This window comes from Gossypium arboreum, chromosome 13 (assembly GCF_025698485.1).
Source record: "Gossypium arboreum isolate Shixiya-1 chromosome 13, ASM2569848v2, whole genome shotgun sequence".
Classification (NCBI taxonomy): Eukaryota; Viridiplantae; Streptophyta; class Magnoliopsida; order Malvales; family Malvaceae; genus Gossypium; species Gossypium arboreum.
Genome location: NC_069082.1, coordinates 119,343,546 through 119,404,493, shown reverse-complemented (window position 1 = coordinate 119,404,493; position 60,948 = coordinate 119,343,546). Strand labels below are relative to the sequence as shown.

Genomic DNA, 60,948 nt, shown 5'->3' with positions numbered 1-60,948 from the left:
TTGGCATATTAGATCTATAAACCAAAACGCTTTCTTTTTTCAATGGATCAAGATCTAGTGTATATAGGTTTGATAAAAAATTAATTATCACCTCTGCTTTTGGACTATCTGTGAGCAAATCAATCTTGTTATTAGCTTCTTCTTCTTCTTCTTCTTCTTTTTTTTTTTTTTTTTGCTTTGTGGGGTAAAACTACAGAATAAGGCTTTATTGTAGTGTCTTTTAATCTTCTTTGTCACTTTGCAAATGGCCATAGAATTGGTATGTTGCAATTCTATAAGTAAGCAACTGTTGATAAAATAATATAGTATATATTTATGGGGTTTTCTTTTTTGGTTAGAGTATGAGTATAGATTTTAGGTTCATCCATGGGGTTTTAGCATTCATTTCTTAATATTTTCAACTTTTTCTAGGGGTGGGGGGTTACATTTGCTTTTATAATTGAAAAAGAAACATTGAAAAACATATATTAATTGAAGAACACGTAAAGAAACATTGAAAAATAAATAGTTCGAATTAAAACTTACCAGATCTTGGATCCTGCGAGACGACCCTAAAAACACTTCACTTATTTTTTTCAATGGATTAAGCTATCATGAATTTTCAATTTTCTAAATATATTGAAGAGAAAAAGAGTTTTGGTGTGTGGCACAGATAGGGTTAGGAGGAAGTGAGGTTAAAAATAATATTTTAAATTAAGTGAAGAAGAGATTAAGTTTACAGTGGTGGAGGGAAGAAGAATGAAAAAAAGAAAAGAAAAGCTATTAGTTGGGGATTTTAGATGTGAGAAAGAGAAGATATCAATAGGGGATTTCATAATAAGAAAAAGAGGAGAATGGTCATTATGACCATTGGAGCATGTTAATGGAAAATTTTCTACGGTCCAAGGAATACTAGAATTTTGTTTCTTCTGAAATTATTGAACCTAAATAATGAACAACTTTGGTAGCAGCATAACAAACAACTCATAAAGTGACAAAGTTGAAAGATCTCAAAGCGAAGAACTACATGTTTCAAGCAATAAACAAGTCCATCATGGAGACGATTCTTAACAAGGATACTTACAAATAGATATAGGATTTTATGAAAAAAGAAGTATCAAGGTCCGAATAAAGTAAAGAGGCAGCAACTCCAAGCTTTTCATACGGAGTTTGAAACACTACTAATGAAACCAAGGAAGTTGGTTCCTGATTATTTTTCAAGAACTATGGCAATTGCGAATAAGATGCAAATTCATGGTGACAAGACAAAAATGGTGCTATTGTTGAAAAAAATTCTTTGACCTTTGACACCAAAATTCAATTTTGTTGTTGCATTATAGAAGAAGCTAACAATGTTGAAGAACTATCAACTGATGAGTTGTAAGGTTCTTTATCGGTTCATGAACTAAAAATTCAACACCAAGATAAAGAAGAACAAGTATTGAAGGCAACCACCAATTCAAAAGGTCATGATCATAGTAGAGGGAAAGGAAGAAGATTTCACCATCACAGCATTTTCAACAATAAAAAAATTGAAGGTTCTTCCTCAGATTCTACACGAAGTAAGGGTCGAGGTCAATATTCGACTGGGTACAAGCCAAGGCAAGCAAACAAATCAAAAGTTGAATGTTTTAGATGCCATAAGCACGGGCACTACAAGTCTGTGTGCTACACCAATCTCGATTAACATTTGGAGGCAACGAATTTTGTAGCAACAAATGAAGAAGAGAAGTAAGAAGAAGAGGCACTTTTAATGACATGTCATGAAAAAAAGATGTCATCATCAAATTTATGGATTTGGTATTTTAGATATGGTTATTTCAATTTTGGTGGCTTGTGAACACTACACCAAAAGAAGATGGTGGAGGGATTTCCTCCAATCATAATTCTATAAGAAATATGTGAAGATTGTGTTGTTAGCAAACAACATCGAGCTCAGTTTCCATAAGGTAAGGCATGAAGAGTTAAGAAACAACTTGATTTAGTCCATTCGGATCTCTATGGTCCAATCTAATTACATTTATGGATGATTTCAGTCAGAAAGTGTGGGTGTACCTCTTATAGGAAAAATCTGAAGCCTTTGAAACATTCAAGAAGTTCAAAAGTCTTGCTGAAAAATAAAGTGGTAGTGTGATCAAAATTCTTTGTACTAATCATGGAGGTGAATATAAGTATATTGTGTTAGGCAATTTACTGCAGCCTATACAAACAATATAGTTATATTTAGTACTTATGTAACACCCCAAACCCGGCCTAGACGTTATGGCCAAATTTGGGAGTGTTATGAAGAAGAGTTTTGAAATCAATCTTGTTGTGTTAAATTGTTACTAAAAGAATCTACATTTTATCAAACCCATTATTATTTTCATTAAAGAAAACATTGTTAATTTGCTCTTTCATAAAATTTATTTTGCAGCGGAAGTTAGATATTGTTAAACTTGAAAACCAAGTTTGTGATTTCAGAAAAAAATATTTGTTTATGCAAATTCGTGGTTTTTGTCAAGCTTTGCAGTATGAAAATAAAAAAACACATCCCAAAACCAAAATTAAAATCAATAGTCCGGAGAGTCCAAGAATTACAAAACTTTCAGAAATAATCCATATTTTAAATAAAAACCATTATTTAAGACAGTTCACGAACTAGTGGTCATCGCAGAGCCTCCGTCACACCGACTCGCCTATGTCAAATTCGTGGTTTTTGTCAAACATTGCAGTATGAAAATAAAAAAACACATCCCAAAACCAAAATTAAAATCAATAGTCCGGAGAGTCCAAGAATTACAAAACTTTCAGAAATAATCCATATTTTAAATAAAAACCATTATTTAAGACAGTTCATGAACTAGTGGTCACCGCAGAGCCTCCGTCACACCGACTCACCTATGTCTGAGGATTACCTGAACAGAACAGGCAAACAGATGTGGGTTTTCATAAACTCAGTGTGTAACTCAATAGTAACATACCTGCATAAATTTCTGAATTTTAGTATATTAGAACAAAAGCGAACATAAGTCCTTACCAGAATAAGATTATCAGATACATACAGATATACAAAGTCTTACCCCCATCCTTTACACACCAACTCTGACCATCCAATCACACCACGTGGAGTATAAAACACCCACCCAGCCCTACACACCACATAGTTTCTATATGACACTTAACAGAATAGTTTGCGATCAAGCTGTCAGTATATCAGTGAAATGTTGCCTTACAGAACACTTCCTCCATAGATACAAATCTCACCCCATACACAGATACAAATAACAGATAACAGATATAACATAATTAACATTTCTTGCATGCTTATATACAGATAACATATATGTTATTATGAACCAGACAAATCATACATATGAATTTCTAAATGCTCAAATCAGTCTATCAGAAGAGCATATATTATGCATTAAGGTTTGCTTTGCCCTTACTGACCCTACAGAAGACCCACAGTCGGCTGGAACTACTTGTGTAACCCTAGGGAAAATTGGCCTTGCCTATGTGGCCCACATGGCTTGGCCCACAGTTCACACGCCTGTGTGACCCACCAGCCACACACTCACACGTCACACGACCATGTGTCGCACACAGCTGGGCACACACCCCTGTAGCATCGACAGGCTACTTTTTTAGCTTTCACCGAACCTCAATTTTCCATATTTTCGTTACCACCTAGCTCGTTTTTTATGCGAAAATAATCTCGAGACCACTAGAACCTAAAAATTTACAATACATGCCTCAAAATCAGTCTTTAATCCTCAATTGAACCAAAACAAAGAGATTGACTATTGTGAAACTCCAGTGTTCGTTACTTACCCAATGTCCCGAACGATACCATTTCTACGTTTCCACAAGAGAAGAGCTTTGTTCCTCACGATTCACTGCTGCCAACAACCCAAAAATCAATACTAATAAAAAAGACAACAATAAAAAGAAAAAGCGCTTTAAAAGAATTCTCCCCCAACCCGAGCAAAACCTTTCAACTACTACTTACCATGCCGTACGAAAAACAGGAAAACTAAAACACCGCATTTGAAAAGGAGATTATGCCAGAATCAAGAAGGAATAAAAAAGAATTTTTTTTACAAAGGAGAATAGAAGAATGTCAAAAGGGGAGAAGTCTTTTTGGGGAAGAGAAAAAAAAATAAATTAAAATCAGAATTGGGCACAATCCGAACCTCCCCCACTACTCCACTAACTCAGAATTTCACTAACATCAAACTTCTATCCCACAACAGAAGCAAAAATTATCATTCCCAATCACATAGGGACTCAGACACGAGACCTCAGAACAAGCTAACACTTTACCACTCGAACCAGTAGGCTCATTTTAATATGAGTTTACAAAATTATAACATAATCCCACCTAAAAGGGATAAAACTAAGACCAAAAAAAGAAAAAAACAGAATTTTCCAAAGAGTGGGACTTAGACCCAAGACCCCAAACACACATACAAAACACTTAACCACTAAAGCAAATACTTAGTTATAACAAATTTTAGAAAAATAAAGGTTAATAATTCAGAGAGTTACAACTTATATTTACTAATTAGAATCATATAAAATATTATATTAAACAGATTAATATTAAAATTGAATAATATTTTAAAAATCAATACTTATTTTTATAAAAATATAGTTATATTTAGTACTTATATTTACTAAATTACCAAATAATTTTCTAATATAAATTAAACACTTATAAAATTTAGCAAGAAAAATTCAGTACTTAATTTTTTAGTATTTAAGCTTTCAATTTATCAAACATGCTCGAGTTAGTGTTACCCTTAATCGATCATAAATTTAGTAATGAATTTACTTACTTGTTTTTAATAAGCAATAGACATTATATTTAGGGTAGTTTTATCTTTTCATATAAAATTTAGAAAAAAATTGTACAAGGAGATTTGAACCCAAAACATTATAATTTTTTTAAATTCTACCATTGAATCAAAGCCATTTATTATTATGTATTTTTTTAATTTGTTATACACATTTTTCATGGGTGTGATAAAACTGAATTGTATTATTAGAATCTTCAATTACAATGCTTGTTCTTTGTGGGTTCCATTGTACATGTGGAGAGATGTTTTGAAATCTTTTGTTATGGAATGCTGGGATATGATTTCTTGGAATGCAATGTGATTGTTTGGAAAGTTATTTTATAATATTTTATATTTATCTGAATATATTAATTAAAACCTTAAATTAGAATTAATGATTAAAATTTTGAAAAAGTTAAAACAACATTTTAGCACACTTATCCTTATTAAATAAAAATAATATTAATATATTTTAATATTATTTAATAATTTTATTATTGAAAAATTGAATTAAATATTTAATAATATTTCCAATAATATTTTTAATAATAAATATTTGATCTAATATATTTTCTCACATTTTGATTGAATTTATTATGAATACATTTGAAAAAAAATACTCGCATATTTTTCAAGATTTTGATGATGTACAAGTTGCAATTTTTTCCATTACATTGTACATATCCATATATTGTGCATGTAGTTAGAAATTATTTTTGAAATAAATACATTTTAAAAGAATATTTATAACAAAAGAAAATATAATTATTTACTTACTTTGAAACAATAAATTAAAGGGCAAAAAGCTGCAAAGACAAGAGACGAAGCAACAATTTTTATTTATTTATTTATGATGAATAATAAGTTAATACCCTAACATAAATTAAAGAAAAGCTAATTTTGTTTTAGCAACCATTATTACTTTTTCATCTATGCAGGAAAGTTACATTCTTGTTAATTATGAAGACTGAATTTTCATTATTTGTGGAAATGTAAATAATAAGGAAAGTAAACCCATTTTTGCATAACAAAAATTGGAATTACATTCCAATAAATTAAATTCTATAAAAAAATATTATTCTCTACAATACCAAACACATTCTATAATAAACTCTCAACGTCTTCAATGGATCGAGTATCACTACATATATATTTTTCTAGGGTTCTTTTTTTGGGATACTCTCTCATCAGGTATCCCTATAACTTCTTCCTATAAATAAAGATTAATCATATATATAGATTAGGTTTGCAGATAGGGTTGGAGTATGCTCTTGAATGCTTAAGTACTGAGTCCAAAGTCTTTATAGTGAAGAAAGAAAAAGATATGAAGTTAAAGATGAGAAGGAAGAGAAAGAGGGAGCCCCTGCTTGGCTTACTAGTATAACCTATTTCTCAGTGGATTAAAGATGGAGTTGAATGCGTTGGAGTTAGGAAAAGCATGGCGTGAGGAATGAAGCCTGGTCCGAGATCCATCCATGAACCATCAAGTTATAAAATGATGAAAAGACCATTACGGAGGGATTGATCTTGGATCAAACTTCATTCCTTACACCCTCTTTTCTTCTTCTTCTTCTTCTTCTTCTTCTTCTTCTTCTTCTATATTAACCCTATTTTGAGTCCTATCACCTTCCCGTATCGATACACCCTTCCCTTCCTCATTATATATACTTACATGAATGATCTTTACCTCTCTCCTTTTCTTTCTTTCTTTATTTAACAATCAACCTAGAGAATCTAGGGCTTCCTTTTGTTTAATATATATATGTAAATCAAGGAGACAAACAAGCATGCACACACAAATCAAGCAAATATATATATAAACTTCAATTCAAATACCCCGTTAATTTTCTATTTCTCAATGACCCTCTCTCTCTCTCTCATGATTCAGCAATCAAATAAGGCTGCAAAATATCAAGCTTCTCAGCTTATATATACATGTATCCAAGAAAGGGTGAGACAAGGAATGACGAGAGAAATTGTTATTAATAAAAAAGAAGACATATAAATGGTCACATGATAGACAGATCACCACTGGTTTAAAATGTATACTACTTATAAATATTAAATGTACCATACAAATACATAAAATATTAATTAAAAAAATTAGACTACTTTTACAGGCTATCTCAGTGGACATAGATCATGAGCTTAGCACTGAAAATAACGAGGAGAAAAGGCACCATGCCAGATTCTGATGATTTCAGAGGTGACGATATGGGCCTCCACTACAGTACGAGAATTTTCTAATATTTTAATCCTTAATATTACATAGATTATTATATATTTACTTTTTTGCAAAAAAAGGGGATTTGCATTAGTATTTATATTTTTGGATTAATATATTTTTTCGTTTTACTTTAATATATATATCTCTGTGTGTGTTTTTCAATAGAAAATATGGAACAATTACTTAGCCAAATTTTGGGTGTTTATTATCGTATTTTCTTTATTTGTTCTTAATTGGAAATTGAAACTCTCTTATCCACATATATTCGAATGAGATCTTGAGCACAAAATTTCTTTTTATGTTTTAATATTGTGATTATAATATTATATATTAATTACATTATCTAAATTGTGATATATTCATAATTTTTTATCTTCTTTTTTTATGTTGCATTATATGATGTTGCATTTTAATTATTTATATTGAGGTAAAATGAATTGAGAATGGTTGAGTGGCACTCGACAATGTCAACTGCAGCTGGTCATTGAGATGTTTAAAAACTTGCTTTATTTGGTTTGACAATTTAATAAAGAAAATTTTTGAATCTGGTTATTATTTTGGTCCATTTATGGAAATCAATCCTTGAAGTTTGAAAATTGAATTAGATTCAAGTGAATTAATTAAGTCCTTATAGGTGAATATTTGATCGAGATAGTGTTGCTGCTTTGGAGAGCATATCTTCAAGTGATTTTGTTTTTATTATTATTGATGTATTAGCTATTTTCAATGAGTTACTTTGTATTCATTTAAATTTTATGTTAGCAAGACGAAATTGATATATGCTTCAAGGCTTGTGTAGGTTATGAAATGAAAGCTTACAAGTGCATTCTAATTTTTGTTTACAAACCGTTATTGTAAACATTGGTGAAGTTGGAGGTGAGGGGTTTTAGTCTTCAATTACAAGGATGAGATCTCTTTACTTTGGAATTAATAGAGTGTGATTTGCTTGTTGTATTTGTGATAAAAGATAATGAAATTTTTTAAATCGAACTACGTAAACAAATCTCTGTGTTTTTTCTATTTTGCTTACACAGTTTTTCGCAGTGACAAGCTATAATGGTCACTGTAAACTAACATTTCCATTGAAATTTTCATTTTAAGCAAATAAACAACTTAGAAGTAACCATTTTAATGTTATATTTATATCTTATAATCGTATCATATTTTCATAACAAAATATACATATACAACGCCCAAATAAGAAAGCATGATCCCTGTTAATTATTGTACAATCATATATTCTCATGGTGATTGCATCTGATTAAATTTAAAATTTTAAGATTTAATCTTGAATTTCTCTTTGTTTCTTATATTAGTTTTGCTATTAAAGAGTTTACAAAAACATGTAGATTTAATCCTACTCTATTCTTGAAAGTTAATTTGAGCTAAATTAATAATTGGAACTTGAGGTTGATATACTAAAAAAATTCTATCAACATTTGATGTTATTCAACACAAAAAAGATTGAAGTGAAGTAATTTTATTGAATGCTGAAGCACATTTTAGCATCTTCCTACTATAATAGAAACTCTATATATCAAATTACTCTGACCTAAAATGAGAAAAAAAAGGTTTGTAGACTGAGATACCATGTGTACAATCAAATTTACATTTAACCTAAGGGGAAAAAATTTGAAAAGCCTTGGTGCTACCTGGAAAAGGCTAAATATCTTTGTCATTTAGCCCTCTTAGCTTACGACTTGTTTTTGACAACTTTAACACTGCTGTAGAACCGTTTGAGATCCTTCATAACTCTCTCTTCAATCTGAATCGATCTAATAGAAGAAGTTGCTTCAACCTCAGGTTTGAACCAGCGACTCATTGCAGGGGAATCCAATGGCGAATCTTGACCAGTAGCTGTTGGACACCCACTCACTTTGGGTTTTGGACTGTGAGAAAGACTGTGCAATTGTTTTCCCTGCTTTTAGTTGAACAGACCGAAAGAAAGAAAAAGAAGTGAGTCCTGCAAATGGCGGAAATGAGCCGCATAATGCAGTTCAAGATGCATTGCATGGAATGGAATGGGATGAAAATGTAATACAAGGAGGAAATGCGGATAAAATACTACAAATGATGAAACCAGTTACGGATGCATGTATGCTGCAAAGACAGGGAGATATAGGAGTGCAGTAACTTCGCGTACCTGCTGCATCTGAATGTCCCTAAGAGATGGCCGAAAAAGATGAGTACCACCAGAAGCAGCCCAAGGAGGTGTGGTTCATTCTATATCAGATACTTGTGAAGCTTGAACTGAGCCGACAGAAATTGGTTTGGATGGCAAGAATGAACTCAGCAGGATTTTTCCTTCTTCATTTCTAACCTCAGGAAGATCTTCCACCTGATTTTTGCTTCCAGTTAGCCAGTTCACTTGTAGTTTGCTCTGTTCATCCTGAATTTCACGGAGTGATGCTTTTCCCTTCAAAACTTTTGCACCGCCCCACGCAGGGCCCTCACTTCTGGGTGTTGGTGGAGGGAGTAGAATGTGTTTCGGTGCATCATCAAGAGCACCACTCAGAAACATAGAAAGTCCACCTTTCCTATTCTTCTTTTTGGTTGTTGTTTGTGAAGTACTCTTATCTTCTGCATGGACCGAGCTTTCCTTTCTTTGAACAAAGAAAGTAGTATTTTCCGAGGCTTGGTCCGTTATAGTTCCTTCGACCATAGCATTTTCTTCCTGTCAAAAATAACAAAGACTTCAACAAATAAGATAACTTGTTCAAGTAGCTTTAACCTCTTTTTTCATTTCAGTAATTTATTTAAATAAACGGAAGATTACTCTTCGAGATGCAAAATATGAGACCCTAAACAGACTTATCAGGATAAGAAATACCAAAAAGCAAACTCACAAAAGACCAAAATAGTAAGTCTCTGCATATTGCCGAACTACAACAATGTCAAAGACTGATTCAAAGGACAAACTGGCTCATGATCTGGAATTTAGAATATCATAGAGTCTTTTAAAACATCAAACCTAATAATGTAGAAAATTGATATTGATTTTCATATGGATGCTAGTTATGATGAATGTCAAGATCATTTGATAAAACATAGGACCTACTAGTTGAAAAATCTGAGAAACTCGCAATGAAAAAGAGAGTTGGTAGGAGTAATGATAGAGTGCGAAGGAAATGAAATAAACTAGACAAGATTTTATTCAATATGGGATAGAAGAAAGAACATGCAACAAATGCGTAGAAATTCTTTTTTCTTCAAGAACTTAGGCATATTCCTAGACCATGCAACAAAACTGTAGCAATTCTTTTTCCCTTGAGAACTTAAATAGACTCCTAGAATGTGCAACATAACTGTAGCACTTCCTTTTTCTTTTCCCTCTAGGGCTTAAATGGGTTCCTATTTCTGTTAAAATCTCATGTGCGGCACTCTCACAGCATTTAGAAAGCAAAAGAAAGAAATGCACTTGAATCCAACCAAAAGAGTCTGCAAACAATTAAGCACTAGAACAACAACCTAGCAAATCTTCAGTTAAGTGTCCACTAAAAAGTGAGGCATTAGAAAGACATCTTTAATAAGAAATCCAACCTTATTCATTAAAACCTGGGGGATTTTGATATTAGAAATGTCCTTCACAGAGTTTGGTTCTATGTTACTGGTACTAAAATTCAAGACTCTCTCAACTTGAGCTACCCTTTGTTTGCTCTTCCTCCTCTGTTTTCTTGAAACCTCAGCCTTTTTATTTCCTTTAGCATCTGGTGAAGCCGAACAAGATCCTTTCGACTGAGATTATTCAAATGGTTGACCAAGCTCAGCAAGAGAATTTTCAAGATCAGGTTTTCTTTACAGCTTTGCAATTTGCTGGTCATCAAGGATGGATCCACCCAACTGCTTCATTTCAAGCACCTCGATCTGCTGCAACTTCTTCTGTAAAGCTTGAACTTGTTCGGAGATCCCTTGATTAAGATAATCTTTAGGTTGCAGAAAAGAATCCAATCTGTCTCCTTCATTCACAACACAGGTTTTATTCTTGTTGTCACGGGTCCTTAGAACCTCACTTTCACTATCCTCCTCATCACTATTGATGATAACCGGAAAGGTAGCAGTAGGAGTGGGAAGCTGTCGGTAACTCCATGATTCTGTTGATCTCGAGTCTAATGACTTCTTAAGACTAGCAAGAACATCTGGTGATGCGCTTGCAAAAGCTTGTGATGAGACTGTTAAGATATAATCCAAGTTACGAATGACAATATCCTGCATTCATGAAGCCAAAACAACTTTGTAGTCAAAGTATATTTCCATGCCAAACACCGTGTCAAGAAACCTTACCAGAAAGGCTAAAAGAAGGAATCCAAGCCAACATTACAAATTAGGCACAAACTAAAGCCATCTGAAGAAAATAAGAAAAAATTTCTCTCAAAAATTGTTAAGACCTCAGAGGAGATTACCTCACAATACTTCCTTAGATCATCAGCTCCAAGTGAATCAGCAATTTCAAGTAGTTGAATTGCATTTTGTGGCTCCATTAGACACTCAGCTTCTACTTTCTCACAAAGACTCTTTAAGCTAGGTATGGTCTTCATCTCAGAACCAATTTTATGCATGGATGATGTCATGCCACTTGAATCAGGATCATTAAACAAAACATCCTCATCCAATTCTTGTACTTCATCATTGACTTTCAAATTTGGCACCTGATCACTTGGGGGCATATTGGGAGGATAGATGGGGTGGTAGAGAGAAACAATACTCAAAAGATGAGTTTCACCAACTGAAACTGAAGTAGCCCTCTTAACTCCGTGTAACCGAGTTGCAACAGGTGGTTTATCCATACTTTTCTTGCCATCCCACATGTAAACATCACCTGTAGCAGTAGCAGTTGCAGCCCAGTACTTACCAGCAGAAATGCTTACGATTGTTTTCTCACAAAGGGAATATAGCTGTACAAATTCATCCAAATGAAGTAAATAATAAGCTTCACTCCAGGGGAAGTTAAAATCAACGAAGACAATGGAACAGAACCTGTTGGCATCTAAGATCAGGATCTGAGGAAACCCAATAAAATAATGCTCCATCTTCAGTCTTAGCCATGCTATGTACCATCCCGACAGCCATTGCAAACACATGAAGTCTCTCCTTTCGATGAAATTTCATAGGGGTGCTTCCACTCTTCTTTAGATTTCTGGTAATGACAACTCGTCTAGGTGAAACAAGTCGATGACACCAAGTATATACCGGCCATACAAGTTCATAGCGGTTAGGCCCATATTGCAAAAAATATACTCATTCCACAAACAAGTGAAAACGCAACTGTCATTCGTGAATTTTGAATTCAAGTACATGGGATTTAGAAATAGTGCAAGTAGAGATCAATGTAATTATCAATTATAGAAGGTGCCGGTATAATCACCTCTCCGTCAGCTCCCAATACAATTGTATGATATTTTGCAGTTGCAACACCCTTGAAGACCTTGCCTTTGAGGCACTCAACTATTCTTGGTGTGTAATTTGATGCTGAATTAGAGGTGCCATAACCAAGTTGACCCTCCCGGTTGTAGCCCCAAGTGAAAACTTCACCAGACTTGGAGACAACGGTAGTATGCTCATTCGCAGCAACAACAACTGAAAGTTTTCAAGAGAGCTTTTAATAAAACTGTTCTATATTATTAATTGAAGAAATGAACTTAAATAGAGAAAAGAGTCCTAATCCTAATTGGGAAAATAGTTCCCTTATTCTAATAAACTACTAAAATATAAAAGAAAATAGTTCCCTTGTCCTAATAAACTACTAAAAGATAAAATAAAAATATTCCTAGAATATGAATAAAACTTATCTACCTAAATAAATTTAAAATATATACATATTTCAACACCCTCCCTCAAGTTGGTGCAAATATATCAATCATGCCTAACTTGCTTACAAGAAAATCAAAATTTGTCTTAGAGAGTCCTTTCGTGAGTATGTCAGCAATCTGTTATTTTGAAGGAACAAACGGCATGCACACTTGGCCTTCTTCAATCTTCTCCTTGATAAAGTGTCTATCAATCTCAACATGTTTAGTTCTGTCATGTTGGACTGGGTTGTGAGCAATATTAATGGCAGCTTTGCTATCACAGTACAACTTTATTGGTGAAGTTATTGGTTTCCTCAGCTCTTCCATAATTCTTTTTAACCACATCATTTCACAAATTCCTTGAGCCATTGATCTAAACTCAGCCTCTGCATTACTTCTTGCTGCAACACTTTGTTTTTTGCTTCGCCAAGTCACAAGGTTTCCCCAAATAAATGTACAGTATCCTGATGTAGATCTTCTATCTGTTATTGAGCCTGCGCAATCTGCATCTGTATAAGCTTCAATTCCTCTTTGTTCGGATTTCTTGAAGAATAAGCCCTTTCCCGGTGAACTCTTCAAGTATCTTAGAATTCGAAACACTGCTTCTTCATGTTCCTCCATTGGGGAGTGCATAAATTGACTTACTAAGCTCACTGTAAAAGCTATGTCTGGCCTTGTATGTGATAAGTAAATTAACTTACCAACTAATCTTTGGTACTGCCCTTTATCAACTAATCGACCTTCTTTATTTTCGAATTTTACATTTGGATCAATTGATGTGTCAGCTGGGCGGCAACCACTCATCCCAGCCTCTTTTAAAAGATCAATCACATATTTTCTCTGAGAGACCACAAGACCCTTCTTTGATCGAGCAACTTCCATTCCAAGAAAGTATTTCAAAGGACCCAAGTCTTTAATCTCAAACTGCAATGCTAGATGCTCCTTGAGACGCCTTATTTCATCCACATCATCTCCTGTAAGAATGATATCATCGACATAAACTATAATAACTGTTATTCTACCTTTTTGTGAATGTCGATAAAACGTTGTGTGATCAGCTTGCCCTTGTGAGTAACCTTATTTTTTAACAACTTGAGTGAATCGTTCAAACCAAGCTCGAGGAGACTGCTTCAGACCATACAAAGATTTCTTGAGTTTACATACTCGAGTTCCAAATTTTTCTTCAAAACCTGGAGGAGGATCCATGTAAACTTCTTCTTCAAGTTTTCCATTTAGGAAAGCATTCTTCACATCTAACTGCTGTAAAGACCAATCAAGATTAATAGCAATTGATAAAAGAACTCTAACAGAATTTAATTTGGTCACTGGAGCAAACGTTTCAAGATAATCTATCCTATATGTTTGAGTGTACCCTTTAGCCACCAACCAGGCTTTGTATCTATCTAAAGATCCATCTGGTTTGAATTTGGTTGTGAACACCAATTTACAGCCCACTGTTTTTTTCCCTACAGGTAATTCCATTGTTTCCCATGTACCTGTTTTTTCAAGAACGCGCATCTCCTCTAAAATAGCCTCCTTCCACTTAGGAACCTGTAAAGCATCTTTCACATTTTTGGGTATTTGTATAGTATCGAGACACGAAACAAAGATTGAGAATGTTGAAGACAAGGCTTTATAGGATACAAAGTTAGACATGGGATATTTGACAATATTTCTAACACCTTTTCTTTTAGCAATTGGAATATCTAAATCAGAAAATTCATTGACTGGATTATGAGTTTTACCTGGACTTTTGACAGGATCTTGCGGGTCGGATTCTTGGTGATGAATCTGGTGGATTCCACTTTCTTGATTTCGATTTCTTCTTGAATAAACAATTAACTCCTTTTTTTGTTTTTTATTCTCATGATTAGACTCTACACCTTCATCCTCCTTTTCATTAACATTAACATCATTAATTTCTGTGTTAATTATAAATTCGCCTTCCCCATTATTAGAATCCCTATGTTGTATATTCCTAACCTTTTCTTGATCAATTATAGAATCTTCCTTAGTATAATTCCCTCTCTAAAGATTAGAATCAAAATAAGATTGTGTTTCAACAAATGTGACATCCATGGTAATAATAATCTTCCTATCAATTGGATCATAACATTTGTAACCCTTTTTAGTAGAAGCATAACCAACAAAGACACATTTTTTTGCTCTAGGATCTAGTTTACCTTGGTTGTGAAGATGAACAAAAACACTATACCCAAAAACTCGGAGGGATAAATCTGTGATCAATTTAGAGTTAGGAAAATTATCTTTAAAGAGACTAAAAGGAGTTCTATAGTTTAGAGTTTTAGTGGGCATTCTATTAATAAGATATGTAGCTGTTAACAAGGCTTCGCCCCAAAGATAACGTGATACCTGACTAGTGAACATCAAGGCTCTAGTTACTTCCAAAAGATGTCGATTTTTTCTTTCTGCAATCCCATTTTGTTGTGGTGTATTTGTACAAGAACTTTGGTGGACTATTCCATATTTGCTTAAGAAAACACCTAATTGGTAGCTAAAAAATTCCCCACCATTGTCAGTCCGAAATACTTCTATTTTCACACCAAATTGTGTTTTCACCATAGCATAAAAAGACTGAAACACATTTTTAACTTCAGACTTATCTTTTAATAAAAACACCCAACAAAGTCGAGTATGATCATCAATAAAAGTTATAAACCAACGTTTTCCTGAAAAGGTCGAGACTCTTGAAGGTCCCCAAACATCACTATGAATTAACGAAAAAGGTTTGGAGGTTTTATATTTTTAAGGTGGAAAGAATGACCGATAATGTTTAGCCAATTCACAAAATTCACAATGATATGAAGGACTTTTATTTTTAAAAAGATTAGGTAACAAATATCTTAAATAGTAAAAATTAGGATGTCCAAACCTATAATGCCAAATCATAACCTTATCAGAAACAGAATTTAAACATAAAGTAGTTGTTGGTTGACTTAGATGGTTGTCTTCAAGAAAGTAAATTCCACCAAATTCTTTAGCATTGCCAATCATCCTCCCCGAGACCATGTCCTGAAACTTACACATAGAGGAGTCAAATATAACATGACAATTTGAGGACTGGGATAATTTACTGATTGATATGAGATTACAAGCTAGATTTGGCATATGTAAAACATCATGTAAAACCAAGGAAGATGAAATTTTAACAGTGCCTTTCCCGGCTATTGCCGAGAAAGACCCATCTGCTACTTTGATCTTTTTGTTTCCTGCGCAAGGTGTGTAAGTTGAAAAAAGAAAATGACTACTAGTCATGTGATCACTAGCTCCAGAATTAACGATCCATGTGTTTGTTTTACAAGACTTGACACTGAAAAAAACAGAAAAATCAGTACCTGATTGGGTAAAAGAGGAAGAAGGATTATTGGATGAGTTAGGATTTGAAGAATTCATCCGAAATTGTAGTGATTGAAAATACTTGTGTAGATGCTCTAATTGTTCCTTAGTGAATGGAGACCCTTCCAGAGAACTTTGGTCCTTGCCACTCTTTTTCCTTCCATTTGTAGGTTTCCCATAGAGCTTCCAACACGTTTCTCGAGTGTGCCAATATTTTTTGCAGTGATCGCACCAAGGTTTTTTCTTATCCCTAGTGAAGGTTGTTTTAACCATGATGGTACTAGAGATTTTAACTTAGCTCAGATGCCATGAAAGTTTTCAAGAGAGCTTTTAATAAAACTGTTCTATATTATTAATTGAAGAATTGAACTTAAATAGAGAAAAGAGTCCTAATCCTAATTGGGAAAATAGTTCCCTTATTCTAATAAACTACTAAAATATAAAAGAAAATAGTTCCCTTGTCCTAATAAACTACTAAAAGATAAAATAAAAATATTCCTAGAATATGAATAAAACTTATCTACCTAAATAAGATTTATCTACCTAAATAAATTTAAAATATATACATATTTCAACAACAGCAACTATTCTCGATTTAAGTGAGCTTACTCTACGTGGTGTTGGTTGGATATCCACAGACGTATAGCCCAACTGACCCTCTGCACAACACAAGATAATGTCTACTTCAGCATTTCTAGCCAATATGTCCTTGATTTGTTTGAACAATGCAGAAGATTATTTTGCCGGTCAACATGTAGAAGGCATGCAATATTGAATCAATTAATACAATCACACGAATTTTCACTTCAGGAAATAACTATCGCCTATGGTCCCCAAATCTTGCTAGTATAACCAATGAGTAGATCCCCAAGTGACCACTTCCCCGACCTCTGTAGCAACTACAGTGTGATGTTTCGCTGCAGCAATTGCTTTCACCCGACGAGCCCCCAAACCAAAAGTCACTTGGTGGGTAGTGATAACTGCAGCTTGACCACTGAAAAGTATAAAGGATAAAATAATACGTTCATGGTTGTTGACTCACATCATCCTCTATACCCAAAATAAAAATAATAAACAAAACTGTTTCAAACTTTTAAAATTTTCAATATGGTATTCCAGAAAAAATGTAAATTAAAAAAAAAATAACATGATGTAAATTTTAAACTAACAGAATTCAACATCTAAAGATCCCATGGCTTAATTTAACTTCAGATTTCCTGCTTGAAGAATCATTAAAGTGGGTAAGATTCTGTCAAACACAAAGGGATAACAAATCTGATACCTATGAATGTCAAAGTCAGGGTGCCCTAGTCTGCTCCCCCTTCCAAAACCCCAGGTGTAGACCTTTCCATGAGCAGTAACAGCTACACTATGAAATTTAGCTGCAGAAATTAACTTGATTATGGAGCCATGAAACGAATCAAGTTTGCATGGTAACTTCTGAATATGGGCATTTCCTGTTCCAAGTTGGTAGTTAACACCACTTCCCCAGCTAAACACCTCAGTAGCAACTAAAAACACATGGAAAACTGTGTTATACTTTAAAAAAGGCAGATTTGATTATATATAACAATCAAATGTTCTCCCACAAAGTAAAGCAGGTACCCGAATCAAGCCCACTTTCGAAAACCTTCAACACAGGCCCAGAAAGGAGATCTATAGGTGTTCTACATTTTGAATCTTCCAATGTAATAGAAGCACCAGACTGAAGGAGAATACTAGCTACAGCAAGATGACCAAAATGCAGAGCTCTATGAAGGCTACTCCATCCAGATTCTCCATCCTGAAACATACATTCTGAAGTGTAATTTGAAAGAGGATTGAACATAATTGGACCATCATAGATCTCTATAACTTCATAATGTTTAACACAAAGATAATAGACATTCTAAAGCAAGGTACTCGACAGGCATCTATTACGAACCAGGAGACATTCAGATCAACTAAACAATAAGAAGAATAACACACCTTAGCATCAGGATCAGCACCAGCAGCTACAAGCCTCTGAATAATGGGAAGGTGGTTTCTCCAAGTTGCAATGTGAAGAGGAGTCAGGCCAAACCTGTTCCTACAGTTTACGGTACCACCAGTCTTCTTCAATAGCGTCAATGCTGAATCTACATCAGCCAAGGACCCTTCTCACACAGCAAGCCACAAATCTTTATGTGATACACTAGGTGAGACTTTTCGCACGGATTTTGGGGTGTTCTGTTTCTGTCCTTGAGGTGAAGTTAACATCTCCACTACTTTATATGTCAAGAGAACAGTCTATAAATAGTATTTTCTATCGAAAAAAAATAAAATTCAGAAGTCACTGATAGCTCCTACGCATGTCTATAGCCAGAGATCCAAACACATAAAAAGAAATTAGGACAGACTAAAAATACAGGCACAGCTTCCTCTGTTGCAACTAGTCCATTAGAAAATCAAGACATCAACAAGGTTTAGAATCTATTTCCATTTAAATGTAGAGCTGTGTTGATAACATATCCTCTTGCTATCGTCTTCACCATCTTTACTATGAAGAGATACCAATTTCAACAACCATTTATAAACCCCCATGAACATTCACAATGAAGAAGGATATCTTGTATAAATAAAGAAGTGATGCAACATGCTGCATTTAAAATTTCATGGATCAGCATAAAGTATCATGTAGAAGTGATATATAATAGCTAAGGGAAAATGAATGAACAACATAAAAACAACCAAAACTAGCAAATTTTATGATGTAAATATCAAAAGAAATTAGAAACTTGCACATGTGCAAATGCATTTGATCTCACAAGCTATCTCAAAATTTACAGCAACAGAAATTAAATAGAGTGACATTAGATATAAACTGATTCATTTCTAAGGAAGCAAATGACTGCAGTAAACAATTAAAAGCAAAGCTGTAGAGCTAAAGCATAAAATTTAAATTGGGAACAAAAGAGAATAATAAATTAATCATGGGAAAATCAGTTTACAGATAAAAAATTACAAGAATTTAACCAGCACAGATAATTATAAATTACACCAACAATAAAAAAAAATCAAAACTTTCATTCGAATACAATAGCTCCTCAAAGTTCCCAGCTTCAGCAATGACAACTCGAAAGAAAATACTCATTGTCAAATTCTCAATAATATCACCAAAAACAACAATGAGGAGAAGAAACTGCTGCAAAGAAATGCTACAATTGAAAGCAAAGGAAACCAAATCTTTTCACATCACCTTAAAGAGAAATCCCAAGAGATATAGTCGGAAAGTCGAAGAATATAGCTTTGAATAAATTTTCTCTTCTTTTTTCTTTTCTATTACATAGAACCAAAGCTTAAGATTATACTGTACCCCAAAAGAACCAAAGGCATAAAAACGCAAGTGGAGAAAAAATTAGAGACGAACTGAAGACGAGTAAGGGTATTCCTGGAACTTAAATTTTATATTGAATTCGGCCCATACATGTCTATGGGCCGGGCCGGGTCGGGCCGGGGGCGGATGGTTTACATTAAGTATATGGTGATGAACCTTGGGTTCAGCACTTGGAGTTTTGTGTTCTGCAATAACTTGTCCTTGATGATGGCACATATATTTTGGGTTTTGATCGGAGAATACAATGAAGTTGTTTCCCCTGAAAGTTTCAAAGCAAGAACAGGGACCAAACATGGAACGAAGCCACCACCAACACAACCTCAAGGAGATAATCCAGACAGTGGTAACATGTATATGACCGCAGTGGATAGTTCTGGATAGGCCTGATCATGGTTCAGGCCACTGGGCCCGACTCGAAGACCCGCTTAAAAGATGGGAGGGTTTGGATAAAAATATAAACTCGAAAAATAGGCTTGAATAAAAAAATGATGCCCGTTTAAAAAATAGACTAAGCCTTGGTTAAGGTATTTTTGTCCCGGACTCGGCCTAGCCTGAATTCACTTAAGGACAAAAAAACTGCTCTTTTTTTTAATGTTATTTTCTTGTTGTTTTTCCCTATTTTTCTACTATTTTACTATTATGTTGCTACTATTTTATTGTTATTATTTGAATATTGTATAAAACTTATTTTATTGTTAATTTTGTTATTATTTTAGAGGCATTTGCTTGTTAAGTTATATTTATCTTAGTGTTATTTAAAGTCTACATATTTTTTAAAATTTATTTTCAATTTGTTGGGAAATATTTATTTTGATGTTTTTAGTATTTTTGATATATTATATATATTTAAAAATAATATAAAAATTAATAAGGGCGGGTCTGGCCTGAACCAGGTTTTAGCATTTTTATCCAAGTTGGGCTTTGGCAAAATTTTAGGCCTATTTTTTGGGTCAGGTCGGGCCAGGCTCAGGCCTAGTAAATGGGCCTGGATTTTTTGTTAAACTCAGCCCGGCCCATGCACACCTCTAGTTCTGGAGTAGAGGAAGGCATCTGTAGTTATCTAGATTTGGTGTGGGGTGATATGGCCGAGTCGGTGTTGGAAGCGAGGGCATGGGAGGACCTAAAATTAAAATAATGTTAAAGATAATTATATAAAATTTTCAATAAATAAAAATTTATAAAATTATTAAATATTAAAATAATTTAATTTAATTTTTTAAAAATAAAAAATAATATGGAGACCTAAAACGGGTTTGGATTAGTCTTTTGCAAATATGAACAGATTTAAGCATAAATTTAAAATCATATTTGTCGAAACCATTTTTTTGAAAAAAAAACGAGTATCGACTTGGAGAAAAAGCAGCACGGAGTCGCCACCAATCTTTTTAGGTGTGATTGGATCACCTTTAAAACATTTTGTTTTAAAATCATTAGTTTTAGTCCACGAAATAAAAGAACGGGGTTAAGTGAGTCGATTACGTCTGAGGAAGGATTAGCACCTAATAGCGCCCAAAAATTGGTACCTAATTGATTATCAAATGTCTTTAATGTCGGAAAAAAATTTAAGATGTAGTCCTCTTTAAAATATTTTAACTTTGAAAATTGGGATTCACTCGCGTCAAAGTATTGACATTAAGTTAACCTTTTTGAAATTCCTATCTCAAACAAAGAAACGCTATATTCAATAAGTTAGGACATATTGCTTTGAAATTCCAAGATAGTGGCTTGCATTTAGAAAACCTAAAAAAACTTAGAAGGGTACTTAATTATTCGAATTCAACGAGAAAAGTGGCAACCCAATAAGTTAGGGCACTACTTTCTCGAAATTTCCAAACACCAAGCATTGCCTTATTTGCAAAAAAAATCTTATCTCGAGGTAATAAGATGTCATATCCAGTGAGTTAGGACACAGCACCTCAAATATCAGAAAGTAAGTATTTTATTTAACACTCGTATTATGATTTAAAAGAATATGCCGTTATTTAGGTTAAACGAGAAAAAAATCAAAATCCAATAAGTTAGGGCACGATTGTCTCGAATCACCAAATACGGAATATTTACTTTTGTGAAAGAATTACTACCGGGTTGGATAAAACCTAAATTAAGTAATGAAACGAGATAATAAAGAATGCATAACAAATAAAAATTGATAACCATAACCATCACCTTAAAGAGAAATCCCAAGAGATATAGTCGGAAAGTCGAAGAATATAGCTTTGAATAAATTTTCTTCTTTTTCTTTTCTATTACATAGAACCAAAGCTTAAGATTATACTGTACCCCAAAAGAACCAAAGGCATAAAAACGCAAGTGGAGAAAAAATTAGAGACGAACTGAAGACGAGTAAGGGTATTCCTGGAACTTAAATTTTATATTGAATTCGGCCCATACATGTCTATGGGCCGGGCCGGGTCGGGCCGGGGGCGGATGGTTTACATTAAGTATATGGTGATGAACCTTGGGTTCAGCACTTGGAGTTTTGTGTTCTGCAATAACTTGTCCTTGATGATGGCACATATATTTTGGGTTTTGATCGGAGAATACAATGAAGTTGTTTCCTGAAAGTTTCAAAGCAAGAACAGGGACCAAACATGGAACGAAGCCACCACCAACACAACCTCAAGGAGATAATCCAGACAGTGGTAACATGTATATGACCGCAGTGGATAGTTCTGGATAGGCCTGATCATGGTTCAGGCCACGGGCCGACTCAAGACCCGCTAAAAAGCATTTATGGTTTGGATAAAAATATAAACTCAAAAATAAAAATAAAAAAAATGATGCCTGCTTAAAAATAGACTAAGTTTTGTTAAGGTATTTTGTCCGGACTTACTTAGCTCGAATTCACTTAAGGACAAAAAACCGCTTTTTTTAATGTTATTTTCTTGTTGTTTTTCCCTATTTTTCTACTATTTTACTATTATGTTGCTACTATTTTATTGTTATTATTTGAATATTGTATAAAACTTATTTTATTGTTAATTTTGTTATTATTTTAGAGGCATTTGCTTGTTAAGTTATATTTATCTTAGTGTTATTTAAAGTCTACATATTTTTAAAATTTATTTTCAATTTGTTGGGAAATATTTATTTTGATGTTTTTAGTATTTTGATATATTATATATATTTAAAATAATATAAAATTAATAATGGTCTGGCTCTGAACCAGTTTTAGCATTTTATCCAAGTTGGGCTTTGGCAAAATTTTAGCCTATTTTTGGGTCGGTCTGCCAGCTCAGCCTAGTAAATGGGCTGGATTTTTGTTAAACTCACTTTACCCATGCACACCTCTAGTTCGAGTAGAGAAGGCATCTCGTAGTTATCTAGATTTGGTGTGGGGTGATATTCAGTCAGTGTTGGAAGCAGGCATGGGAGGACCTAAAATTAAAATAATGTTAAAGATAATTATATAAAATTTTCAATAAATAAAAATTTATAAAATTATTAAATATTAAAATAATTTAATTTAATTTTTTAAAAATAAAATAATATGGAGACCTAAAACGGTTTGGATTAGTCTTTTGCAAATATGAATGATTTAAGCATAAATTTAAAATCATATTTGTCGAAACCATTTTTTTATAAAAAAACTAGTATCGACTTGGAGAAAAACAAAACGAGTCGCCACCAATCTTTTTAGGTGTGATTGGATCACCTTTAAAACATTTTGTTTTAAAATCATTAGTTTTGGTCCACGAAATAAAAGAACGGGTTCGTGAGTCATTACGCAGGAAGGATTAGCACCGTAACGCCCAAAAATTGGTACCTAATTGATTATCAAATGTCTTTAATGTCGGAAAAAAATTTAAGATGTAGTCCTCTTTAAAATATTTTAACTTTGAAAATTGATTCACTCAGCCAAAGTATTGACATTAAGTTAACCTTTTTGAAATTCTATCTCAAACAAAGAAACGCTATATTCAATAAGTTAGGACATATTGCTTTGAAATTCCAAGATAGTGGCTTGCATTTAGAAAACCTAAAAACTTAGAAGGGTACTTAATTATTCGAATTCAACGAGAAAAGTGGCAACCCAATAAGTTAGGGCACTACTTTCTAAATTTCCAAACACCAAGCATTGCCTTATTTGCAAAAAAATCTTATCTCGAGGTAATAAGATGTCATATCCAAATGAGTTAGACACAAGACCTCAAATATCGAAAGTAAGTATTTTATTTAACACTCAGATATGATTTAAAAGAATATGCCGTTATTTAGGTTAAACGAGAAAAAATCAAAATCCAATAAGTTAGGCACGATTGTCTCAATCACCAAATACGAATATTTACTTTTGTGAAAGAATTACTACCGGGTTGGATAAAACCTAAATTGTAATGAAACGAGATAATAAAGAATGCATAACAAATAAAAATTGATAACCATAACAGATAAACATAAACACAAATGGGAATGATAATGATAAAACGAAGATAAAATAAATGGCCAAACGAATGATAAGAAAGGGAAATAATAAATAAGCTAAATGTTTGAAATTATTTTTTTAAAAAGCTATAAATAAAATAGATGATAAAATAATAATAATAAGAGTAAATGATATATAAATAGAATAATTGTACATATATATTAAATTAGTTAATGTAAAAATAATAACATAAAGTAAATAAAAGGAAAATATAATAATAATAATAATAGTAATAATACAATAGTAATAATAATAAAGAGATATTATAATATAATAATAATAGTGATATTAATAGTGATATTAATAATAATAATAGAAAATAATACATTAAATTACAATAATAAAGTAATGATAACGATAATATAAAATATAGCAATAATAAATGATGATATTAATACATAAATGTAAATAGAGGCATAATAATTGAAATATAAATATAATTATATGAAATATATATATATATATAAATAGATAAATAAAAAGATAAATAATAATAAGAGGATAAATAGAGATGAAAATGTAATAATGGTAATAATAATAATAAAGTAATAATAAGGTTAAATTGATAATAAATACATAACATGTTAAAACCTTTTTAATTTTAAATATTTTTAAAATTAAACATAACATTTGTCTAAAATTAAAAATTTAATAAAATAATATTTAATTTCTTTTTATCCATTTTCTAATAATGATTTGATTTCTACAAAATAAATAATTTTGAATGTTAATATTCTTTCATTTGCTTAAAAATAACTGCTTAATTCCAAAGAAAATTAGCTTTCAATTCTTCGATAATGTCGATTCTCATCTTGAAATTCTTCAAAATTTAAGATCACCAAAAATACTCCAAAGGTGATTTTTTTTGTTTTTTATTCGTTATTCTGCTTCTATTTCGACACAAATACGAGGTATAGAGAGAACGAGAGACTTACCGGAGTTATATCACGTTCACACCGCCTTGAGGGTCTTGTCCTGCTCGTCATGGGCACGATCTTGGGGGCGGTTATAGGCCAGAATAATAGCCTTTCGGTTGAGAAGGGAAGTGGAGAAGCTGAGAAAGTTATAAGATTTAAAAGTTTTCTTTCAAAAAAAAAGACAAAAGGTTAAAAGTGTATTTTAAAATAAAAATGGTTTAAATAATAAAAAAGGTTTGAAACAGCATGGGAAAGGGGAAAGGGGAAAGGGATAGCGTGTTTTGACCTAGTCCACGCGCACTTTCCCCTTACATGGTTAATTTGCGTGGCCAGTCCTTCCTTGTTATCCGTGCACTCAAATTGGTCCTATTCTCTTTTTTTTTTATTCTAAATTGGCCCCGAACTTTTACTTTAAGTTCAATTTAATCTTTTAATTTCCAATATTGTAATTAAATTAATTAATTTAATATGTCATTATTATTATTTTGTTAATATTAATATTATAATTATACTTTATTTTTATTTATTTATGGTTTTATTATTAATTCATTAATTTACTATTATTAACATATTATTATTATTAAGGTATTAATACTACTATTTATTATTATTACTATTATTTTATTTTTATTACTATTATCTTTTTATTATTATTACCTTTTGCTATTTAATGTATTATTATTTATCTTTTTTATTTATCTATTTATATATATATATATTTTTCATATAATTATATTTATATTTCGTATTATATCTCTATTTACATTTATGTATTAATATCATCATTTTATTATTGCTATATTTTATATTATCGTTATCATTACTTTATTATTGTAATTTAATGTATTATTTTCTATTATTATTATTAATATCACTATTAATATCACTATTATTATTATATTATAATACCTCTTTATTATTATTACTATTGTATTATTACTATTATTATTATTATATTTTCCCTTTATTTACTATATGTTATTATTTTTACATTAACTAATTTAATATATATGTATTAGCACAATTATTCTATTTATATATCATTTACTCTTATTATTATTATTTCATCATCTATTTTATTTATAGTTTTTTTTTAAATAATTTCAAACATTTAGCTTATTTATTATTTCCTTTCTTATCATTCGCTTGACGATTTATTTTATCTTCGCTTTTATCGTTATCATTCTCATTTGTGTTTATGTTTATCCCGTTATGGTTATCAATTTTATTTGTTATGCATTCTTTATTATCTCGCTTCATTACTTAATTTAGGTTTTATCCAACCCGTAGTAATTTTTCACAAAAGTAAATATTCCGTATTTGGTGATTCGAGACAATCGTGTCTTCTAACTTATCGGGTTTTGATTTTTTCACGCTTAACCTAAATAACGGCATATTCTTTTAAATCATAATACGAGTGTTAAATAAAATACTTACTCTCTGATATTTGAGGTGTTATGTCTTAACTCACTGGATATGACATCTTATTACCTCGAGATAAGATTTTTTTTGCAAATAAGGCAATGCTTGGTGTTTGAAAATTTCGAGAAAGTAGTGCCCTAACTTATTGGGTTGCCACTTTTCTCGTTGAATTCTAATAATTAAGTACCCTTCTAAGTTTTTTTAGGTTTTCTAAATGCAAGCCACTATCTTGGAATTTCAAAGCAATATGTCCTAACTTATTGAATATAGCGTTTTGCTGTTTCGAGATAGGAATTTCAAAAAAGGTTAACTTAATGTCAATACTTTGACGAGAGTGAATCCCAATTTTCAAAGTTAAAATATTTTAAAGAGGACTACATCTTAAAATTTTTTTCCCGACATTAAAGACATTTGATAATCAATTAGGTACCAATTTTTGGGCGTTACGAGGGTGCTAATCCTTCCTCGTACGTAACCGACTCACGAACCCGTTCTTTTATTTCGTGGACCAAAACTAATGATTTTAAAACAAAATGTTTTAAAGGTGATCCAATCACACCTAAAAAGATTGGTGGCGACTCCCGTTTTCGTTTTTCTTCAAGTCGATACTCTTTTTTTTCGCCAAAAAAATGGTTTCGACAGCTTGGCGACTCCACTGGGGACTTCGAGAGTCAAGCCTTAAATTGATTAATTTTTGTCTTTTTTCGAAAATTGAAAATCGGTTTTAAATTATCTGCATTGCATATTGTTTGTTATTTTCGTGGCTTTCTTCATAATATACTTGCTTTAAGTAGTTTAATTCTTTGACGTATCTTTGCATATCGCATCGCATTATTGGTCAATTTCACCCTCTTAAGTGGAAGTGAGAAACTACTCATTCGTGAGGTCTTCACCTCCGTATAGGATAGTGGATCGCTTTCGGGATACATCCATATCTGCGTCTTTGTGAGGTTTTCATCTCCGTATAGCCGTAGGGAAATGTATTCCCCTGAATTGAACTCGGTCCGTATGAGTCTATAATGGGCGAGGATCGAGGAATCTGCTGGTTCAGGTATCTTTACTTTAGAACCGAACTACATGTAATGAGCCTTAAGAGCCTACCCTAGGTAGAACCACACCGAACCCTAGTGGTTACCCGATTAGGTGCTTATTTACTCCTTATTTGTTTTGAATTCTATTCTTTGTATATAATACTAACTTGTTGTGTTTTGATTGTCTTCGCATGGCATCTCATCATAAAAGGGAGTTGATTTACGTTCGGTTACTAAATAGAAGAGTTTAGCATGGAAAAAGGATTTCTTGATAGAGTGGAGGATAATGCGGCCGTCCGAGTGTGGTCCGAAAGAACGCAACAAGAGAAAAGAGATAGTTTGATCGAGGGATATGAATCGAAGTTGTGGGATTTCACTCGCATCAGTGTGACTCAAAATGACCTGCAAGAGTTAAGGGATATATGGAATAGTTGGAATGTCGAAGTCAAGTAACTTTTTTACTGTAACTACGGCGATTTACCCTATTTGCTCGATGTAAAAGTGGACAAGTACTTGTTCCGGGCTCTCGCGCAATTTTGGAACCCTGCTTACAGTTGTTTCACCTTCGCAAGAGTTGATTTAGTACCTACTGTGGAGGAATACATGGCGTTACTTAATTGCCCGAAGATTCAGGCTGATAGGGCCTATTCAAGACCTGTCAACATCCCTCCCTTTTTGAAAAAGTTGATGAATGTAACGGGGATGAGCGAGCAATGGGTTGCAGCCCGCATCAAGCAAAAAGGGGATAGTAAGTGTATTCCTTGGAGGAGTTTGAGGGACTTGATTCTTGCGCACCCGGATTTGAAGAAAAGAGTTGATGTTTTTGCCTTAAGCCTCTACGGTTTGATCATTTTTCCTAAAGCGCTAGGACACATAGATGAAGCGGTCTTAGATCTATTCGATCGACTTGATAAAGGTACTACATCTGTCCCGGCAATCCTAGCAAAAACTTTCAGATCCTTGAATGCATGCCAAAGAGCGGACGAGGGAAGATTTATTGGTTGTGCTGAGCTTCTTTTGGCTTGGTTTCACAGCCATTTCTGGAAGGTAGAGAAGGTCTCCTATCGGGTTTTCTCTAAGGATTATTCCCCATTAAGGGAATTAGTGGCCACATCGAGGCGAGACGACATCTCAGAAGAGAAATGGATAACTATTCTCCAGAATTTACGGGCCGAAGACGTTGAATGGAGAGCTCCGTGGTTGATTCCTGACGAGATCTTATATAGGTGCGGTGATTTTGACTGGGTCCCTCTGACCGGAATATGGAGAGCCGTTGGATACGCTCCACTGATGGTGTTAAGGCAATATCAATCAAGGTAATTTATACCGGTGACACAGGGTTTAGCACAATGTGAGTTCTCCTACAAAGACAATAATTATAAGAAGAGGGTTCGTGAGATATCAGATGCATAGAACCAAGCTCGAAGAATGAAAGGATTTACCACAGGCCCGATGACCACCCTCGGGTATGAATGGTGGTGGGGTAGGAGAGTCAACGACAACATCCCTAGGCCGAATCAAGGGAACACTCAACCGAGAGAGGAGCATTTACGGGTTATCCCATCCGAATTGGAGATCATTAAACAAGACTTTGAGAAAAGGAACTCAGAGTTGGGGAAGAAGATAGAATAGCTAGAAGAAGAGAAAATGAAATTGGGATTAGACGTCGATATCCACAAGCTAGAGGCTGAGAAGTTAATGAAAGGAAAGAACAAGGCCGATTAAGATTTAGATAGTTTGAAAACCGATTACAAGAAGTTGCGTATGTCAATAAGAACTGCCGGTTTAGGTAAAACGTCAGAGCAATGGCGTCAAGAGATTAAAGAGGAAAAGACTAGAGCCGACCATTGGGAGAAAAGGTTTCAAGATGCCCGAATATGATAGGACACTCTAAAAAAGAGTTTGTTAGAAAGCCAAAACGAAAAGGAGAAGTTACGTGCTCGGTTGGTTGAATTGGAAAGATCACTTCATCAACATCGTAGCCGTAATTCGGTAATTGAGCTGAAGGCTAGTCTGAGCAGGATCGAAGAGTTGAAAGGGAAAGTAGAAGAACTCGAGACTGTACTACGAGATAGTAAAATTTGAGTGGAACTTCTTGAGGCAAACAATGACCATTGCAGGGAACAGCTTCACCACTCTCAGAACCAGATTAGAGATAGAGACTATGTCATGGGCGAAGCTGTGGCTCAGGTTCGGGAGGTAACCGATCACTTGCAAACCTTAGCAGTCCAAGCTGATGTATTAAGCTTAAAGTACGAGTCAGAATCAGATCGAGGTCGAAACCTAGCTTGGCTCCTTAGGAAAATTAAGGCTTTGGGCATTAGGGCAAAGTCGTATATGTAATCATCCGTTCTATGTAAAGAAATTTTTCTTCTAGTGAAGTTCTTTTAATGAAATTGAATTGGAATCAACGCCTCTTTTTGCATTCATTCATTCGCATTATATTTCATCATGTGCATTAAATTTCGTGAAAAGACCCTGATTAAACAGAATTATTTCAGTTAATCTGGAAACCAACGAGAATCAACTAACCGAACACAGCTACTATACCCGCTGTAAAACCAAAGCAATGGATCAGAGATTAGAAAGAATAGAACAAATGCAAAGGGAAATGCAAGAGCAACTGGCTAAGATACAACAAGATATGAAGGAAGAAATGGAAGAATCCCAAAATAATCTGATAGGCCAGTTGGCGCAGTTGCTGGCTAGAGAACGCGAGAAAGGGAAGAGCACCATGGGGAACGATAATGAAGACCCTATTTATCCTCCAGGCTTTGCTCCGGTAAACACCCAACCACAACCGGAGGTGCATCCACGAATGGTACCCGTCACTATTAGGCCCCAACAATACCAGGCCAATGCCTCGACACCAATAAACATTCCTATAGGATCAGGCTCTAATCTCGAGGATAATCCAGCTAATCCATTTGTCCCGGACCTTGATGACATGGCAGAAATGGAGAAAGGAAAAGTAGACATGGCAAAACAACTCGATGATCGGTGCAAATGGCTTGAGGAAAAATTCAAAGCAATGGAGACTGCTGATCACCGTGGCAGGATCGATGCTAAGGACTTATGCTTGGTCCTAGATCTGGTGCTCCCACCAAAATTTAAAACCCCGGAGTTCGAAAAGTATAACAGGACGAGCTGTCCTGAAGCTCATATTACGATGTTCTATCGAAGGATGATAGGGTATGTTAACAATGATCAACTGTTGATCCATTGTTTCCAGGACAGTCTGATCGGATTTGCGGCCAAATGGTATAACCAGCTCAGTCATGCCCAAATTGGTTCGTGGAAGGACTTGGCTCAAGCTTTCATGAAACAATACAGTCACGTGACGGACACAGCACCTGACAGAATTACCCTACAAAACATGGAAAAGAAGCCGAGTGAGAGCTTCAGACAGTATGCACAACGGTGGAGGAAAATAGCGATGCAAGTCTAGCCACCCCTCTTGGAGAAGGAAACAACCATACTATTTATCAACACTCTAAAGGCCCCATTCATTAACCACATATTAGGAAGTACTACTAAAAGCTTTTCGGACATAGTAATGTCCGGGGAGATGATAGAAAACGCGGTAAGATATGGGAAGATTAGAGCGGAGGAAAATGCCAAGAGAACGGCTCCAATAAGGAAAGAAAACGAGGTGAACAATGTGAGCGCATATCATAAGGGTTATTCGAAGCTGGTCACAGTAAACCAGCTGAGGGTAGTGACTACTAGCCATCAGGGCTCCGCGAGTCAAGATTCCAACCCAAGGCCTAACACGGAAAGAGTCAGTTCACGCCAATCCCAATGACGTATAGGGAGCTTTACCAGAATCTGTTTGATGCGCATGTAGTGTCTCCATTTTACCTGAAACCCATGCAACCTCCATTCCCAAAGTGGTATGATGCAAACGCGCAATGCGAATACCATGCAGGAATTGCGGGGCACACAATTGAGAACTGCACCGCCTTCAAAAAATTAGTCGAAAGGTTCATAAAGATGGGCATTGTGAAGTTCGATGATCCCACAAAACCTAATGTGGCTGGAAATCCGTTACCCAGTCGTTCAGACAATGGGGTAAACGCGATAAGCAAAAGTGGAGGAAGAAGAACTAAGATGGACGTATCGGATGTAAAGACCCCATTGAGATGGGTTTGGAAGAAAATGGTGGAAGAAGGTTTACTTATACAAGGTTTATAGGAGAAGCCTGAAGGAGGGAAGTACTATTGTGAATTCCACGACGAGGAAGGGCATGAGATCCAAAAGTGCAATGAATTCAGGGCTCTGGTACAGAGATTGATAGAAAATAAAGAGATCGAATTCTTTGAGTACACCGAGGGCCTGAAGGGAGAAGATGTGTGCACCTCAGAGCAAGGGCCAACCAACAATGTTCGAGGGGTCAATCACCCGGTCGTAATTATATCCCGACTAAGAGTCAATGAAGTCGGAGTACCAATTGCGCCAAAGGTCATAATTCAAAAGCCCGTTGCTTTCCCTTATAAGGATAGCAAAAGGGTTCCTTGGAATTACGACTGCAACGTAACGATCCCGGGAGGGGAGAATCTAGTTGGCACTTCGGAGAAAGGTCAAGACGAGGGTTTCTATACACACAGCGGAAGGCGTTGAACAAAGGCAGAATCAGCTAAAGGAAAATCCGTGGTAGTTGAACAAAAAAAGGAAAAGACGACCAGACCTGAATCACCCATCAATGAGCCTGTAACTGAAAAAGAGGGTAAAGAATTCTTAAAACACAGCGAGTACAGTGTTGTGGAGTAATTGCACAAACAGCCAGCTCGCATATCCGTACTAGCCTTGCTCTTGAGTTCAGAAACTCATCGAAGTGCATTGATGAAGGTTTTAAATAAAACATATGTTGCGGATGACATCTCTGTCAACAAACTCGATCGTCTGGTCAATAACATCAGCATGGATAATTTTATTTTCTTTAATGATGATGAAATACCACCGGGAGGCATGAGATCTACAAAGGCCCTACACATTACCACTCACTGCAAAGGATACACATTGTCGGGGGTATTAATTGATAATGGATCAGCATTGAATGTCATGCCCTTGTCTATGTTAAATAGGTTACTAGTAGATAACTCTCACATGAAGACATGTCAAAACGTCGTGAGAGCATTCGACGGTACGGAAAGAAAAGTGATGGGAAGGATCGAGATACCTCTCTTGATTGGCCCAAATACATACGATGTGGACTTCTTGGTAATGGACATCAAGCCATCATACAATTGCCTGTTGGGGAGACCGTGGATTCACTCAATGGGCAAGGTCAAGGCCATCCCTACACCAAAAGTTAAAATTGGTAACTGAGGGTAGGTTGGTAACGATAAACGCGGAGGAAGATATTATTGCATCCGTCACCAATGACGCACCGTACGTGGGTGCGGATGATGAGGTGATAGAATGTTCCTTTCGATTGCTAGAATTCATCAATGCTACATTCATTGTCGAAGGAAACAAGATCCCAATGCCCAAAATATCCAAAGCTACGAGGATGGGCCTGCGATTGACGGTCGGCAAAGGAGCCCTGCCAGGAAGAGGACTTGGAAGGTGCCTCCAAGGAAGGAGTGAGATACCAATACTAATAGAAAAACGAGACCACTTTGGCTTAGGATTCAAGCCAGACGTGAAGCAAAAGAAGAAGGAGCTGGAAAAAAGGCAAGAGATGAGAAGAGCACGTCTGCGCGGTGAGGAGGTCCAATGGGAACCAATGACCTTCCCTCATTTTATCCCGAACGTTCGTGTCCGGAGGAACTATCTATCCAAAACAAGAGATGACAATGCAGAAAGTGGCAGAAGAGATGTTGGGAAGTTAGAGCATTAACGCCATATCTGAAGAAAAAGCTGAAGAAGGGGATTTATCTGGAATTTGTCCTTACATTCCTGGAAGTGTTTTGAACAATTGGACTGTGGAGGAGATCCCTGTAACTTTTAGAATTAATTCAGAGTAATGTTTAAAACGAGGTTATTGCTCTATGCCTAGGCGCAATAAGAACCCTTTTATGAAATAGGCATATGTCCAAATATCGTCATTTCAATAAAAATGCATTTTTGCGTATCATATTGAGCAAATATTCTTTTATTCTTTCTACTTCATTCATAATCATACCACACAAATCAAATATTCTTAGATTCTTTTGTTCTTTGGATTTCTTTCTTCATCCATAACAGGTCTCTAGATATCAATGATATGAGCAACGTTGCCAATGACTCAAAGATTTCTTTCGAGCAAGATTTGTGTATGGAGGACACTGAGAATTTTGAAGATGACCGAAATTGTAGCCTATCTCCTGATTTGTTAATGATGGTAGATCAATAGGAGAAACAAATCCTACCTCATAAGGAGTCAGTAGAAATTGTTAGCTTAGGAGAAGGAAAAGAGGTGAAAATTGGAGCTAGTATCGCTACAGAAACAAAGCAATACCTCATCGAGTTACTCCGAGAATTCAAGGATGTCTTCGCATGGTCATATCAAGACATGCCCGGATTGAATACTGATATCATGGTACATCGACTCCCCATAAAGGAAGAATGTAGGCCAGTACAACAGAAACTCCGAAGGATGAGACCTGATGTTTTGTTAAAGATAAAGGAAGAGGTCAAAAAGCAATTCGACGCCGGTTTCTTACAAGTGGTCAAGTACTCAGAATGGGTAGCTAATATAGTCCCAGTTCCTAAGAAAGATGGGAAGGTACGGATATGCGTGACTATCGGGACTTAAATAAAGCCAGCCCCAAAGACAATTTTCCATTGCCTCACATTGATACACTAGTGGACAACACGGCAGGTTACTCACTTTTCTCCTTCATGGACAGCTTCTCGGGATATAACCAGATAAAAATGCATCCTGAAGACATGGAAAAGACAACATTTGTAACCATGTGGGGAACGTTTTGTTATAAAGTGATGCTATTCGGATTAAAGAACGCAGGAGTAACATATCAGAGAGCCATGGTAACTTTGTTCCATGACATGATGCACAAGGAGATCGAAGTTTACGTTGACGACATGATTGTAAAATCCAAAATCGAGAAGGAGCATGTGCAAGTCCTGAGGAAACTATTCTTGAGATTAAGAAAGTTTCAACTAAAGCTCAATCCCGCAAAGTGCACCTTTGGGGCTAGGTCAGGAAAATTGTTAGGATTTGTAGTCAGTGAGAGGGGAATCGAGATTGACCCGGATAAAGTCAAGGCTATACAAGAATTACCCCTGCCACACACTCAAAAAAAAGTTTGAGGTTTCCTAGGAAGATTAAATTACATCGCTCGTTTCATCTCACAACTAACGGAGAAATATGACCCTATATTTCGTCTCCTTAGGAAGCATAATCCAGGTGTTTGGGATAAGGAGTGCCAGAAAACTTTCGATAAAGTCAAACATTATTTGTCCAGTGCCCCAGTACTGATGCCACCTTGCCCGGATAAACCACTGATTCTGTACTTGACAGTATTTGAAAACTCCATGGGATGCGTGTTGGGCCAACATGACGAGTCAGGAAGAAAAGAGAAAGCGATATACTATCTCAGCAAGAAATCCACCGAATGTGTGACAAGATATTCGTCGATCGAGAAGTTGTGTTGTGCTTTAATTTGGATAACCCGAAGACTGAGACAATACATGTTGTACCACACAACTTGGCTTATCTCGAAACTAGATCCTTTGAAGTATGTGATGGAGTCAAATGCTTTGAACGGAAGAATGGCTCGTTGGCAAATTTTGCTTTCTGAGTTTGACATAGTCTACGTGAACCGAAAGGCTGTAAAAGGGAGTGCAATAGCAGATTTTCTGGCCAGTAAAACTTTAGAAGATTATGAACCATTGAGCTTTGACTTCCCGAATGAAGACCTAATGTATGTTGCGACCACGAAAGAAGACTCTCAAGAAGGTCACCTGTGGAAATTGAATTTTGACGGAGCTTCAAATGCTGTGGGTAACGGAATTGGGGCAGTCTTGGTATCCCCAGACGGAGATCATTATCCTTTCACCAGCAAACTAGATTTTGATTGTACAAACAATATGGCCGAATACGAAGCATGTATAATGGGAATTCGTGCAGCAATAGAACGTAAGATTAAAGTGCTAGAGGTATACGGGGATTCTGCATTAGTGATCTATCAGCTTAAAGAGGAATGGGAGACAAGAGACCTTAAGCTGATCAATTACCGAAGGCTGGTTCTTGAGTTAATCGAGGAGTTTGACGATATCACTTTCTACTACCTTCCACGAGACGGAAACCAGATGGCTGATGCTCTGGCAACCTTAGCTTCTATGATCAAAATGAATAAACAAGAGGATATGAAGCCTATCCAAATGAGTATTTATGAGGCTTCGGCTCATTGCTGCAATATTGAAGAAGAAGAAGAGAAAGATGATCATCCTTGGTACCAAGATATTTTACGATATGTGAGGAGTCGTGAATATCCAAACCAAGCGACGGAGAATGATAAAAGGACACTAAGAAGGCTGGCTAGTGACTATGTCTTGGATGGAGAGATCTTATACAAGAGAAGGAAGGATCAGGTACTTTTAAGATGTGTAGACGCTGTCAAGGCTCAGCAAATCCTGGAAGAGGTTCATGAGGGTGTCTGCGAAACACATGCTAATGGCTTCACCATAGTCAGACAAATCATGCGATTCGGATATTATTGGCCCACTATGGAAGGAGATTGCATCAACTATGCCAAGAAGTGCCATAAATGCCAAATTATGGGGATAAAATTCATATACCTCCTTCACCCCTTCATGTCATGACTTCTCCATGGCCTTTCTCAATGTAGGGCATGGATGTCATCGGGCCAATCTCACTGAAGGCGTCTAATGGACATCGATTCATCTTTGTCGTTATAGATTATTTCACCAAATGGGTAGAGGCCACCTCTTATGCTAACGTCACAAAGTCATCAGTCAGTAGATTCTTAAAGAAAGAAATCATATGTCGATATGGGATGCCTGAAAGGATCATATCAGACAATGCACTGAACTTGAACAATAGCATGATAGCAGAAGTCTGCAGCCAATTCAAGATCAAACATCATAACTCGTCACCTTATTGCCCAAAGATGAATGGTGCAGTGGAAGCAGCCAATAAGAATATCAAGAAGATCATAGGAAAAATGACTGAGACCTATAAAGATTGGCACGAGAAATTACCATTCGCCCTATATGCTTACCGGACGTCAGTCAGAACCTCTACCGGGGCAACACCTTTTTCTTTAGTTTATGGAATGGAAGCAGTTCTGCCTATTGAGGTCGAGATTCCCTCTCTACGTGTGCTTTCAGAACTAAAATTAGATGAAGCAGAATGGATCCAGTCTCGATACGACCAGTTGAACTTGATTGAAGAAAATAGGCTAAAAGCTATCCGTCATGGTCAAATGTATCAAAAGAGAATAATGCGGGCTTATAATAAGAATGTTCACCCTAAAGAATTCCATGAAGGAGACCTCGTGTTGAAAAAGATCCTCCCCATACAAAAGAATTTCAAAGGGAAATGGATGCCAAATTGGGAGGGACTTTATGTGGTAAAGAAGGCTTTTTCTAAAGGGGCTCTGATTTTAACCGAGATGGATGGTAAAAGCCTGCCTAATCTTGTAAATTCGGATTCAGTCAAGAGGTATTTTACCTATAAAAAAATGGAGAGGCCAAGGTGAAAACCCGTGAAAGGGCGCTTTGAGACCAAAGGGGTTTGAATTGAAAACCCAGGAATGGGCAATTTAAATTTTGATCGAACATGGGGCATGCAGCAGTTTTGTCTTCTCTGAATTAACAGGAAGGAGGGTGCTACATATTGGGGCATCAACAAAGTACTCTTGGTCTCCTAAACACATACCGAGTTCAAAGGGTCCTTGAGAAGTTTGTGCAACGAGGCTTATACTGCGATATCGAGGGCACCTATTCTTATCTTATTCATTCTGTTTAGCAGAATATGCTACCTTGATTAATTTATAGGTTTTTATTTTGTATATTAGCAAATATGCTATCTTGATTACCTTGTTTATCTTGAGCTTCGCTTTCAATAAAATTCCATCTTGCCTATTGCGATAATCTTTTTCAAGCGTCTTTCATTAAAATGATGATTAATGGACTAATAATATTCAAAAAGAGTTCTGCATATAACTCTGAAATTTTTCTAAATGATACAAGGACCTGACACGGAACTAATTAGTTTGAATTACCCTACATTCAAAGGTTGAAAACGTTGGAAAATAATAGCCCAAATTGTGATTATTCTTCGGGTTTTCTGCCAGAGGTACCAGTCAAAGAAAAGCAGAGTAATACATCGATGATAAAATATCGATGAACAATAAGTAATATCACAAAAAAAAAAGAATGGGACATTTTGCATTCATACAAACAGCATTCATACACATCTAGTTAGGAGCATTTGATTCATTCTGATCATGACATCCTAATCATTTGGCATAAATAGGTCCATAAAACGAATTCAGCAGGTCATGTTCTCCAAAGAATGGTGTAACAGATCGAAGAGATTATAATCCTACACCCCTGAAGACGCAGTGGGACGGATTGAAAAAGGTGATGAATCTTGCCTTCCTGAAGTCACAGTGAAGCAAATTCAAGCCACCAAGCCTCAACCCCCTAAGCAGTAGGGTAACAGATCGAAGATGATAGGCTTTAACCCCCTAAGCAGTAGGGTAACAAGCCAAATTTACAAGCCTTAACCCCCTAAGCAGTAGGGTAATAGGTTGAAAATTACAGATCTTGCCTCCCTGAAGTTGCAGTGAAGCAGATTCAAGCCACCAAGCCTTAACCCCCTAAGCAGTAGGGTAATAGGCTAAAAATTACAGATCTTGCCTCTCTGGAATTGTAGTGGAGCAGATCAAATTAGCGAATCTTATCTCTCTGAAGTTACAGTAGAGCAGATTAAAGCTATAAATCCTATACCTCTGAAGTTGCAGTAGGGTCGGATCAAATCTACCATGGCAAATCTTATCTCTCTGAAGTTGCAGTAGAGCAGATTAAAGCCATTACCATCTCCCTGAAATTGCAGTGGAGCGGGTTGAAGTCACGAACCTCATCTCCCTGAAGATGCAGTGGAGCAGGTTGAAATTATCAAGTCTTAGTCCTTTGAAGTTCCAGCGGAGTTGATCGAAGCTACAAATCTCCTCTCCCTGAAATTACATTGGAGCAAACTATAGAATTAATTCCAATACCCCTGAAGATGCAGTGGGATGAAGCGAGGTGTAGCACCCCAAACCCGGCCCAGAAGTTATGGCCGGATCCGGCATGCCACATCAAAAACGTAAAAAAAAAATTCCATTCTAAGTCTAGAAAATCGTACTTGATGTTCAAAAGATTAATTTCATTATAGGTTAAAGTGAATGGAAGTCATGCACCGTAGGAAACCGAAAAAGAGGTGATGAGTCCATCGGACTGCTTAAGTACCAAGCTCCTTTGGATCCAATCCTAGACATGCATACCGCCATTGCCACACCTTAACGTCATGGATATTTCTAGGAAACCGATTTGATTAAGTCATTTTAGGAAAAGTGATTAATTTTGGAAAATACTTTCATTGCGGAAGCTTTGCTTGTTGTCGTGTTATTTTGAAATCAACTGTTGTTTTTGAAAACGCGCCTAAAGCTATCCAATTTCAACAGCTTAAAATAAGTAATACCTATCTTTGTAATACATATTAAAACCATTAAAAATAATTAAGCGGCCTTATTACATTTAAAACCCAAAACTTCAAACGTAAATAAAAGGATGTCCAGTTCACGTAAGAAAATCAAACTTTCGAACGGGTGGCCACTCCGAATTCCCTCACAGCTCCAAGCCCACTATGGTTAGGGATTTTCTGCATGGATGAAAATAAAAGGGTGAGTTTGGGGAAACTCAGTGTAAGGAAAACCCATTCAAAGCCCAAGTCACTCAAGCCTATTGGGCCTAAGCCCATTCAGTAATGATGGTATTGGGCGAGCCCTTTTCAGATTATAATAAACGGGCCTTAGCCCTTATTCAGATAATGATGGCCCATAGGCCCATTTCAAAATACATGCAACATCAATAAACATATGCAAGCCCATTTGGGGAGACTACTCAACCCACCAACCACTACACTCCACCCGTACCAGCCATACACTCCATGTGGGGAATAGCTCAACCCACCTAGCCCAACACTCCACAGTTGCAGCCTTGCTGCTCAGTTAACAGTAAATTGAGGCAAAGCCTCCAGTACGTGGACAAGCCACTTTCAGTACTTCCTCCGTCAATATCCCAGTCCCATGCATCAGATAATAACATGGCATGCAGTAAATAACAACAGTCAAACATCAATTTAGGTCAATTTAACCCTAAGGGTATTTCGGTAATTTATCTACTAGGGGTAAAACTGTAAATTTTCCACTTTTAAAAGTATTTCAATAATTTATCTATTTTAGGGTTTTTCATGCATATTCCTACCTTTCACGTACTAATAGAATCACGTACCGAGGGTTCTTACCGAATTGGGCCCGTTGGCCCATCATTCCAATTTTAGCCCATTAAGCCCAAAAATATCGACGGCACGAAATCATGCACTTTGCGCTCAAACATTGCAGCTTACCAAAAACATTAATCGATTTACCTCACGAGCATTCGACACTCATAAATCTACAAAATACCGGTTTTCGGCATTTTGATTTTCGACTTTTGCCGATCTAGACTAAGAAAGAGGTGTTAGTTACACACTGCTTGCGACGATATCTTGTGAAATCCACACACGAACCGCCTACAATTGGATTACTAACACGTTAATCTAACTATTCAAATAAAAACTACGTATTAACCCCTTACAATATTTGGCCAACCGCATCTACAGACTATAGTAAGCTTATAAGAAAACAATAAGCAACTCATTAACAAATTTTTGTCAATGTTTACCACATAATCATAATTTCACTGCAAGCTGTCTTCCTGAGCAATAGTTACTAAATCATTTATAACTGGAGCTACGAAACTCCAAATCAAGTTCCATTAATTTTTCTTGAAAATAGACTCATATATCTTCTATCCATAAAATTTTCAGAATTTTTGGTTTAGCCAATCAATACCAGATTTTTCTCAAAGTTTCCCATATTTCACTGTTTGACTAATCTGACCACTCTTCATTACGAATCAAATTTCTCATTGTACAGAATTCAAAATATATTCTTGTTTATTTCATTAGAAACTAGACTCAATAAGCTTTAATTACATAATTTATTCAGCTTCTAATTCATCTCCCACAATTTATAGTGATTTTCCAAAGTCACATTACTGCTATTGTCCCAAGCAGATTTATTACCAAATCACTCTTTCACACATAACTTGCATGCATGTTATTTGAACATGTATATCACCAATCAATCATCACATATCTATGATTTTACTTAAGTATAATCTCCATTTCATCATTTTAAAGCACAACATGTTGGCTGATTTTTCCCTTTAACATCTAAGGCACATGCATGCTCATTTGTTTGGCTCAACTTCACCTATCTTCCATTTTTCATCAAAAGAACATGAAACAACAACCATTTCCTTCATTTTAATTCATGACTAAATGCTCACAACACAACTAAAAACCAAAATATACTTCAAGAGTTAAGGTAGAATCAAGAAAAACTCATGAACCTCAAAATAGAAGCAAGGTACCAAGAACTTACCTTCAATTTTCCTCCTCCTAATGACCAAATACTCAAGAGCTTTCTCCTCTCCTTTCTCTTCTCTAACTTCAGCTATGATGAACAAAGATGGACAAAACTTTGTTCTTTTCACCCCTTTTTCTTTTAATAAAACTTCATATTTCATCCATTTAATTCTTTAATACAAAGACATGAAATTCTTATCATGAAACATTTACCTAACCCATTATCATGAAACATTTACCTAACCTATTATCATGGAACATTTACCTAACCTATTATCATGGAACATTTACCTAACCTATTATCATGAAACATTTACCTAACCTATTATCAATTTGTATCAATTTGTACCATAAATTATGGATATCAAGTGTACATTTTGTCTACAACAACATGATGGCTGGCCACTTCATGTAAAATGGGAGGTTTGTCATGCAAATCCTCCTATTTTGCACTCCTATTTATTTGGCCACTTCAATTTAGCCTATAGCATTTTCAAACATTTTCACATAGGTCCTATTTCACAATTTCACCCCCTTTTTCTTATGGAACAAAAATTAACTAAAATTGTCGGGTTCTATCTTATGTTTGGGCTTTCTAGAGGCCCACTAACATAATTAAACCTATGCCAACATTCACAGGATTCCCGAAAATTGGGGCGTTACACGAGGTTACTCGAAGAAAAGAAGCACCAAGAAGCCAAGATCCAGTTAGACAAGGCAAAATTGGCTAGTTTAAGGTCTTTACTCCATTCTCATTACACGAGAATGAGCAAAGAGGGGCAACTGTTATAGCCAATTTTGGCCTGGCCAACAAAATAATAAAACCCAAATTAAAAGTCCAAAATAAATGGCCCATTACAGATTAAAACCAAAAACAAATCAAAACCCTATTAGCCCATTAGCTAAACTAACCCTAATAGCCCACTACCTTTATTTTTTCAAGACCACGCTCTTCTTGAACCCTTGCCTCCCTCGAGCCAACCACCACCTTCCACGCCTCGACACTGCAGAGGAAATTAACACAAAGCAATAGTGAAGTAAATAACAAAAAACAAAAGAACAGAAACAAAAAGGTTGATTTTCGGCTATAAGAACGTTTTCAGATCTCTTTGTATTTTTTTACACAGATTAAGCAATAAAAAAGCAGAATAGAAGCAAAGGCAAAGGTTGATTTGATTTCTTTTTTTCTTTTCTTTTTTTCGCCTTTCGATTTCCTGTTCCTTCTTTTATTTTTATTTTTATTTTTTTTGTGTTTGTAAAAATCTATTTTAAATAACAAATAGTAAAAGGAAAGAGCTTACCGGAGACCCCCGCAGCCACGTCGTCGGAGCCCTCCTCTCCATCGCCATCGCTGTAATCGGGTCCAAGAGGGGCTGAAAATCTCCTCTCTTTCGGCATCTTTGAGTTTTGGTTTCATGGCTTTCAAGGATGCTCCAAACGGGGGCTAAAAAAGGGCCCCTTTCGAAACCTTGCCGACCACCAGATGGTGATATGGCAGTCAGATGGCAGCAATGAGGGGTTTCAAAAGAAACTCTAGCAGAGAATAAATGGACAATAGGGGGGCTTTTGATTTTGTTAAAAAAATTGGCTAAAGTGAAGTAAAAAAGGGGTTTTGTTTTTTTTTTTTAAATCAAATGAAAAAGACGTGTTTGGTGGGATGTGGACCTGTGCATCCTCAATTATTGGGATATCTGCACATGAAGTCCCTCCATCTTTTAGCGTCCTTCGATCAATCCCTATTTTATTTTGCTTTATGTGTATATTTTATCCTAATCTATTTTACATGTATTGTTTATTTTATACGCCTTGCCCATTATATGTATATATACCATTTATTTCAAGTTTTTATATATTTGCTATTCTTTAGAAAAACTGTTGTTACCTTTTATTTATTTCAAATTATATTGTTTATTTCTTAGTTATTACATATTACATATTTCAAATAATTCTTTATACATTATATTTAAATCATCATCACAAAAATATATTTACATGGTCAATTTTTAATGCTGTACATATTATACATTTTGAACTTATTAAATATTATTCTAAATTGATTTATACATTACTCATTTTAAAATCATTTTATGTACTTATCTCAAACCTTGTTCATTTATTGTAAAATTTTTTCCTTTCGTTATTACTCATATTAAGTCTGTTATTTATCTTACTATTTTGTAAATTATTTAATTAAATTTTATAGATATATTATTTCCATTTTAAATTACTTTATATTTGTTGATTTTGAAAACTTTTTTTTTGCATCATTCGTTTTCAACTAAGTTGCCATCATTTTTATAGTCATATTCACTTCCATTGGTTTCATAATATTTTTAGCTTGCTATATATGATGTTCGTTTCATTGCTTTTAATTATTAATGTTAATATTTAATTGTTAGCGTTAATATTTATACATTGTGTGACTATTGCCATTGTATGTATTTTAATTCATTTATCTCGCATTTTTGCATTATTATTTATTCGTGTAATGTTGTATCCATGTATATTCGTCTCATGCTCATTGTATTTCATTGCATATCATTGCCTCAAATTAGACCCCAATACAATTATCCAACAAATCGTTTGATTTTAACCTAAATAAATAACACTTGTTGTTTTAAATATTACATTCGCTACTATTCAAAAACAAAATTTTCCAAATAAGGCAATGTTATGCATTTTGAGACATCGAGAAATTGTGCCCTAACTTACGGGGTTTAGATTTTCTCGTTATTTCTAAATAGCTAAATATCCTTTTCGAGTTTTAAAACACACGAAACTCTCATTTAAATTAAAAGACAACCTTGTGCTCGGGAATTCATGATATTGTGTCCTAACTTACGGGATGTGATACTCCGATATCTCGAGATAAGGAAATCTTTAAACAAATTGTTTTAAGCTAATTCAAGAATTTTAAAATCAATATTAATAGAAAAAATCGTATTTCAAATCCATTCCTGATTTTTTCATTTTCGACATTAAGACACTAACTAATCAATTCGGTACCAATTTTTGGGCGTGTCGAGGGTGCTAATCCTTCCTTACACGTAACCGACTCCCGAACCCATTCTCTCAAGTTTCGTAGACCAAAAATGTCGTTTTAGTGAACTAAAATGTTTTATTAAAACAAAGGTGATCCGATCACACCTAATAAAGATCGGTGGCGACTCCCGTTTTAATTTCTACTTTCAAACAAAGTCGATTCCCTTTTTTTTTTTAAAAAATGGTTTCGACAATATTTTAAGTCAAGCCAAGTTTGGACAAACAAAAAATATATTAATATTATCCTTAAGTCCAGCCTAACACGACTCATGAACACCTCTAAGCTCATCTTTTAAAATTTATTTGTAATTAGAAGAATAATTATTAATGGAAAGTGTGTACCTATATATTTAAAACATTTAAAATTTTGATGGAAATGTAACAAGTAATTAGAATCATATAATATATAATTGAGAATTTAAGTTTAAACATGAATAAACATTTATATATATATATATATATATATAAATGAGTTGAAAAAAAAAGGAAGTATCAAAATCAATATAAAAGAATGATTACCTTATAGTTTTTACGATATATGTTATAAGTGAATTTTAAAAAAATTAAACATATAATATATTTTAGTTTAGAAATAAAACTTTGTAATTGCTTCATTTATTCTTTTTCCTTTTACAAAAAAACTTTTCATCTATCACTTCTCTCTCAATTCAAGGAATTCGGTGGTCGGAATCTTCAGATTCTCACCCATAACTTCATCATTTTCCAAATTCTGGTGAAAAATTCCAGATTTCTCTAAGTCTTTTAAAAAAAAAAATTAAACTGGATTTTCATTCCTTCCGCTTTTATTAAAAAACTGAAGAGTTATTTAAAAAAAAAAACAATCTTTTTTCGGATTGTAAATTTTCTAAAACTCCACTTTTATTTTTCAATAAAATAAAAAAATCACATTTCTTTTTAAAAAGTAAGTTTGATAGAAAATCAATTTAAAGGTTTGATTTTTAGTATAAATTTTAATAAATCGTTGAAGTCAAGATGCATGCAGATAGATAATTTTAAAATCGATAAACTTATTGAATATAGTAAAGCTTGTAATTCTTATTAGAATGTTTGAGTTTTATCATTGATAAAAATGTGTAGTTGTTGATAAAATATCAATGTATTATTGATTCTCAGCTCAAAATTTAGCCTTTCATTTTTGAAATATATAAATTTAAATAATTTTTATTTTATTACCATAGTTAGTTTGATAGAAAAGAAAAAATACAACTAGTTAAATTATACTAAAGAGATTGTCTATAAACACATACAACCCTTCTTCTTTAATAAAGGCTTTTTTAGTTATTCGATCTACTTCAGCCTTTTCCTCTCTAGGGATGTATTCAAGTTCCCTTATTTTTTATATATATTCTTCAAATGATGGTCTATGCATCTGATTATTATTGACCTTGAAGGAATTAATTTTGGAATTTTGATTACTTTAATAGCCTCCAAGCAGTCTATTTGTATCAACAATTTAATTCATTGTTCTTCTTGCATCAATGATAAGTCATCCAATATATCTCATAATTCAGTATCAAGTATTGAGCATTTCCTCAACTGTCGGAAAAATCCGATGATCCAATCTTCGTGGTTGTCTCTCAAGATCCTCATAATTAATGTTTTTTTTTAAATATTAACTTACACATGTGTCATTCATTTGATCTGCCAAATGTAAGTAAAGAACACATCCAACAAAATAAACTTTCCTTGTTTGTTTAAAACCTTATTAGATATATTAAATTTAGTAATGAATGTATTTTATAATTCATGACTATTGTTGGTATAGATAAAAAAGCTGCTATAAAGGTTAAAGTTACCATTATAAACTATTGTTGTTATTCAATCTGTTTTTACCCCGATTGTTATGAATTTTTATTCCAAACGCTGAACTTTGCTATCTTCACATGTACATGGAATTACAAGCATTGTAACATGTACATTTTAAGTTGATATTTGCCAACGGTTATGCGATCAACATATATTTCTTTGTGTAAATTTAGATTGACATTGCTAGCAGTTGTACCTTTTGCATCGTATCATATAAATTTGGGTTGTCAGAACCAATGGTTGTGCGATTAGTCTAATACTCTCCACGTAATTTTGAATTGTAAGAACCAATGGTTGTGCGATCAATCTAATACTCTCCATGTAAATCCGAGTTGATATTGTAACAGTTGTGTAATCAACATATAACTTTTTACGTAAATTCAGGCTAACATTGCCAATAGTTGCACCTTTGACATTCTTTTTTTTATTTATTCAAAGTTGCACCTTTGATATTCTATTACGTAAATTTGGGCTGTAAGAATCAATGGTTGCAACTTCGGCATTCTATTGTGTAAATTCGAGTTGACATCACCCACGGTTGCACCTTTTATATACAACCAACGAGTAATCTACACCTTTTGCATTTTACAATTTATATTGACAACAGATACCTTGCACCTTTTATATTTTACATTGCTATCGTATGTGTTGGTTTTTTTTTTTTTGGCTAAGAAAGAAAAGATGGACAGATCAAAGTTTAGTTATTAAAACTGACTTGCTACTTTTCCATTGCTTGTCTTTCATCAACAACCTGAGCTTGAATATGGTTCTACTGCTATTGTTGTTGGCCCTTATCCTTGCATACTCTCTCTATTTGGCCAAATTGCTTACAACTTCTGCATCAAATGGCTAATCTAAGCGAGTAATACCTCTCCAAATGAGTGCTCTTTTTGCAGTGAGAGCATGGTAGATTTTTCTCCTTGCTACCATCTCTCCAACTCTTCTCTGTCTTGTTTGACTAGGGTTTTTTTTCTCTGTTATTTGAAGAGCTCGAGCCTTCTTTATTTTTTGCTTGAAAAGCTACTTCAACATGCTCCTCCTACTTTGTAGCTTTCCTCTGTTCTTGAGCACACAGGGCATTTATTAACTCTAATAGAGAGATCGTAGATAGGTCTCTCGAGTAAGTGAGGATATTTTTTATTCGTACCTCTCAGGAAGTGTAGTGATCACCTTCTTGATTACCTTGTTATCAAGAAAGTGATCTTCAAGCAATCTTAATTATGTTATTTACAATGGCCATGATTCTGTCAGAATATTGTTTAACAGTTTTTGACTCACTCATCTTTAGGTTCTCAAAATCACTCCTCAAGTTGATAATTTGTTGTTTCCTTGTCTTGTCTATACCTTGAAACTCTTCCTTCAACTTATCCCAAGCTTACTTTGGAGTCTCACAGGCTATAATTCTGGTGAAAATTACATCAGAAACACCATTTTGAAGATATGGCATCGCCTTGAATTTCTTAGCACGATCATCACTATGCTGCCTGATCTATGCTATCGTTGGATTGGCTCTCAACGGTGGTGGCTCTACATCCACATTCACAAACTCCTATAAGTCATAAGCTTGTAGGTAGGTCTTTATTTTGACTATCAAATACGGTAGTTTTCACCATTAAAGGTTGGTGGTGAAGGAGGTGTAAAACTAACTGAAGACATTTTTACAAAACAACAAGGAAATAAATGTTGTTATTTCTTTCTTAATAAATCAAAGGCCCTCAAAGATGGACAGATCAAAATTTAGCAATCAAAATTGACTTGCTACTTTTCCATTGCAATACATTTTTTTACATATAAAGTATACACTTAAATAGGAAATTTTTACCAACTACAGCTTGACAAGTTGGCATGTCTAAGCACATTGGATCACTCATTGACTGATTTCTATCTTTTCAGCATCGTTTACATTAACCTATTAGATTAAAGATAAATAAAATAATCTAACAACTTTTCAAAACAAGTTGACAACTTGTTAGCTTGTAACAAAAGCTACGGGCAGTTGGTAGTTAGACTGTCCATCATTCTGTCTTACACTCGGGCTATCCGCCACATTGGCTTATACTTTTGGCTTGCATGCCACTTTGGCTTACTCTTTGGCTTGTCTGCCACTTTGACTCACTCTTTACACTGTCTGTCACTTTGGATTGCACTTTTGGCTTGCACGCCACTACTGGATGGTTGGCCAACTTTCAACAATATGGTCTATTAAATAAGATAACCTTACTTCAAATGTTGTACGCCATTACTCATACCATAGATGGTTTGCTGCGGTTATTAACTTATCTTGATTAAGCAACATGGTAATATACTCTACAACCCGCCGTAGCACTTGAACAATTTGCAATGACTATAAAAAGAAAGAAAGTTTGATTGATAGTATTTTAAATTTTTACAAAGCTACTAAGCATTTCGGGCCTCCTCTGAAGTACTACTCGATCAGGACTACATATAAAAGGGAAGGCTCAATAGTAGGAGGATTGGTAACATTGACGAGGCCAGAGACGAGAGGTTCAACAGCCTCATTCTCCAAAAAGTCTTCCATTTGAGTTTCTTAGCTCAGTGGAGCGCTAACCTAGTCTGATATCTCAACCTTAAAGCACTTCCATTCATTACCCTCCGGATTATAGATGTCAAAACCCAATTCTTCCTCCGTCTTGCTAGCTAATGGCTCCATGGATCCAAGATTAACGTCATAGAAAGTGAAGGGCACATAGGGCACCTACAAGCCAAGGACAATCTATCTCTCATTGTATTAACAATGTAGTAGTCATATTCATGTAAGAAAACCCAAATCAAGTTTATGCCTAAACATCTTTAATTTGATTGAAATTTACCAAATGAGTCAAATATTTCATAAAAATATATTAATGTCATTATTGAGTTTAGAAAAAGCCTTTAGAAAAAGTTAAGATTAAGAAAAATGAAAAGTTTGGTACAACTTAAAGTTATACTTAAAATAGTTGCATTCATCCAAATGGCTTCCATTTGTATCCTATTATTCCCATGATATATGCTATTTGTATTCAGTTAATGAAAAGTAAGATTTATAGAATTGAAGTTGAAAATTTAAATAGCGGTGACAATAAGTTAGTATTTATAGTTACATTAAATTACACAAAAGAAATCACAACTATAATGGTTGTGGTGAATATGATAATATCTATTATATCTACTATTACAATAAAAATAAATCTTATAAGAAATACATCTACAATTACAATTTAAATGATCATTGAAAAAAGTTGTTGAAAGTGATGATTTTCATAGTCACAATCTACATGGAAATCCATCAATTCATTGCTACCAAACAAAACTTTCACATGGCAATCAATAAAGTACAACCTGTCAAACATCACTTTTTTTCTTTTTCTTTTTTTTTTTATAAAAATAATATTAAAATAATTAATTATAAAAATAGGATGGGTCACAAATTAATTATGAAAATAGAATGTTTGTTAGAGTAATTTTGCATGTTGCCTCACACATTAACGTCATCAATAATTTTTTTTTAAAATCTAACAGAAAAAAAGTTGAAAAAGCAAAAATAAATAAATTTTTAATTGGTGTCATCAATGTGGTGGTTAAATAAAAAAACTGTTGTTTTAAGAATTAAATGCAAGAAAAATATATTAAATGTAAGAAAAAGACATTAAGACATTAAATGCATGAAAAAACTATTAAGACATTAAATGTAAGCAAAAAGTTGTTGCTTGGAATCACAAACCAACTTCCCCACTTTTTTTAGCTTTTTTTCTATCAAAATTTTTTAAATCTATCAATGCCGCTAATATATCAAGCGGCATCACAATTTTTTTTTCATTTTCCTATTAATTTAAACCCTAAAATAATTTACCGATATTACAAATGTGTCAAGTGACACCCAAATATATTGTAGCAAACGTCTCAATTTTATAATTAATTAATTATTTAATATAATTTTTATAAAAGAGGATTTTTTCTCTCACAAAATAAGCATAGGATATATATATATATATATATATATAAAGATTTTTTTTATCTTTTTCCTTTTTGCACTTCCTAGATAAACCACTATGTTTTGATTTTTTTTTTATACTAAGCCAAATTACAAATTAGGGATGAGAACTACGTTAATAAGGCTTAAATGAAGGTGTCAACAAGAACGTTTAATTATATAGTGTTTGAAGTGAAAATATCATTATCATAATCAAAATCATAAAATAATTATCATATCGATTGAGTTTTAGTTTAATTAATATTGGTATTTTTACCCATATAAGAAGACTTAAATTCAAGCGTGCAAAAATTTATTTATTCTTTTATTTAACGTTTGAGGAAGTGTTATATTCATATTTTATTTGGTACATTGATAATATGTATTTTTTATTCCACAAACACTTTAAAAATTTTCTTGTATATATATTTTAATATTTTACTACAATCATATATTATACTTACTTCTGGAGTCTATGATACTGATGTCGAGTGTAGTAGCCTATTCATCCCATTTCAGCCATAAAACGGAACCACAAAGTCTAAGTTTTTTTTCCAAGTAAATTCCAGTGATTTTGGTTTGTATCATTGTATTTCGGCATGTTTCGTCTTACCAATCGGGATGTTTTGTTTCGACGAAATCTCCTTTTCCTTGGATTATCAGGCTTCACCCGTCACCATGATGGCCTTTACCAAAATGCTCCACCAACACTGATAATAAGCTACTACAAAACAAATATGTTAGCATTGACTGGAAAATAAATAATGAATTAAGAAATCAGAAATTTACTGCGCTGTGGTAAACCCACCGTCTTAAAAATGAATTCGCCTTGATCGGTGTAATCGTGTAGTGGACATCGTCCCCCAAGGTTAACACAGTGCTTTGATATTCATACACCTGAATAAAGAAGATGGAACTTGATTGGTGTTGCTTTTCTCAGGGAAATCACAGTAGGATCAATTCCTAAGAAAGTTTGGAGGAGTCACAGTCGGTCCCACTTAAAACTCAAACTCCTAGACAAAATTTTTCTCTAAAGTGATTTAAGGGCAAACCAACAGAATTTATAAGGAAATCGGAAAGAAAAGAAGAGAAGAAAAGTGTTTTTCAAAGAGCGTTGTGTTTTTTTGTTCTATGTGAAAAATAAGGAAAACAATCCTTTATTTATACTAGAAACTGAAGGGCAAAATGGTAAATAGGTAGGAGTAAAAGAGTAAAAAATGCAGGAACAGTTTTGAAACTGTCCCACTATTTTTGCACTTAACAACAAAAAAATATATCAGTTCTAGATTTTTTGGAATAGTAAAACTAGAAAAAAAAAGTTGTTTAAAGATATTATTTCCTAGAAAAATAATAAAACTTTTATCCAAAAAGAAATACATGTGTTAACACGGACAGGGACAAGAACGGGCGAGTGATGATGGCGTGTGTGTGTAATAGGCCTAGGGCCCAATTACTCAATGAGAGCAAGAAGTAAAGCTATATAAAAACTCTCTTGATAGCTTGTATTTAACCAATGTGGGATATACCCACTAACAACAACCCTTTGCATCACCAACAATCCCCCATTAACGCAAAGCAATTTGGAGATTTTGTGAACACGAGAAAAAGTAGAGTTTTTTAGTTAAAAAGTGAAAAGAGAAACAGTGAAATTAGTTGCTTAAGCACTAGTATCTTGTGGATTTGAACTTGTACATAGTGAAATAAGTGGTTCTTCCCTTTAACAAGTGAACGAATCATGAACTTGTTAAGATAGGAGTTAACTCTTGACATACAACTAATCTCCGATCCAATTGATGTTCCGCGATAACTCAACAAGTTTTAGCCGATGTACCTCAGGATGCTAGTAAATGCTCTAGAAAAACTGCCCAGAATGTTTTTCATAGAAGGTGGCTAGTCCTTCACACTTACGTAGGTGATTTCATCAAGTCTATCTCAATATAGACCACCTGAATCAAGACTATGAAACCATTAAGAGCTTTCATTAAGCTCATCCTCTTAAATTTAAGTTCGGTGAATTCATCAAGTCCATCTCAATAAGACCACCCAAACTCTAGGATATGAACTCATTAAGAGTAATAAACTCAACCTCTCACGTCGGTGAATTCATTAAGTCCGTTTCAGTAGAACCACCCAAATTTTAGGCTATGAATTCATTAAGAGTAAAAACTCATCCTTACACATGTACATCGCCATAGGGACAGGTAAAATGTACACTATGAGTCTTTCCATGGTTCCATTTTACCACATTGAACTTAAAAACTAAGTTGGGTATCCACCATGGATTCCTCAACCACTAGGTTTAAGACCCATCCCCTCGACGAATCAAGAACCATTTTCCTACTTAACCTTTTGGTTTGTGGATCAGTTAGGTTCCTTTCAAACCTTACGTACTTCAAAACGAGTACTCCATTCTTTATTAAATATCTCATAGATTAATGTCTTATTCGAATATCTTTTCTAAGCATTGTAAGCTTGACTCTTAGCAACACAAATTGCGACTTGCGAGTCACATAATAAAGTTACAGGAGGTACTGTTTTTTCCCATAAAGGAATCTCTGCAAGTAGATTCCTAAGCCATTTAGCCTTTTGCCCGACTAAGTCAAGAGCTATAAATTCTGACTCCATTGTAGAGCGAGCAATACAAGTCTGTTTAGCAGACTTCCACGAAATGGCTACTCCACCCAAAGTAAAGACATAACCACTTGTAGAGCTTACATCATCATTATTAATTACCCAGTTTGCATTACAATAGCCTTCAAGGACTGTAGGGTCCTCGACAAATTCTAACTCCGAAGTTATGGTACCTTTAAGTTATTTAAGAAAATGTTTTAGTGCATTCCAATGCTTATTGCTTGGATTATGGGTATATCTACGTAATCTACTAATCGCATAAGCAATGTCCGGTCGAGTGTAGTTCATCAAGAACATAAGACTTCCAATAATCTTAGCATACTCTAATTGAGAAACACTATTTCCTCTATTTTTAACAGTTGTATGCTATAATCATAATGAGTTCTTACAGGGATTACATCAAAACTATTAAACCTTTTTAACAATTTCTCTATATAGTGAGATTGGTTTAATGAAAATCTCTTTTTTGATTTTGTAATCTTAACTCCTAAGATTACATCTACCTCTCCCAAATCAATCATTTCGAATATGGTAGATAAGAAATTCTTGGTGTTATTAATGACTTTTATATTGGAACTAAAAATTAACATGTTATCTACATACAGACTTATGTGTCCAGGTCTTAATGTGGGAACAATTGCCAAGTTTAGAATCTAACTTGGACAAAAAAAGTTTAAACTCTAATGTGAGAAAAATTACCAAATTTAAGCCCCAAACAGTAATTTCACCCTTTTTATTAAGCATAGGTAAAAGAGACGTTTAATTTTCTAGAAATAACCACAATTAATTCTATTAATGAATACAACTCTATTTGTTTTTAAAAAATTAACGTGAATGTTGAAAAGAAATTGAAAAAAAATTGGGATTGATTAGCAATAAATATTTTGGCCAAATTAACTTAATTTACGATGATTTTATAATATTAACTAATAAGTATTTAATTTAATTAAGATTTATTAATATATTTTATATATAATATTTCAAAAGTAAATAAAAATATCAATCGATTCGAAACAGTACAACAAAATATTCTAGTATCAATATGTACCAGTGTCAATAAAAAACTGCACACTCACCGATACGATATTAACTATCTTGCTAAAAACTCCATTAATAATTGTACCATATATTATTCCATTTTATTTTAGAAGGAATGCAAATATTTAACCTTGTATATTCATTATCCGAGTTCGTGCCTACTTTTAAATGTCCAAATTTTATTTGAGAAGGAATACAAGTATTTAAACTTGTATATTCATTATTCGAGTTCATGTTGTAACACTCCAAACTTGACCCATAAGGAGGATCCAGGGATGGCACGTCACTGCCTTAAAACCATTATCTTTAAAATTGTATCTAGCATAAAGCAGTTTAAACTACTGTTTAAGTTAGTATGAAATATAAACTATTTTTCATTCAAAGATAAATAAGATAATACGCTTCGAAAACCATAAATACTTTACTGAAATTTCATTTGAAATCATAGTTCCATGAGCACAAATTTAAATACAAAATTCGTTCTTCGATTGTGGACATTTTGACACCACCCTCATGTCATGCATAATACAAAATATTAGAAGTCTCACGGTGACGATTATCCTCTGGTGTAATCTTCAAAATTCCTTTAGTTCATTAGCAAGCTTGAGATGGAAACGTAACTAAGTAAGTTCAAAGAATTTAGTGAGTTCTGGAGGAAAACATTGTAATAGACACAGTCATACAATTCGCGCTAGTTGGTAGATACCAAATACAAAAAGACTATACACCATACATTATTCCTTTAGTGTGTATACTACGCTCATGCAATCATACATACCACCTTCTTCGTGTTAGCCACAAACCCTAATACATATTCAGAGCCATATCATTCATTCATTCATTTTCCTTTGTCATGGTTTGTCAATCTGGTTTGACTTGCCCTACGAGAGGCTACACGACCATTTTCATGTATGGATGCAAAGGAAGACGTAAAACTTGCTCAAGAAGCCAATACTAATTTTATACAACTATAAACGGAAGCTAGGTTTAGTGGATAAGTCTGATCATCCCACTAAACCCCCTTTGATTCCTGTGACTAAGCACTTTCTCTCTCATAATAAATATGAGTCTTATTGAGTGTAGTAACTTAGTTCTATTCTAAATAATTCTCATTTTTCCTACTAAATCGTTTGATTAGAATGATAAAGTAATAATATAGTAAATGGTTATTTCAAACTATGGACTTAACATATTCGTCTAATAATTGGGGTGACATATACTCTATAAGGGAGTTCGCCAAACCAGCAAGCTTGCCAACCATAGACTTCGTCCAAAAGAACATTCATAGACTTACCTACTTAGTCACAACTGATATCTTACTCACTTAGAGCTTACTCTTAAACATCGTACTCTGACAAACAGTATTCGAACACTAGGACTACACTGGGCGGGATGTTACACATGCCTACTTTTAAACATCCAAATTTTTTTTTAGAAGAATGCAAGTATTTAACTTCATATATTCATATATTCATTATTCGAATTCATTTTACTTTTTCAATGTATTATATTCTATTATTATTTCTACCTTTTAAAAGTGTTGATACACGGTATCAACGAAAGTGGAGAAAGAGGAGATGTGGTGGTGTCAAGGAAGGCTGGTTCACCCATTCTAAGATTGAGAATTGGAAATGTAAAGGGATTTAGGATGAATGTTTAGTGTATTTAAGACTTTGAGTTGAGAGGAGTTCCCCTACTAAATGATATCTTGAAGTATTTATAAGAGTGATAGCCCAACCGAATCCATAATAGGCGAGGGACTATCTAAGTCCAAATTGTGGTAACAATATAACAAAAAGTTTTATTTAAAAAAAAGTTATCAAATTTATTTAAATTTGACTGCCACCCTCGACCTTAATAGGATTATGATCCAATGATAAAACAAATAACAAAATCTATAATTATGAAAAAAAAAGTGTAAAAAAATAATTATATAAATTCAAATATATCATCCTCCAGAAAAGTAAAGAATCAAAAGATCCCTTGCTTGTACCATAAGTCTTGTATCTTCTACCTTTTTATAAGTCTATGCAGCTGAGAAAACCTGCATTTGAGAACCACCACTTTCATGGCTACCAAAATCCTAGCATCTTCAAGCCATAGTTTCGAGAACGAATGCAAGGAAATTCACGAATCACGGGGAAGATGGAACCACTTGATTCGAGCTTTGGTCACTCGGACTCAGCTCGAATGCAGGGGAATCAGAGAGACTTACAAGGACATGTATGGGGAAGATTTGATAACTCTGCTGCAAAAATCTAGCCTTCGAAATCAGCCTGGTGTTTCCCCCAAAACTTGCGCAGCTTTGTCCCTTTGGATGCTTCATCCTCATGAACGTGACGCCATTGTTGCTCGTGAAGCTCTTCTGCAAGATAATGATTCTAATTATCAGTCTCTGGTGGAAATCTTTGTGGGACGAAAATCAAGTCATATTGCGCTCATTAAACAAGCCTATCTATCGAAATATAAAACGCAGCTGGATCAGGATATCATCAATATCGAGCCTCCCCATCCTTACCAGAAGGTAAGTTTTCTCTTTTCGTGTTCAACACATATCAGAATATGCATACGATAATAGGACATCATCTTTGTTGTTTTTGATAGATTCTGGTTGCATTATCCACATCACACAAGGCACACCAGGCAGATGTCAACCAACATACAGCGAAATGTGATGCGAGGAGGCTTTATGAGACAGGGGAAGGAAGTCCAGGCGCAATTGATGAAGGTACTGTGCTTGAGATTTTCACTAAAAGAAGCATTCCACATCTTAAGCTGACATTTTCTTGCTATAAACACATCTATGGACATGATTACACCAAGGTAAATTTATTCCTTTTTTTGCCTGCTTGCCAATTGCAATCTTCTTAAATCTGTTTTCTATAGTGAACAAAACTTATCGATTCCTTTCAGTCAATCACTGATGTCAATTCTGGGGAGTTTGAAGATGCATTAAAGATGGTTGTTAAATGTATTTGCAACCCATCAAACTATTATGTAAAGGTAATGTAAAAACATTTGAGAATGCGAATCAACCCAAGTAACATACTAATTCCTGCTCGACTGGTTGCAGATTTTGTTTGCAAGCATTAAAGGAATTACAGCAGATAGAGGAGCCATAACACGAGTGATGGTGAGCAGATCGGAGACGGAAATGGATGAAATCCAAAGGGTTTTCAAGGCAAAATATGGAGTTGAATTGAGAGAAACCATATGTGACAGCATTCCCTCTGGGGATTACAGAGACTTCCTTCTTGCTTTAGCTAATAAAACAGTTTAGTCCTACGGAAAAATGTACACATACTTGTATCGAATACGAACTCGTAGCTGACACTTTATGGAGTAAGAATAATTAGTAGATTCTACACAGGGTTGTAGCCTTTGGTGTCATGTAATTAATGAATTTGAATTAGTGAAACTAAAAGCAGTTCCAGCCATTTGTTTAAAAAGCAATTCCTAACCATTAAAAGTGAGAAAAAAAGCTAAAGCATGTTTGTCAGACATCTACTTTAAAACCTTTTTCTATGCATCTTTATGCTGAACTTTACTGCACGTAAAGTTGAAAAAGTGAAAGCTAAAAGTAATGAAATGTGTGGAAAAACATGTAGTTCCATTTTCTACTTCTAATCCAAATGGCTTAAAGTAACTCCGATATTTTATAGTAATTATGGCTGTAGAGTGAAATTTGTACCATACTTTTCAGACCCAAAGCACCATTAGCATGAGAAGGTTCCTTCAAAAGTAGAACTTTTAGTGGCTAATTGCTTAGATTTTATCTTTTATCGATTGAATGGCCCAACATATTCATTTTCTTTCCATTTTGTCCTTAAACACACAACAATTATCATTTCAGTCGGGATGGCCACTTGCAATTTTCAAATTTTAAATTTTATATATAAATTATTATGTATTTTAAATTTAGTGTCTATATTGTATAGCATTCACCTCCTTAGCCAAATTGTATTTTATATAATTTGTCCCTCTTAAGCCATAATGTTATATTTTATATTAACAAAGTATTTTTAATTTTATTTATATAATTTTAATAATAATCAAATATTAATGTATGATGAGCTTTGAAAGACTAAATTTGAAAGCTTAATTTAGATTTTAAAACTAAATTTTAGAATTAATTAATTTAATCCATCCATATTTATGAAAATTTTAGTATAATAATAATTATTTTGGAAATAAAAAATAGAAACGGATTAGAAATATTATAAGGAAAAAGAATGGGACTGACATAGCATGTGAGTTTCTGTTAGAGTGGTTTTGGAGGTGACATGGAATATAAGAAGTAGATTTTTATCTTTTCTTTTTTATTGGTATGAAAAGGTTTTTTGGTAAACAATGAAAACATCATGATGCTGCACCTGCACCCCTTATTTTCACAAGAGGGCAAAGCTCCAGTTGACCAAACGTCAGATTCATTTGACTTTATGTCTTTTACCTTTCCATTATAATTTATAAATGGGTTTTATTTAGTGCGAGGTTTTTTTTTCTAAATATAAGCTAAGGTTTTTAATTTATTATTGTTATTATATAAATATATAATTTTGAGTTTTAAAGTAATTTAATAAATATATAAATTTTCGTATTACGAAGTTTATATGAATTAATCATAAATAAATATTTTCAAAAAAAATCATAAATAGATAGATATATGAATAATGAAAAATAAATTCAAATTTAATTAATAAAATTTAATATATTTTATTATTTTATATGAGATATGATTTTAAGTATTTATTTTGCATACATAATTTAATGTGTTTAACTGTCATTTTTTTATTCTCATCTTACACATAGAGCTGCATTTGAATTAAAACACATATCTTACTATTGATTTTAATTTCACCGTTATTGTAACCAATCTCACTACCAATATTGTTGTAAATTTCACCAAAGTCAATCTTATTACCCATCCAAAAGATGGTCAAATTTTTTATTGTTACACTTCATCAGGATGGCTTCAGCGATTGGGTCCACAAACAGTACATGCAAACTCCCTAAAGGAATTCTTTGTTAGATCCCCTCGACATATCAAAGCCCAACTACCATGTCCCATCCGAGGTGGCCCGAGACATATCATAGCGTCGTTCTACCTAGGCCTATTGCACCATACCACTTGATCACTCGCTCCTAATGGACCAATAGTAATCCAACTTGAGTCAAAGGCTTAAGTCCTTGAGTCAAAGGCAAAGAACATATATATCCTCTTCGACTATCTCACTCCAAAAATTCCTTTTCCTTCTTGTCTTTTACTTCATTCATCCTATCTAACGACTCTCTAACTTGTCTTAAATAGGTGAATCCACTCATCTCAACCACCTACTTCTTCATGTATCAACAATTATTAAACTAAAATGCTCAAGAAGATAAAATATGTCAAAAACTAAACAACAAAATTGGAAGGAAAATGAATTAATTTAGGTATTGCTCCAATACTTTTACTGTATTTTCTATTTTTACTGATTATTTTTAACATATTGAAAAATAATATAAATATAATACTATTATGAATATCTTATTAAGTGGATGTCCATCATGATCAAGATAAAATTTTAATATACTTTAAATTCTAATAGTTATTAGAATTATATCTCTACTTCTTTTATACTTCTTATGATCTCTAACTCTTATATACTTCTTATGCCTATAAATAGAGACTACGATGAAGCATTATGATCATCCCTTTTGATTAATAAAGTACATTCTCTATTGCTTTCATATTTTCTTTGTTCTTTATTCTCTCCATCTCTCTTTATTTTATAACACGTTATCAGCACGATGATTCTCTATTTTTTTTTTCAAAATCTTTCGAAGTTGTCCCACAAATCAAATTACTTTTCACCTTAAACTTTTACATTTACAATTTCATCTTCAGGATGTTGAAAGATTCAATCTCAGAATGGATTATGTCAAGGTGATGACGATGATGTTAAAGATTTTCAGGTATATTTTATTATATTTTATTTATTATATCATGTTTATTATAATTGGAGACTAATCATGACAACATGGATAGATAGATTTTAATTTAAAATCCACGCATGTTTGTGATGGTGATTATGAAATAAAGAATCTATTGGGACGTTTATAAGTTCATCCTAGTAAATCTATTGCATTCCCTGAAGTGAATGTAACCATAAAGAAAATAAAATATATAATTATGGACCACCAAAAGTGGGAACATAGTAATAAATAAGAGAACAATAAAAGTTCTCAAGATAACTCTTCAAAGGGTAAAAATACCTTATGTTATCAATGTGATATGAAAGATTATTGGCCGCATATGTGCCATATGCCTAAATATTTTGTTTCTGTTAATATTCTTTGAGGAATGATATGAGAATGCAGTAACAAATTCTATCATTATAGATAGAAAGTATTTAACTTATTTGGTATTAAAACAAACAAATATTACTCTAATATTTGGTAGTATAAAATTAGTCGTAAGTTCTAGAAGAGCTAATATATTAATATATTGTGATGGGTTAATCCATTGGTTATTTATATTGGATCTTATATTGAGATTATGAATGAGGAAAATATTATATTTCATATGAATCACTATTGCTATAAATATCTATTTTAAAAGGATGAAAAGAGAGGATTGAGTTAATAATTTATATTTATTTTATAACCTTTGTGATCTTCTTTTGCCATCATCTCCATTAAGGGGTTGGAAGCAAAATATTTGACTGTGAAAGATCTATTTATGAGCAATAAAATATGATAATTTTATGTAAAGCTCGTTATGGTTGGATGCTCTTGAAGTTGCGAATTTTTTTTTTAGATATTTGAAGATTTCGGCATATTCCTAAAGTAAATATTACATATAATTGTTTGAAAATTATATTTACTTATTGACTTAGTGGCATTATAGACTTCACATTAATTTAGACATTTCTAATAGTAAATGTCAAAATAGTATTTATATGTGGATACAAAATAAAAAGAATGACAATAAAATTATCAATTGTCAAAATTTATATTTACATTATTAGTACAATTGAAAAACATGTTGAAGTAAACCGAAGTTTACTACTACAAATATATTTACTATTTAGCGGCTAGTTAGACCATTTTGAATCATATATGATGTGAAAATTAATTGAGAATTTATATAGACATTCATTAAAGAATCAGAAGATTCTTTAATTTAAAAAAAAATTCTCATTTTTTTTCTGTTCTCAATGAAAATTGATTCTTAAAAACTCACTAGCTAAAGTTGAGATTTAATGTCTTGAATTTCTGAAATGAATATGGACCCATTCATCCACCATGTGGATGGTTTTAACATTATCTAATTTTGGCAGATGCATCTACAAAATAATCACATATGTGTTATCAATTTGTAACCTGTCATTTGCAAGATTTCTTGTTTAAATAATTAATTTCAGATCATGTAATTAATACAATTCATCTTGCTAATATTGATGAGTTTATGTCTCAGTCTTTTATTGGTTGAG

At 33.8% G+C, this 60,948-nt stretch overlaps 1 protein-coding gene, 1 long non-coding RNA gene and 1 pseudogene across 2 annotated transcripts; 1 reads left to right on the top strand and 2 right to left on the bottom strand.

Annotated features, from left to right (window-relative positions):
- Positions 1-8,453: 8,453 nt before the first annotated feature.
- Positions 8,454-18,717, bottom strand: LOC108462615 (uncharacterized; annotated as a pseudogene).
- A 373-nt stretch (positions 18,718-19,090) lies between these two features.
- LOC128286748 (uncharacterized) lies at positions 19,091-19,941 on the bottom strand. Its single transcript, XR_008277435.1, has 2 exons — positions 19,387-19,941; positions 19,091-19,247 (listed from the first exon to the last, which is right to left on the bottom strand). It is a non-coding gene; the product is annotated as an uncharacterized LOC128286748 (long non-coding RNA).
- Positions 19,942-55,436: 35,495 nt separating this feature from the next.
- LOC108462949 (annexin D8-like) lies at positions 55,437-56,897 on the top strand. Its single transcript, XM_017762865.2, has 4 exons — positions 55,437-55,997; positions 56,078-56,296; positions 56,387-56,476; positions 56,547-56,897. Exons 1-4 carry the CDS (start codon positions 55,542-55,544, stop codon positions 56,751-56,753), a joined length of 972 nt encoding a protein of 323 aa, XP_017618354.1. The 5' UTR covers positions 55,437-55,541; the 3' UTR covers positions 56,754-56,897.
- The last annotated feature ends 4,051 nt before the right edge of the window (positions 56,898-60,948 follow it).

What these genes read in the sequence shown, in the direction of transcription:
- LOC108462949 (XM_017762865.2), top strand. Translation starts at nt 55,542, where the DNA reads ATGGCTACCAAAATCCTAGCATCTTCAAGCCATAGTTTCGAGAACGAA. An exon ending in CTCCCCATCCTTACCAGAAG is followed by an intron (nt 55,998 to 56,077) that starts GTAAGTTTTCTC and finishes TGTTTTTGATAG; the next exon opens with ATTCTGGTTGCATTATCCAC. An exon ending in ATGGACATGATTACACCAAG is followed by an intron (nt 56,297 to 56,386) that starts GTAAATTTATTC and finishes GATTCCTTTCAG; the next exon opens with TCAATCACTGATGTCAATTC.